This window comes from Chiloscyllium punctatum, chromosome 13, assembly GCF_047496795.1.
Source record: "Chiloscyllium punctatum isolate Juve2018m chromosome 13, sChiPun1.3, whole genome shotgun sequence".
NCBI lineage: Eukaryota > Metazoa > Chordata > Chondrichthyes > Orectolobiformes > Hemiscylliidae > Chiloscyllium > Chiloscyllium punctatum.
Window position 1 is genome coordinate 63,879,127 of NC_092751.1, and position 70,634 is coordinate 63,949,760.

A 70,634-nucleotide genomic window follows, 5' to 3' on the forward strand; every position below is an offset into this window, starting at 1 on the left:
AAAATAAAGGAGCTGGAGCAGCGTCACTGCTTCCTCCTGTATTATAGAAAATAAAGGAGCTGGAGCAGCGTCACCGCTTCCTCCTGTATTATAGAAAATAAAGGAGCTGGAGCAGCGTCACCGCTTCCTCCTGTATTATAGAAAATAAAGGAGCTGGAGCAGCGTCACTGCTTCCTCCTGTATTATAGAAAATAAAGGAGCTGGAGCAGCGTCTGTGCTTCCTCCTGTATTATAGAAAATAAAGGAGCTGGAGCAGCGTCTCTGCTTCATCCTGCATTATAGAAAATAAAGAAGCTGGAGCAGCGTCTCTTCGTCCACCTTTATTAGAGAAAATAAAGGAGCTGGAGCAGCGTCACTGCTTCCTCCTGTATTATAGAAAATAAAGGAGCTGGAGCAGCATCACTGCTTCCTCCTGTATTATAGAAAATAAAGGAGCTGGAGCAGCATCACTGCTTCCTGCTGTATTATAGAAAATAAAGGAGCTGGAGCAGCGTCTGTGCTTCCTCCTGTATTATAGAAAATAAAGGAGCTGGAGCACCGTCTCTGCTTCCTCCTGTATTATAGAAATTAAAGGAGCTGGAGCAGCGTCTCTGCTTCCTCCTGTATTATAGAAAATAAAGGAGCTGGAGCAGCATCACTGCTTCCTGCTGTATTATAGAAAATAAAGGTACTGCAGCAGCGTCACTGCTTCCTCCTGTATTATAGAAAATAAAGGAGCTGGAGCAGTGTCTCTGCTACCTCCTGTATTATAGAAAATAAAGGAGCTGGAGCAGCGTCTCTGCTTCCTCCAGTATACTAGAAAATAAAGGAGCTGGAGCAGCGTCTCTGCTTCCTCCTGTATTATAGAAAATAAAGGATCTGGAGCAGCGTCACTGCTTCCTCATGTATGATAGAAAATAAAGGAGCTAGAGCAGCGTCACTGCTTCCTCCTGTATTATAGATAATAAAGGAGCTGGAGCAGCGTCACTGCTTCATCCTGTATTATAGAAAATAAAGGAGCTAGAGCAGCGTCACTGTTTCCTGCTGTATTATAGAAAATAAAGGAGCTGGAGCAGCGTCACTGCTTCCTCCTGTATTATAGAAAATAAAGGAGCTGGAGCAGCTTCACTACTTCCTCCTGTATTATAGAAAATAAAGGAGCTGGAGCAGCATCACTGCTTCCTCCTGTATTATAGAAAATAAAGGAGCTGGAGCAGCTTCACTGCTTCCTCCTGTATTATAGAAAATAAAGGAGCTGGAGCAGCGTCACTGCTTCCTCCTGAATTATAGAAAATAAAGGAGCTGGAGCAGCGTCACTGCTTTCTCCAGTATTATAGAAAATAAAGGAGCTGGAGCTGCGTCTCTGCTTCCTCCTGCATTCTAGAAAATAAAGGAGCTGGAGCAGCGTCACTCCTTCCTCCTGTATTATAGAAAATAAAGAACCTGGAGCAGCGTCTCTGCTTCCTCCTGTATTATAGAAAATAAAGGAGCTGGAGCAGCGTCTCTGCTTCCTCCTCCATTATAGAAAATACAGGAGCTGGAGCAGCGTCACTGTTTCCTGCTGTATTATAGAAAATAAAGGAGCTGGAGCAGCGTCACTGTTTCCTGCTGTATTATAGAAAATAAAGGAGCTGGAGCAGCGTCACTCCTTCCTCCTGTATTATAGAAAATAAAGGAGCTGGAGCAGCTTCACTACTTCCTCCTGTATTATAGAAAATAAAGGAGCTGGAACAGCGTCTCTGCTTCCTCCTGCATTCTAGAAAATAAAGGAGCTGGAGCAGCGTCACTGCTTTCTCCAGTATTATAGAAAATAAAGGAGCTGGAGCAGCGTCTCTGCTTCCTCCTGCATTCTAGAAAATAAAGGAGCTGGAGCAGCGTCACTCCTTCCTCCTGTATTATAGAAAATAAAGAACCTGGAGCAGCGTCTCTGCTTCCTCCTGTATTATAGAAAATAAAGGAGCTGGAACAGCGTCACTGCTTCATCCCGCATTATAGAAAATAAAGGAGCTGGAGCAGCGTCACTGCTTCCTCCTGTATTATAGAAAATAAAGGAGCTGGAGCAGCGTCTCTGCTTCCTCCTCCATTATAGAAAATACAGGAGCTGGAGCAGCGTCACTGTTTCCTGCTGTATTATAGAAAATAAAGGAGCTGGAGCAGCGTCACTGCTTCCTCCTGTATTATAGAAAACGAAGGAACTGGAGCAGCGTCACTGCTTCCTCCTGTATTATAGAAAATAAAGGAGGTGGAACAGCGTCTCTGCTTCCTCCTGTATTACAGAAAAGAAAGAAGCTGGAGCAGCGTGTCTGCTTCCTGCTGTATTATACAAAATAAAGAAGCTGGAGCAGCGTCTCTGCTTCCTCCTGTATTATAGAAAATAAAGGAGCTGGAGCAGCGTCACTGCTTCCTCCTGTATTATAGAAAATAAAGGAGCTGGAGCAGCGTCACTGCTTCCTCCTGTATTAAAGAAAATAAAGGAGCTGGAGCAGCATCACTGCTTCATCCTGTATTATAGAAAATAAAGGAGCTGGAGCAGCGTCACTGCTTCATCCTGTATTATAGAAAATAAAGGAGCTGGAGCAGCGTCTCTTCGTCCACCTTTATTAGAGAAAATAAAGGAGCTGGAGCAGCGTCACTGCTTCCTCCTGTATTATAGAAAATAAAGGAGCTGGAGCAGCAGCACTGCTTCCTCCTGTATTATAGAAAATAAAGGAGCTGGAGCAGCGTCACTGCTTCCTCCTGTATTATAGAAAATAAAGGAGCTGGAGCAGCGTCACTGCTTCCTCCTGTATTATAGAAAATAAAGGAGCTGGAGCAGCGTCACTGCTTCCTCCTGTATTATAGAAAATAAAGGAGCTGGAGCAGCGTCACTGCTTCCTCCTGTATTATAGAAAATAAAGGAGCTGGAGCAGCGTCTCTGCTTCCTGCTGTTTTATAGAAAATAAAGGAGCTGGAGCAGCGTCTGTGCTTCCTCCTGTATTATAGAAAATAAAGGAGCTGGAGCAGCGTCTCTGCTTCATCCTGCATTATAGAAAATAAAGAAGCTGGAGCAGCGTCTCTTCGTCCACCTTTATTAGAGAAAATAAAGGAGCTGGAGCAGCGTCACTGCTTCCTCCTGTATTATAGAAAATAAAGGAGCTGGAGCAGCATCACTGCTTCCTCCTGTATTATAGAAAATAAAGGAGCTGGAGCAGCATCACTGCTTCCTCCTGTATTATAAAAAATAAAGGAGCTGGAACAGCTTCTCTGCTTCCTCCTGTCTTATCGAAAATAAAGGAGCTGCAGCAGCGTCACTGCTTCCTGCTGTATTATAGAAAATAAAGGAGCTGGAGCAGCGTCAATGCTTCCTCCTGTATTATAGAAAATAAAGGAGCTGGAGCAGCGTCTCTGCTTCCTCCTGTATTATAGAAAATAAAGGATCTGGAGCAGCGTCACGGCTTCCTCATGTATGATAGAAAATAAAGGAGCTAGAGCAGCGTCACTGCTTCCTCCTGTATTATAGAAAATAAAGGAGCTGGAGCAGCGTCACTGCTTTATGCTGTATTATAGAAAATAAAGGAGCTGGAGCAGCATCACTGCTTCCTCCTGTATTATAGAAAATAAAGGAGCTGGAGCAGCTTCACTACTTCCTCCTGTATTATAGAAAATAAAGGAGCTGGAACAGCGTCTCTGCTTCCTCCTGCATTCTAGAAAATAAAGGAGCTGGAGCAGCGTCACTCCTTCCTCCTGTATTATAGAAAATAAAGAAGCTGGAGCAGCGTCACTGCTTCATCCTGTATTATAGAAAATAAAGGAGCTGGAACAGCGTTACTGCTTCATCCCGCATTATAGAAAATAAAGGAGCTGGAGCAGCGTCACTGCTTCCTCCTGTATTATAGAAAATAAAGGAGCTGGAGCAGCGTCTCTGCTTCCTCCTCCATTATAGAAAATACAGGAGGTGGAGCAGCGTCACTGTTTCCTGCTGTATTATAGAAAATAAAGGAGCTGGAGCAGCGTCACTGCTTCCTCCTGTATTATAGAAAACGAAGGAACTGGAGCAGCGTCACTGCTTCCTCCTGTATTATAGAAAATAAAGGAGCTGGAACAGCGTCTCTGCTTCCTCCTGTATTACAGAAAATAAAGAAGCTGGAGCAGCGTGTCTGCTTCCTGCTGTATTATACAAAATAAAGAAGCTGGAGCAGCGTCTCTGCTTCCTCCTGTATTATAGAAAATAAAGGAGCTGGAGCAGCGTCACTGCTTCCTCCTGTATTGTAGAAAATAAAGGAGCTGGAGCAGCGTCACTGCTTCCTCCTGTATTAAAGAAAATAAAGGAGCTGGAGCAGCGTCTCTTCGTCCACCTTTATTGGAGAAAATAAAGGAGCTGGAGCAGCGTCACTGCTTCCTCCTGTATTATAGAAAATAAAGGAGCTGGAGCAGCGTCTCTTCGTCCACCTTTATTAGAGAAAATAAAGGAGCTGGAGCAGCGTCACTGCTTCCTCCTGTATTATAGAAAATAAAGGAGCTGGAGCAGCGTCACTGCTTCCTCCTGTATTATAGAAAATAAAGGAGCTGGAGCAGCGTCACTGCTTCCTCCTGTATTATAGAAAATAAAGAAGCTGGAGCAGCGTCACTGCTTCCTCCTGTATTATAGAAAATAAAGGAGCTGGAGCAGCGTCACTGCTTCCTCCTGTATTGTAGAAAATAAAGGAGCTGGAGCAGCGTCACTGCTTCCTCCTGTATTATAGAAAATAAAGGAGCTGGAACAGCGTCACTGCTTCCTCCTGTATTGTAGAAAATAAAGGAGCTGGAGCAGCGTCACTGCTTCCTCCTGTATTTAAGAAAATAAAGGAGCTGGAGCAGCATCACTGCTGCCTCCTGTATTATAGAAAATAAAGGAGCTGGAGCAGCGTCACTGCTTCCTCCTGTATTATAGAAAATAAAGGAGCTGGAGCAGCGTCTCTTCGTCCACCTTTATTAGAGAAAATAAAGGAGCTGGAGCAGCGTCACTGCTTCCTCCTGTATTATAGAAAATAAAGGAGCTGGAGCAGCGTCACTGCTTCCTCCTGTATTATAGAAAATAAAGGAGCTGGAGCAGCGTCTCTGCTTCCTGATGTATTATAGAAAATAAAGGAGCTGGAGCAGCGTCTGTGCTTCCTCCTGTATTATAGAAAATAAAGGAGCTGGAGCAGCGTCTCTGCTTCATCCTGCATTATAGAAAATAAAGAAGCTGGAGCAGCGTCTCTTCGTCCACCTTTATTAGAGAAAATAAAGGAGCTGGAGCAGCGTCACTGCTTCCTCCTGCATTATAGAAAATAAAGGAGCTGGAGCAGCGTCACTGCTTCCTCCTGTATTACAGAAAATAAAGGAGCTGGAGCAGCATCACTGCCTCCTGCTGTATTATAGAAAATAAAGGAGCTGGAGCAGCGTCTGTGCATCTTCCTGTATTATAGAAAATAAAGGAGCTGGAGCAGCGTCTCTGCTTCCTCCTGTATTATAGAAAATAAAGGAGCTGGAGCAGCGTCTCTGCTTCCTCCTGTATTATAGAAAATAAAGGAGCTGGAGCAGCATCACTGCTTCCTGCTGTATTATAGAAAATAAAGGTACTGGAGCAGCGTCACTGCTTCCTCCTCTATTATAGAAAATAAAGGAGCTGGAGCAGTGTCTCTGCTACCTCCTGTATTATAGAAAATAAAGAAGCTGGAGCAGCGTCTCTGCTTCCTCCTGTATTATAGAAAATAAAGGAGCTGGAACAGCGTCACTGCTTCATCCCGCATTATAGAAAATAAAGGAGCTGGAGCAGCGTCACTGCTTCCTCCTGTATTATAGAAAATAAAGGAGCTGGAGCAGCGTCTCTGCTTCCTCCTCCATTATAGAAAATACAGGAGCTGGAGCAGCGTCACTGTATCCTCCTGTATTATAGAAAATAAAGGAGCTGGAGCAGCGTCACTGCTTCCTCCTGTATTATAGAAAACGAAGGAACTGGAGCAGCGTCACTGCTTCCTCCTGTATTATAGAAAATAAAGGAGCTGGAACAGCGTCTCTGCTTCCTCCTGTATTACAGAAAATAAAGAAGCTGGAGCAGCGTGTCTGCTTCCTGCTGTATTATACAAAATAAAGAAGCTGGAGCAGCGTCTCTGCTTCCTCCTGTATTATAGAAAATAAAGGAGCTGGAGCAGCGTCACTGCTTCCTCCTGTATTATAGAAAATAAAGGAGCTGGAGCAGCGTCACTGCTTCCTGCTGTATTATAGAAAATAAAGGAGCTGGAGCAGCATCACTGCTGCCTCCTGTATTATAGAAAATAAAGGAGCTGGAGCAGCGTCACTGCTTCATCCTGTATTTTCGAAAATAAAGGAGCTGGAGCAGCGTCTCTTCGTCCACCTTTATTAGAGAAAATAAAGGAGCTGGAGCAGCGTCACTGCTTCCTCCTGTATTATAGAAAATAAAGGAGCTGGAGCAGCGTCACTGCTTCCTCCTGTATTATAGAAAATAAAGGAGCTGGAGCAGCGTCTCTGCTTCCTCCTGTATTATAGAAAATAAAGGAGCTGGAGCAGCGTCACTGCTTCCTCCTGTATTGTAGAAAATAAAGGAGCTGGAGCAGCGTCACTGCTTCCTCCTGTATTTAAGAAAATAAAGGAGCTGGAGCAGCATCACTGCTGCCTCCTGTATTATAGAAAATAAAGGAGCTGGAGCAGCGTCACTGCTTCCTCCTGTATTATAGAAAATAAAGGAGCTGGAGCAGCGTCTCTTCGTCCACCTTTATTACAGAAAATAAAGGAGCTGGAGCAGCGTCACTGCTTCCTCCTGTATTATAGAAAATAAAGGAGCTGGAGCAGCGTCACTGCTTCCTCCTGTATTATAGAAAATAAAGGAGCTGGAGCAGCGTCTCTGCTTCCTGCTGTATTATAGAAAATAAAGGAGCTGGAGCAGCCTCTGTGCTTCCTCCTGTATTATAGAAAATAAAGGAGCTGGAGCAGCGTCTCTGCTTCATCCTGCATTATAGATAATAAAGAAGCTGGAGCAGCGTCTCTTCGTCCACCTTTATTAGAGAAAATAAAGGAGCTGGAGCAGCGTCACTGCTTCCTCCTGTATTATAGAAAATAAAGGAGCTGGAGCAGCGTCACTGCTTCCTCCTGTATTACAGAAAATAAAGGAGCTGGAGCAGCATCACTGCCTCCTGCTGTATTATAGAAAAAAAAAGGAGCTGGAGCAGCGTCTGTGCATCTTCCTGTATTATAGAAAATAAAGGAGCTGGAGCAGCGTCACTGCTTCCTCCTCTATTATAGAAAATAAAGGAGCTGGAGCAGTGTCTCTGCTACCTCCTGTATTATAGAAAATAAAGGAGCTGGAACAGCGTCACTGCTTCATCCCGCATTATAGAAAATAAAGGAGCTGGAGCAGCGTCACTGCTTCCTCCTGTATTATAGAAAATAAAGGAGCTGGAGAAGCGTCTCTGCTTCCTCCTCCATTATAGAAAATACAGGAGCTGGAGCAGCGTCACTGTTTCTTGCTGTATTATAGAAAATAAAGGAGCTGGAGCAGCGTCACGGCTTCCTCCTGTATTATAGAAAACGAAGGAACTGGAGCAGCGTCACTGCTTCTTCCTGTATTATAGAAAATAAAGGAGCTGGAACAGCGTCTCTGCTTCCTCCTGTATTACAGAAAATAAAGAAGCTGGAGCAGCGTGTTTGCTTCCTGCTGTATTATACAAAATAAAGAAGCTGGAGCAGCGTCTCTGCTTCCTCCTGTATTATAGAAAATAAAGGAGCTGGAGCAGCGTCACTGTTTCCTCCTGTATTGTAGAAAATAAAGGAGCTGGAGCAGCGTCACTGCTTCCTCCTGTATTAAAGAAAATAAAGGAGCTGGAGCAGCATCACTGCTGCCTCCTGTATTATAGAAAATAAAGGAGCTGGAGCAGCGTCACTGCTTCATCCTGTATTATAGAAAATAAAGGAGCTGGAGCAGCGTCTCTTCGTCCACCTTTATTCGAGAAAATAAAGGAGCTGGAGCAGCGTCACTGCTTCCTCCTGTATTATAGAAAATAAAGGAGCTGGAGCAGCAGCACTGCTTCCTCCTGTATTATAGAAAATAAAGGAGCTGGAGCAGCGTCACTGCTTCCTCCTGTATTATAGAAAATAAAGGAGCTGGAGCAGCGTCACTGCTTCCTCCTGTATTATAGAAAATAAAGGAGCTGGAACAGCGTCACTGCTTCCTCCTGTATTATAGAAAATAAAGGAGCTGGAGCAGCGTCACTGCTTCCTCCTGTATTATAGAAAATAAAGGAGCTGGAGCAGCGTCTCTGCTTCCTGCTGTATTATAGAAAATAAAGGAGCTGGAGCAGCGTCTGTGCTTCCTCCTGTATTATAGAAAATAAAGGAGCTGGAGTAGCGTCTCTGCTTCATGCGGCATTATAGAAAATAAAGAAGCTGGAGCAGCGTCTCTTCGTACACCTTTATTAGAGAAAATAAAGGAGCTGGAGCAGCGTCACTGCTTCCTCCTGTATTATAGAAAATAAAGGAGCTGGAGCAGCATCACTGCTTCCTCCTGTATTATAGAAAATAAAGGAGCTGGAGCAGCATCACTGCTTCCTGCTGTATTACAGAAAATAAAGGAGCTGGAGCAGCGTCTGTGCTTCCTCCTGTATTATAGAAAATAAAGGAGCTGGAGCAGCGTCTCTGCTTCCTCTTGTATTATAGAAAATAAAGGAGCTGGAGCAGCGTCTCTGCTTCCTCCTGTATTATAGAAAATAAAGGAGCTGGAGCAGCATCACTGCTTCCTGCTGTATTATAGAAAATAAAGGTACTGGAGCAGCGTCACTGCTTCCTCCTGTATTATAGAAAATAAAGGAGCTGGAGCAGTGTCTCTGCTACCTCCTGTATTATAGAAAATAAAGGAGCTGGAGCAGCGTCTCTGCTTCCTCCAGTATACTAGAAAATAAAGGAGCTGGAGCAGCGCCTCTGCTTCCTCCTGTATTATAGAAAATAAAGGATCTGGAGCAGCGTCACTGCTTCCTCATGTATGATAGATAATAAAGGAGCTGGAGCAGCGTCACTGCTTCATCCTGTATTATAGAAAATAAAGGAGCTAGAGCAGCGTCACTGTTTCCTGCTGTATTATAGAAAATAAAGGAGCTGGAGCAGCGTCACTGCTTCCTCCTGTATTATAGAAAATAAAGGAGCTGGAGCAGCTTCACTACTTCCTCCTGTATTATAGAAAATAAAGGAGCTGGAGCAGTGTCACTGCTTCATCCTGTATTATAGAAAATAAAGGAGCTGGAGCAGCGTCACTGCTTCATCCTGTATTATAGAAAATAAAGGAGCTGGAGCAGCGTCACTGCTTTCTCCTGTATTATAGAAAATAAAGGAGCTGCAGCAGCGTCACTGCTTCCTGCTGTATTATAGCAAATAAAGGAGCTGGAGCAGCGTCACTGCTTCTTCCTGTATTATAGAAAATAAAGGAGCTGGAGCAGCGTCTCTGCTTCCTCTTGTATTATAGAAAATAAAGGATCTGGAGCAGCGTCACGGCTTCCTCATGTATGATAGAAAATAAAGGAGCTAGAGCAGCGTCACTGCTTCCTCCTGTATTATCGAAAATAAAGGAGCTGGAGCAGCGTCACTGCTTCATGCTGTATTATAGAAAATAAAGGAGCTGGAGCAGCATCACTGCTTCCTCCGGTATTATAGAAAATAAAGGAGCTGGAGCAGCGTCACTGCTTCCTCCTGAATTATAATAAATATAGGTGCAGGAACAGCGTCTCTGCATCCTCCTGCATTCTAGAAAATAAAGGAGCTGGAGCAGCGTCACTGCTTTCTCCAGTATTATAGAAAATAAAGGAGCTGGAGCAGCAGCACTGCTTCCTCCTGCATTCTAGAAAATAAAGGAGCTGGAGCAGCGTCACTCCTTCCTCCTGTATTATAGAAAATAAAGAAGCTGGAGCAGCGTCTCTGCTTCCTCCTGTATTATAGAAAATAAAGGAGCTGGAACAGCGTCACTGCTTCATCCCGCATTATAGAAAATAAAGGAGCTGGAGCAGCGTCACTCCTACCTCCTGTATTATAGAAAATAAAGGAGCTGGAGCAGCGTCTCTGCTTCCTCCTCCATTATAGAAAATACAGGAGCTGGAGCAGCGTCACTGTTTCCTGCTGTATTATAGAAAATAAAGGAGCTGGAGCAGCGTCACTGCTTCCTCCTGTATTATAGAAAACGAAGGAACTGGAGCAGCGTCACTGCTTACTCCTGTATTATAGAAAATAAAGGAGCTGGAACAGCGTCTCTGCTTCCTCCTGTATTACAGAAAATAAAGAAGCTGGAGCAGCGTGTCTGCTTCCTGCTGTATTATACAAAATAAAGAAGCTGGAGCAGCGTCTCTGCTTCCTCCTGTATTATAGAAAATAAAGGAGCTGGAGCAGCGTCACTGCTTCCTCCTGTATTGTAGAAAATAAAGGAGCTGGAGCAGCGTCACTGCTGCCTCCTGTATTATAGAAAATAAAGGAGCTGGAGCAGCGTCACTGCTTCCTCCTGTATTGTAGAAAATAAAGGAGCTGGAGCAGCATCACTGCTGCCTCCTGTATTATAGAAAATAAAGGAGCTGGAGCAGCGTCACTGCTTCCTCCTGAATTATAGAAAATAAAGGAGCTGGAGCAGCGTCACTGCTTCCTCCTGAATTATAGAAAATAAAGGAGCTGGAGCAGCGTCACTGCTTCCTCCTGAATTATAGAAAATAAAGGAGCTGGAGCAGCATCACTGCTGCCTCCTGTATTATAGAAAATAAAGGAGCTGGAGCAGCGTCACTGCTTCCTCCTGAATTATAGAAAATAAAGGAGCTGGAGCAGCGTCACTGCTTTCTCCAGTATTATAGAAAATAAAGGAGCTGGAGCTGCGTCTCTGCTTCCTCCTGCATTCTAGAAAATAAAGGAGCTGGAGCAGCGTCACTCCTTCCTCCTGTATTATTGAAAATAAAGAACCTGGAGCAGCGTCTCTGCTTCCTCCTGTATTATAGAAAATAAAGGAGCTGGAACAGCGTCACTGCTTCATCCCGCATTGTAGAAAATAAAGGAGCTGGAGCAGCGTCACTGCTTCCTCCTGTATTATAGAAAATAAAGGAGCTGGAGCAGCGTCTCTGCTTCCTCCTCCATTATAGAAAATACAGGAGCTGGAGCAGCGTCACTGTTTCCTGCTGTATTATAGAAAATAAAGGAGCTGGAGCAGCGTCACTTCTTCCTCCTGTATTATAGAAAATAAAGGAGCTGGAGCAGCTTCACTACTTCCTCCTGTATTATAGAAAATAAAGGAGCTGGAACAGCGTCTCTGCTTCCTCCTGCATTCTAGAAAATAAAGGAGCTGGAGCAGCGTCACTGCTTTCTCCAGTATTATAGAAAATAAAGGAGCTGGAGCAGCGTCTCTGCTTCCTCCTGCATTCTAGAAAATAAAGGAGCTGGAGCAGCGTCACTCCTTCCTCCTGTATTATAGAAAATAAAGAACCTGGAGCAGCGTCTCTGCTTCCTCCTGTATTATAGAAAATAAAGGAGCTGGAACAGCGTCACTGCTTCATCCCGCATTATAGAAAATAAAGGAGCTGGAGCAGCGTCACTGCTTCCTCCTGTATTATAGAAAATAAATGAGCTGGAGCAGCGTCTCTGCTTCCTCCTCCATTATAGAAAATACAGGAGCTGGAGCAGCGTCACTGTTTCCTGCTGTATTATAGAAAATAAAGGAGCTGGAGCAGCGTCACTGCTTCCTCCTGTATTATAGAAAACGAAGGAACTGGAGCAGCGTCACTGCTTCCTCCTGTATTATAGAAAATAAAGGAGGTGGAACAGCGTCTCTGCTTCCTCCTGTATTACAGAAAAGAAAGAAGCTGGAGCAGCGTGTCTGCTTCCTGCTGTATTATACAAAATAAAGAAGCTGGAGCAGCGTCTCTGCTTCCTCCTGTATTATAGAAAATAAAGGAGCTGGAGCAGCGTCACTGCTTCCTCCTGTATTGTAGAAAATAAAGGAGCTGGAGCAGCGTCACTGCTTCCTCCTGTATTAAAGAAAATAAAGGAGCTGGAGCAGCATCACTGCTTCATCCTGTATTATAGAAAATAAAGGAGCTGGAGCAGCGTCACTGCTTCATCCTGTATTATAGAAAATAAAGGAGCTGGAGCAGCGTCTCTTCGTCCACCTTTATTAGAGAAAATAAAGGAGCTGGAGCAGCGTCACTGCTTCCTCCTGTATTATAGAAAATAAAGGAGCTGGAGCAGCAGCACTGCTTCCTCCTGTATTATAGAAAATAAAGGAGCTGGAGCAGCGTCACTGCTTCCTCCTGTATTATAGAAAATAAAGGAGCTGGAGCAGCGTCACTGCTTCCTCCTGTATTATAGAAAATAAAGGAGCTGGAGCAGCGTCACTGCTTCCTCCTGTATTATAGAAAATAAAGGAGCTGGAGCAGCGTCACTGCTTCCTCCTGTATTATAGAAAATAAAGGAGCTGGAGCAGCGTCTCTGCTTCCTGCTGTTTTATAGAAAATAAAGGAGCTGGAGCAGCGTCTGTGCTTCCTCCTGTATTATAGAAAATAAAGGAGCTGGAGCAGCGTCTCTGCTTCATCCTGCATTATAGAAAATAAAGAAGCTGGAGCAGCGTCTCTTCGTCCACCTTTATTAGAGAAAATAAAGGAGCTGGAGCAGCGTCACTGCTTCCTCCTGTATTATAGAAAATAAAGGAGCTGGAGCAGCATCACTGCTTCCTCCTGTATTATAGAAAATAAAGGAGCTGGAGCAGCATCACTGCTTCCTGCTATATTATAGAAAATAAAGGAGATGGAGCAGCGTCTGTGCATCTTCCTGTATTATAGAAAATAAAGGAGCTGGAGCAGCGTCTCTGCTTCCTCCTGTATTATAGAAAATAAAGGAGCTGGAGCAGCGTTTCTGCTTCCTCCTGTATTATAGAAAATAAAGGAGCTGGAGCAGCATCACTGCTTCCTGCTGTATTATAGAAAATAAAGGAGCTGGAGCAGCGTCACTGCTTCCTCCTGTATTATAGAAAATAAAGGAGCTGGAGCAGCGTCACTGCTTCCTCCTGTTTTATAGAAAATAATGGAGCTGGAACAGCGTCTCTGCATCCTTCTGTATTACAGAAAATATAGGAGCTGAAACAGCGTCACTGCTTCCTCCTGTATTATAGAAAATAAAGGAGCTGGAGCAGAGTCACTGCTTCCTCCTGTATTATAGAAAATAAAGAAGCTGGAGCAGCGTCTCTGCTTCCTCCTGTATTACAAAAAATAAAGGAGCTGGAACAGCTTCTCTGCTTCCTCCTGTCTTATCGAAAATAAAGGAGCTGCAGCAGCGTCACTGCTTCCTGCTGTATTATAGAAAATAAAGGAGCTGGAGCAGCGTCAATGCTTCCTCCTGTATTATAGAAAATAAAGGAGCTGGAGCAGCGTCTCTGCTTCCTCCTGTATTATAGAAAATAAAGGATCTGGAGCAGCGTCACGGCTTCCTCATGTATGATAGAAAATAAAGGAGCTAGAGCAGCGTCACTGCTTCCTCCTGTATTATAGAAAATAAAGGAGCTGGAGCAGCGTCACTGCTTTATGCTGTATTATAGAAAATAAAGGAGCTGGAGCAGCATCACTGCTTCCTCCTGTATTATAGAAAATAAAGGAGCTGGAGCAGCTTCACTACTTCCTCCTGTATTATAGAAAATAAAGGAGCTGGAACAGCGTCTCTGCTTCCTCCTGCATTCTAGAAAATAAAGGAGCTGGAGCAGCGTCACTCCTTCCTCCTGTATTATAGAAAATAAAGAAGCTGGAGCAGTGTCACTGCTTCATCCTGTATTATAGAAAATAAAGGAGCTGGAGCAGCATCACTGCTTCCTCCTGTATTATAGAAAATAAAGGAGCTGGAGCAGCGTCACTGCTTTATCCTGTATTATAGAAAATAAAGGAGCTAGAGCAGCGTCACTGTTTCCTGCTGTATTATAGAAAATAAAGGAGCTGGAGCAGCGTCACTGCTTCCTCCTGTATTATAGAAAATAAAGGAGCTGGAGCAGCTTCACTACTTCCTCCTGTATTATAGAAAATAAAGGAGCTGGAGCAGCATCACTGCTTCCTCCTGTATTATAGAAAATAAAGGAGCTGGAGCAGCTTCACTGCTTCCTCCTGTATTATAGAAAATAAAGGAGCTGGAGCAGCGTCACTGCTTCTTCCTGAATTATAATAAATATAGGTGCTGGAACAGCGTCTCTGCTTCCTCCTGCATTCTAGAAAATAAAGGAGCTGGAGCAGCGTCACTGCTTTCTCCAGTATTATAGAAAATAAAGGAGCTGGAGCAGCGTCTCTGCTTCCTCCTGTATTATAGAAAATAAAGGAGCTGGAGCAGCGTCACTGCTTCCTCCTGTATTATAGAAAATAAAGGAGCTGGAGCAGCGTCACTGCTTCCTCCTGAATTATAATGAATATAGGTGCTGGAACAGCGTCTCTGCTTCCTCCTGCATTCTAGAAAATAAAGGAGCTGGAGCAGCGTCACTGCTTTCTCCTGTATTATAATAAATATAGGTGCTGGAACAGCGTCTCTGCTTCCTCCTGCATTCTAGAAAATAAAGGAGCTGGAGCAGCGTCACTGCTTTCTCCAGTATTATAGAAAATAAAGGAGCTGGAGCAGCGTCTCTGCTTCCTCCTGCATTCTAGAAAATAAAGGAGCTGGAGCAGCGTCTCTGCTTCCTCCTGTATTATAGAAAATAAAGGACCTGGAGCAGTGTCACTGCTTCCTCCTGTATTATAGAAAATAAAGGAGCTGGAGCAGCGTCACTGCTTCCTCCTGTATTATAGAAAATAAAGGAGCTGGAACAGCGTCACTGCTTCATCCCGCATTATAGAAAATAAAGGAGCTGGAGCAGCGTCTCTGCTTCCTCCTCCATTATAGAAAATACAGGAGCTGGAGCAGCGTCACTGTTTCCTGCTGTATTATAGAAAACGAAGGAACTGGAGCAGCGTCACTGCTTCCTCCTGTATTATAGAAAACGAAGGAACTGGAGCAGCGTCACTGCTTCCTACTGTATTATAGAAAATAAAGGAGCTGGAACAGCGTCTCTGCTTCCTCCTGTATTACAGAAAAGAAAGAAGCTGGAGCAGCGTGTCTGCTTCCTGCTGTATTATACAAAATAAAGAAGCTGGAGCAGCGTCTCTGCTTCCTCCTGTATTATAGAAAATAAAGGAGCTGGAGCAGCGTCACTGATTCCTCCTGTATTGTAGAAAATAAAGGAGCTGGAGCAGCGTCACTGCTTCCTCCTGTATTATAGAAAATAAAGGAGCTGGAGCAGCGTCACTGCTTCCTCCTGTATTATAGAAAATAAAGGAGCTGGAGCAGCGTCACTGCTTCCTCCTGTATTATAGAAAATAAAGGAGCTGGAGCAGCGTCACTGCTTCCTCCTGTATTATAGAAAATAAAGGAGCTGGAGCAGCGTCTCTGCTTCCTGCTGTATTATAGAAAATAAAGGAGCTGGAGCAGCGTCTGTGCTTCCTCCTGTATTATAGAAAATAAAGGAGCTGGAGCAGCGTCTCTGCTTCCTGCTGTATTATAGAAAATAAAGGAGCTGGAGCAGCATCACTGCTGCCTCCTGTATTATAGAAAATAAAGGAGCTGGAGCAGCGTCACTGCTTCATCCTGTATTATAGAAAATAAAGGAGCTGGAGCAGCAGCACTGCTTCCTCCTGTATTATAGAAAATAAAGGAGCTGGAGCAGCGTCACTGCTTCCTCCTGTATTATAGAAAATAAAGGAGCTGGAGCAGCGTCACTGCTTCCTCCTGTATTATAGAAAATAAAGGAGCTGGAGCAGCGTCACTGCTTCCTCCTGTATTATAGAAAATAAAGGAGCTGGAGCAGCGTCACCGCTTCCTCCTGTATTATAGAAAATAAAGGAGCTGGAGCAGCGTCACCGCTTCCTCCTGTATTATAGAAAATAAAGGAGCTGGAGCAGCGTCACTGCTTCCTCCTGTATTATAGAAAATAAAGGAGCTGGAGCAGCGTCTGTGCTTCCTCCTGTATTATAGAAAATAAAGGAGCTGGAGCAGCGTCTCTGCTTCATCCTGCATTATAGAAAATAAAGAAGCTGGAGCAGCGTCTCTTCGTCCACCTTTATTAGAGAAAATAAAGGAGCTGGAGCAGCGTCACTGCTTCCTCCTGTATTATAGAAAATAAAGGAGCTGGAGCAGCATCACTGCTTCCTCCTGTATTATAGAAAATAAAGGAGCTGGAGCAGCATCACTGCTTCCTGCTGTATTATAGAAAATAAAGGAGCTGGAGCAGCGTCTGTGCTTCCTCCTGTATTATAGAAAATAAAGGAGCTGGAGCACCGTCTCTGCTTCCTCCTGTATTATAGAAATTAAAGGAGCTGGAGCAGCGTCTCTGCTTCCTCCTGTATTATAGAAAATAAAGGAGCTGGAGCAGCATCACTGCTTCCTGCTGTATTATAGAAAATAAAGGTACTGCAGCAGCGTCACTGCTTCCTCCTGTATTATAGAAAATAAAGGAGCTGGAGCAGTGTCTCTGCTACCTCCTGTATTATAGAAAATAAAGGAGCTGGAGCAGCGTCTCTGCTTCCTCCAGTATACTAGAAAATAAAGGAGCTGGAGCAGCGTCTCTGCTTCCTCCTGTATTATAGAAAATAAAGGATCTGGAGCAGCGTCACTGCTTCCTCATGTATGATAGAAAATAAAGGAGCTAGAGCAGCGTCACTGCTTCCTCCTGTATTATAGATAATAAAGGAGCTGGAGCAGCGTCACTGCTTCATCCTGTATTATAGAAAATAAAGGAGCTAGAGCAGCGTCACTGTTTCCTGCTGTATTATAGAAAATAAAGGAGCTGGAGCAGCGTCACTGCTTCCTCCTGTATTATAGAAAATAAAGGAGCTGGAGCAGCTTCACTACTTCCTCCTGTATTATAGAAAATAAAGGAGCTGGAGCAGCATCACTGCTTCCTCCTGTATTATAGAAAATAAAGGAGCTGGAGCAGCTTCACTGCTTCCTCCTGTATTATAGAAAATAAAGGAGCTGGAGCAGCGTCACTGCTTCCTCCTGAATTATAGAAAATAAAGGAGCTGGAGCAGCGTCACTGCTTTCTCCAGTATTATAGAAAATAAAGGAGCTGGAGCTGCGTCTCTGCTTCCTCCTGCATTCTAGAAAATAAAGGAGCTGGAGCAGCGTCACTCCTTCCTCCTGTATTATAGAAAATAAAGAACCTGGAGCAGCGTCTCTGCTTCCTCCTGTATTATAGAAAATAAAGGAGCTGGAGCAGCGTCTCTGCTTCCTCCTCCATTATAGAAAATACAGGAGCTGGAGCAGCGTCACTGTTTCCTGCTGTATTATAGAAAATAAAGGAGCTGGAGCAGCGTCACTGTTTCCTGCTGTATTATAGAAAATAAAGGAGCTGGAGCAGCGTCACTCCTTCCTCCTGTATTATAGAAAATAAAGGAGCTGGAGCAGCTTCACTACTTCCTCCTGTATTATAGAAAATAAAGGAGCTGGAACAGCGTCTCTGCTTCCTCCTGCATTCTAGAAAATAAAGGAGCTGGAGCAGCGTCACTGCTTTCTCCAGTATTATAGAAAATAAAGGAGCTGGAGCAGCGTCTCTGCTTCCTCCTGCATTCTAGAAAATAAAGGAGCTGGAGCAGCGTCACTCCTTCCTCCTGTATTATAGAAAATAAAGAACCTGGAGCAGCGTCTCTGCTTCCTCCTGTATTATAGAAAATAAAGGAGCTGGAACAGCGTCACTGCTTCATCCCGCATTATAGAAAATAAAGGAGCTGGAGCAGCGTCACTGCTTCCTCCTGTATTATAGAAAATAAAGGAGCTGGAGCAGCGTCACTGCTTCCTCCTCCATTATAGAAAATACAGGAGCTGGAGCAGCGTCACTGTTTCCTGCTGTATTATAGAAAATAAAGGAGCTGGAGCAGCGTCACTGCTTCCTCCTGTATTATAGAAAACGAAGGAACTGGAGCAGCGTCACTGCTTCCTCCTGTATTATAGAAAATAAAGGAGGTGGAACAGCGTCTCTGCTTCCTCCTGTATTACAGAAAAGAAAGAAGCTGGAGCAGCGTGTCTGCTTCCTGCTGTATTATACAAAATAAAGAAGCTGGAGCAGCGTCTCTGCTTCCTCCTGTATTATAGAAAATAAAGGAGCTGGAGCAGCGTCACTGCTTCCTCCTGTATTATAGAAAATAAAGGAGCTGGAGCAGCGTCACTGCTTCCTCCTGTATTAAAGAAAATAAAGGAGCTGGAGCAGCATCACTGCTTCATCCTGTATTATAGAAAATAAAGGAGCTGGAGCAGCGTCACTGCTTCATCCTGTATTATAGAAAATAAAGGAGCTGGAGCAGCGTCTCTTCGTCCACCTTTATTAGAGAAAATAAAGGAGCTGGAGCAGCGTCACTGCTTCCTCCTGTATTATAGAAAATAAAGGAGCTGGAGCAGCAGCACTGCTTCCTCCTGTATTATAGAAAATAAAGGAGCTGGAGCAGCGTCACTGCTTCCTCCTGTATTATAGAAAATAAAGGAGCTGGAGCAGCGTCACTGCTTCCTCCTGTATTATAGAAAATAAAGGAGCTGGAGCAGCGTCACTGCTTCCTCCTGTATTATAGAAAATAAAGGAGCTGGAGCAGCGTCACTGCTTCCTCCTGTATTATAGAAAATAAAGGAGCTGGAGCAGCGTCTCTGCTTCCTGCTGTTTTATAGAAAATAAAGGAGCTGGAGCAGCGTCTGTGCTTCCTCCTGTATTATAGAAAATAAAGGAGCTGGAGCAGCGTCTCTGCTTCATCCTGCATTATAGAAAATAAAGAAGCTGGAGCAGCGTCTCTTCGTCCACCTTTATTAGAGAAAATAAAGGAGCTGGAGCAGCGTCACTGCTTCCTCCTGTATTATAGAAAATAAAGGAGCTGGAGCAGCATCACTGCTTCCTCCTGTATTATAGAAAATAAAGGAGCTGGAGCAGCATCACTGCTTCCTGCTGTATTATAGAAAATAAAGGAGATGGAGCAGCGTCTGTGCATCTTCCTGTATTATAGAAAATAAAGGAGCTGGAGCAGCGTCTCTGCTTCCTCCTGTATTATAGAAAATAAAGGAGCTGGAGCAGCGTTTCTGCTTCCTCCTGTATTATAGAAAATAAAGGAGCTGGAGCAGCATCACTGCTTCCTGCTGTATTATAGAAAATAAAGGAGCTGGAGCAGCGTCACTGCTTCCTCCTGTATTATAGAAAATAAAGGAGCTGGAGCAGCGTCACTGCTTCCTCCTGTTTTATAGAAAATAATGGAGCTGGAACAGCGTCTCTGCATCCTTCTGTATTACAGAAAATATAGGAGCTGAAACAGCGTCACTGCTTCCTCCTGTATTATAGAAAATAAAGGAGCTGGAGCAGAGTCACTGCTTCCTCCTGTATTATAGAAAATAAAGAAGCTGGAGCAGCGTCTCTGCTTCCTCCTGTATTATAAAAAATAAAGGAGCTGGAACAGCTTCTCTGCTTCCTCCTGTCTTATCGAAAATAAAGGAGCTGCAGCAGCGTCACTGCTTCCTGCTGTATTATAGAAAATAAAGGAGCTGGAGCAGCGTCAATGCTTCCTCCTGTATTATAGAAAATAAAGGAGCTGGAGCAGCGTCTCTGCTTCCTCCTGTATTATAGAAAATAAAGGATCTGGAGCAGCGTCACGGCTTCCTCATGTATGATAGAAAATAAAGGAGCTAGAGCAGCGTCACTGCTTCCTCCTGTATTATAGAAAATAAAGGAGCTGGAGCAGCGTCACTGCTTTATGCTGTATTATAGAAAATAAAGGAGCTGGAGCAGCATCACTGCTTCCTCCTGTATTATAGAAAATAAAGGAGCTGGAGCAGCTTCACTACTTCCTCCTGTATTATAGAAAATAAAGGAGCTGGAACAGCGTCTCTGCTTCCTCCTGCATTCTAGAAAATAAAGGAGCTGGAGCAGCGTCACTCCTTCCTCCTGTATTATAGAAAATAAAGAAGCTGGAGCAGCGTCACTGCTTCATCCTGTATTATAGAAAATAAAGGAGCTGGAACAGCGTTACTGCTTCATCCCGCATTATAGAAAATAAAGGAGCTGGAGCAGCGTCACTGCTTCCTCCTGTATTATAGAAAATAAAGGAGCTGGAGCAGCGTCTCTGCTTCCTCCTCCATTATAGAAAATACAGGAGGTGGAGCAGCGTCACTGTTTCCTGCTGTATTATAGAAAATAAAGGAGCTGGAGCAGCGTCACTGCTTCCTCCTGTATTATAGAAAACGAAGGAACTGGAGCAGCGTCACTGCTTCCTCCTGTATTATAGAAAATAAAGGAGCTGGAACAGCGTCTCTGCTTCCTCCTGTATTACAGAAAATAAAGAAGCTGGAGCAGCGTGTCTGCTTCCTGCTGTATTATACAAAATAAAGAAGCTGGAGCAGCGTCTCTGCTTCCTCCTGTATTATAGAAAATAAAGGAGCTGGAGCAGCGTCACTGCTTCCTCCTGTATTGTAGAAAATAAAGGAGCTGGAGCAGCGTCACTGCTTCCTCCTGTATTAAAGAAAATAAAGGAGCTGGAGCAGCGTCTCTTCGTCCACCTTTATTGGAGAAAATAAAGGAGCTGGAGCAGCGTCACTGCTTCCTCCTGTATTATAGAAAATAAAGGAGCTGGAGCAGCGTCTCTTCGTCCACCTTTATTAGAGAAAATAAAGGAGCTGGAGCAGCGTCACTGTTTCCTCCTGTATTATAGAAAATAAAGGAGCTGGAGCAGCGTCACTGCTTCCTCCTGTATTATAGAAAATAAAGGAGCTGGAGCAGCGTCACTGCTTCCTCCTGTATTATAGAAAATAAAGGAGCTGGAGCAGCGTCACTGCTTCCTCCTGTATTGTAGAAAATAAAGGAGCTGGAGCAGCGTCACTGCTTCCTCCTGTATTATAGAAAATAAAGGAGCTGGAACAGCGTCACTGCTTCCTCCTGTATTGTAGAAAATAAAGGAGCTGGAGCAGCGTCACTGCTTCCTCCTGTATTTAAGAAAATAAAGGAGCTGGAGCAGCATCACTGCTGCCTCCTGTATTATAGAAAATAAAGGAGCTGGAGCAGCGTCACTGCTTCCTCCTGTATTATAGAAAATAAAGGAGCTGGAGCAGCGTCTCTTCGTCCACCTTTATTAGAGAAAATAAAGGAGCTGGAGCAGCGTCACTGCTTCCTCCTGTATTATAGAAAATAAAGGAGCTGGAGCAGCGTCACTGCTTCCTCCTGTATTATAGAAAATAAAGGAGCTGGAGCAGCGTCTCTGCTTCCTGATGTATTATAGAAAATAAAGGAGCTGGAGCAGCCTCTGTGCTTCCTCCTGTATTATAGAAAATAAAGGAGCTGGAGCAGCGTCTCTGCTTCATCCTGCATTATAGAAAATAAAGAAGCTGGAGCAGCGTCTCTTCGTCCACCTTTATTAGAGAAAATAAAGGAGCTGGAGCAGCGTCACTGCTACCTCCTGCATTATAGAAAATAAAGGAGCTGGAGCAGCGTCACTGCTTCCTCCTGTATTACAGAAAATAAAGGAGCTGGAGCAGCATCACTGCCTCCTGCTGTATTATAGAAAATAAAGGAGCTGGAGCAGCGTCTGTGCATCTTCCTGTATTATAGAAAATAAAGGAGCTGGAGCAGCGTCTCTGCTTCCTCCTGTATTATAGAAAATAAAGGAGCTGGAGCAGCGTCTCTGCTTCCTCCTGTATTATAGAAAATAAAGGAGCTGGAGCAGCATCACTGCTTCCTGCTGTATTATAGAAAATAAAGGTACTGGAGCAGCGTCACTGCTTCCTCCTCTATTATAGAAAATAAAGGAGCTGGAGCAGTGTCTCTGCTACCTCCTGTATTATAGAAAATAAAGAAGCTGGAGCAGCGTCTCTGCTTCCTCCTGTATTATAGAAAATAAAGGAGCTGGAACAGCGTCACTGCTTCATCCCGCATTATAGAAAATAAAGGAGCTGGAGCAGCGTCACTGCTTCCTCCTGTATTATAGAAAATAAAGGAGCTGGAGCAGCGTCTCTGCTTCCTCCTCCATTATAGAAAATACAGGAGCTGGAGCAGCGTCACTGTATCCTCCTGTATTATAGAAAATAAAGGAGCTGGAGCAGCGTCACTGCTTCCTCCTGTATTATAGAAAACGAAGGAACTGGAGCAGCGTCACTGCTTCCTCCTGTATTATAGAAAATAAAGGAGCTGGAACAGCGTCTCTGCTTCCTCCTGTATTACAGAAAATAAAGAAGCTGGAGCAGCGTGTCTGCTTCCTGCTGTATTATACAAAATAAAGAAGCTGGAGCAGCGTCTCTGCTTCCTCCTGTATTATAGAAAATAAAGGAGCTGGAGCAGCGTCACTGCTTCCTCCTGTATTATAGAAAATAAAGGAGCTGGAGCAGCGTCACTGCTTCCTGCTGTATTATAGAAAATAAAGGAGCTGGAGCAGCATCACTGCTGCCTCCTGTATTATAGAAAATAAAGGAGCTGGAGCAGCGTCACTGCTTCATCCTGTATTATAGAAAATAAAGGAGCTGGAGCAGCGTCTCTTCGTCCACCTTTATTAGAGAAAATAAAGGAGCTGGAGCAGCGTCACTGCTTCCTCCTGTATTATAGAAAATAAAGGAGCTGGAGCAGCGTCACTGCTTCCTCCTGTATTATAGAAAATAAAGGAGCTGGAGCAGCGTCTCTGCTTCCTCCTGTATTATAGAAAATAAAGGAGCTGGAGCAGCGTCACTGCTTCCTCCTGTATTGTAGAAAATAAAGGAGCTGGAGCAGCGTCACTGCTTCCTCCTGTATTTAAGAAAATAAAGGAGCTGGAGCAGCATCACTGCTGCCTCCTGTATTATAGAAAATAAAGGAGCTGGAGCAGCGTCACTGCTTCCTCCTGTATTATAGAAAATAAAGGAGCTGGAGCAGCGTCTCTTCGTCCACCTTTATTACAGAAAATAAAGGAGCTGGAGCAGCGTCACTGCTTCCTCCTGTATTATAGAAAATAAAGGAGCTGGAGCAGCGTCACTGCTTCCTCCTGTATTATAGAAAATAAAGGAGCTGGAGCAGCGTCTCTGCTTCCTGCTGTATTATAGAAAATAAAGGAGCTGGAGCAGCCTCTGTGCTTCCTCCTGTATTATAGAAAATAAAGGAGCTGGAGCAGCGTCTCTGCTTCATCCTGCATTATAGATAATAAAGAAGCTGGAGCAGCGTCTCTTCGTCCACCTTTATTAGAGAAAATAAAGGAGCTGGAGCAGCGTCACTGCTTCCTCCTGTATTATAGAAAATAAAGGAGCTGGAGCAGCGTCACTGCTTCCTCCTGTATTACAGAAAATAAAGGAGCTGGAGCAGCATCACTGCCTCCTGCTGTATTATAGAAAAAAAAAGGAGCTGGAGCAGCGTCTGTGCATCTTCCTGTATTATAGAAAATAAAGGAGCTGGAGCAGCGTCACTGCTTCCTCCTCTATTATAGAAAATAAAGGAGCTGGAGCAGTGTCTCTGCTACCTCCTGTATTATAGAAAATAAAGGAGCTGGAACAGCGTCACTGCTTCATCCCGCATTATAGAAAATAAAGGAGCTGGAGCAGCGTCACTGCTTCCTCCTGTATTATAGAAAATAAAGGAGCTGGAGAAGCGTCTCTGCTTCCTCCTCCATTATAGAAAATACAGGAGCTGGAGCAGCGTCACTGTTTCCTGCTGTATTATAGAAAATAAAGGAGCTGGAGCAGCGTCACGGCTTCCTCCTGTATTATAGAAAACGAAGGAACTGGAGCAGCGTCACTGCTTCTTCCTGTATTATAGAAAATAAAGGAGCTGGAACAGCGTCTCTGCTTCCTCCTGTATTACAGAAAATAAAGAAGCTGGAGCAGCGTGTTTGCTTCCTGCTGTATTATACAAAATAAAGAAGCTGGAGCAGCGTCTCTGCTTCCTCCTGTATTATAGAAAATAAAGGAGCTGGAGCAGCGTCACTGTTTCCTCCTGTATTGTAGAAAATAAAGGAGCTGGAGCAGCGTCACTGCTTCCTCCTGTATTAAAGAAAATAAAGGAGCTGGAGCAGCATCACTGCTGCCTCCTGTATTATAGAAAATAAAGGAGCTGGAGCAGCGTCACTGCTTCATCCTGTATTATAGAAAATAAAGGAGCTGGAGCAGCGTCTCTTCGTCCACCTTTATTAGAGAAAATAAAGGAGCTGGAGCAGCGTCACTGCTTCCTCCTGTATTATAGAAAATAAAGGAGCTGGAGCAGCAGCACTGCTTCCTCCTGTATTATAGAAAATAAAGGAGCTGGAGCAGCGTCACTGCTTCCTCCTGTATTATAGAAAATAAAGGAGCTGGAGCAGCGTCACTGCTTCCTCCTGTATTATAGAAAATAAAGGAGCTGGAACAGCGTCACTGCTTCCTCCTGTATTATAGAAAATAAAGGAGCTGGAGCAGCGTCACTGCTTCCTCCTGTATTATAGAAAATAAAGGAGCTGGAGCAGCGTCTCTGCTTCCTGCTGTATTATAGAAAATAAAGGAGCTGGAGCAGCGTCTGTGCTTCCTCCTGTATTATAGAAAATAAAGGAGCTGGAGTAGCGTCTCTGCTTCATGCGGCATTATAGAAAATAAAGAAGCTGGAGCAGCGTCTCTTCGTACACCTTTATTAGAGAAAATAAAGGAGCTGGAGCAGCGTCACTGCTTCCTCCTGTATTATAGAAAATAAAGGAGCTGGAGCAGCATCACTGCTTCCTCCTGTATTATAGAAAATAAAGGAGCTGGAGCAGCATCACTGCTTCCTGCTGTATTACAGAAAATAAAGGAGCTGGAGCAGCGTCTGTGCTTCCTCCTGTATTATAGAAAATAAAGGAGCTGGAGCAGCGTCTCTGCTTCCTCTTGTATTATAGAAAATAAAGGAGCTGGAGCAGCGTCTCTGCTTCCTCCTGTATTATAGAAAATAAAGGAGCTGGAGCAGCATCACTGCTTCCTGCTGTATTATAGAAAATAAAGGTACTGGAGCAGCGTCACTGCTTCCTCCTGTATTATAGAAAATAAAGGAGCTGGAGCAGTGTCTCTGCTACCTCCTGTATTATAGAAAATAAAGGAGCTGGAGCAGCGTCTCTGCTTCCTCCAGTATACTAGAAAATAAAGGAGCTGGAGCAGCGCCTCTGCTTCCTCCTGTATTATAGAAAATAAAGGATCTGGAGCAGCGTCACTGCTTCCTCATGTATGATAGATAATAAAGGAGCTGGAGCAGCGTCACTGCTTCATCCTGTATTATAGAAAATAAAGGAGCTAGAGCAGCGTCACTGTTTCCTGCTGTATTATAGAAAATAAAGGAGCTGGAGCAGCGTCACTGCTTCCTCCTGTATTATAGAAAATAAAGGAGCTGGAGCAGCTTCACTACTTCCTCCTGTATTATAGAAAATAAAGGAGCTGGAGCAGTGTCACTGCTTCATCCTGTATTATAGAAAATAAAGGAGCTGGAGCAGCGTCACTGCTTCATCCTGTATTATAGAAAATAAAGGAGCTGGAGCAGCGTCACTGCTTTCTCCTGTATTATAGAAAATAAAGGAGCTGCAGCAGCGTCACTGCTTCCTGCTGTATTATAGCAAATAAAGGAGCTGGAGCAGCGTCACTGCTTCTTCCTGTATTATAGAAAATAAAGGAGCTGGAGCAGCGTCTCTGCTTCCTCTTGTATTATAGAAAATAAAGGATCTGGAGCAGCGTCACGGCTTCCTCATGTATGATAGAAAATAAAGGAGCTAGAGCAGCGTCACTGCTTCCTCCTGTATTATCGAAAATAAAGGAGCTGGAGCAGCGTCACTGCTTCATGCTGTATTATAGAAAATAAAGGAGCTGGAGCAGCATCACTGCTTCCTCCGGTATTATAGAAAATAAAGGAGCTGGAGCAGCGTCACTGCTTCCTCCTGAATTATAATAAATATAGGTGCTGGAACAGCGTCTCTGCATCCTCCTGCATTCTAGAAAATAAAGGAGCTGGAGCAGCGTCACTGCTTTCTCCAGTATTATAGAAAATAAAGGAGCTGGAGCAGCAGCACTGCTTCCTCCTGCATTCTAGAAAATAAAGGAGCTGGAGCAGCGTCACTCCTTCCTCCTGTATTATAGAAAATAAAGAAGCTGGAGCAGCGTCTCTGCTTCCTCCTGTATTATAGAAAATAAAGGAGCTGGAACAGCGTCACTGCTTCATCCCGCATTATAGAAAATAAAGGAGCTGGAGCAGCGTCACTCCTACCTCCTGTATTATAGAAAATAAAGGAGCTGGAGCAGCGTCTCTGCTTCCTCCTCCATTATAGAAAATACAGGAGCTGGAGCAGCGTCACTGTTTCCTGCTGTATTATAGAAAATAAAGGAGCTGGAGCAGCGTCACTGCTTCCTCCTGTATTATAGAAAACGAAGGAACTGGAGCAGCGTCACTGCTTACTCCTGTATTATAGAAAATAAAGGAGCTGGAACAGCGTCTCTGCTTCCTCCTGTATTACAGAAAATAAAGAAGCTGGAGCAGCGTGTCTGCTTCCTGCTGTATTATACAAAATAAAGAAGCTGGAGCAGCGTCTCTGCTTCCTCCTGTATTATAGAAAATAAAGGAGCTGGAGCAGCGTCACTGCTTCCTCCTGTATTGTAGAAAATAAAGGAGCTGGAGCAGCGTCACTGCTGCCTCCTGTATTATAGAAAATAAAGGAGCTGGAGCAGCGTCACTGCTTCCTCCTGTATTGTAGAAAATAAAGGAGCTGGAGCAGCATCACTGCTGCCTCCTGTATTATAGAAAATAAAGGAGCTGGAGCAGCGTCACTGCTTCCTCCTGAATTATAGAAAATAAAGGAGCTGGAGCAGCGTCACTGCTTCCTCCTGAATTATAGAAAATAAAGGAGCTGGAGCAGCGTCACTGCTTCCTCCTGAATTATAGAAAATAAAGGAGCTGGAGCAGCATCACTGCTGCCTCCTGTATTATAGAAAATAAAGGAGCTGGAGCAGCGTCACTGCTTCCTCCTGAATTATAGAAAATAAAGGAGCTGGAGCAGCGTCACTGCTTTCTCCAGTATTATAGAAAATAAAGGAGCTGGAGCTGCGTCTCTGCTTCCTCCTGCATTCTAGAAAATAAAGGAGCTGGAGCAGCGTCACTCCTTCCTCCTGTATTATTGAAAATAAAGAACCTGGAGCAGCGTCTCTGCTTCCTCCTGTATTATAGAAAATAAAGGAGCTGGAACAGCGTCACTGCTTCATCCCGCATTGTAGAAAATAAAGGAGCTGGAGCAGCGTCACTGCTTCCTCCTGTATTATAGAAAATAAAGGAGCTGGAGCAGCGTCTCTGCTTCCTCCTCCATTATAGAAAATACAGGAGCTGGAGCAGCGTCACTGTTTCCTGCTGTATTATAGAAAATAAAGGAGCTGGAGCAGCGTCACTTCTTCCTCCTGTATTATAGAAAATAAAGGAGCTGGAGCAGCTTCACTACTTCCTCCTGTATTATAGAAAATAAAGGAGCTGGAACAGCGTCTCTGCTTCCTCCTGCATTCTAGAAAATAAAGGAGCTGGAGCAGCGTCACTGCTTTCTCCAGTATTATAGAAAATAAAGGAGCTGGAGCAGCGTCTCTGCTTCCTCCTGCATTCTAGAAAATAAAGGAGCTGGAGCAGCGTCACTCCTTCCTCCTGTATTATAGAAAATAAAGAACCTGGAGCAGCGTCTCTGCTTCCTCCTGTATTATAGAAAATAAAGGAGCTGGAACAGCGTCACTGCTTCATCCCGCATTATAGAAAATAAAGGAGCTGGAGCAGCGTCACTGCTTCCTCCTGTATTATAGAAAATAAATGAGCTGGAGCAGCGTCTCTGCTTCCTCCTCCATTATAGAAAATACAGGAGCTGGAGCAGCGTCACTGTTTCCTGCTGTATTATAGAAAATAAAGGAGCTGGAGCAGCGTCACTGCTTCCTCCTGTATTATAGAAAACGAAGGAACTGGAGCAGCGTCACTGCTTCCTCCTGTATTATAGAAAATAAAGGAGGTGGAACAGCGTCTCTGCTTCCTCCTGTATTACAGAAAAGAAAGAAGCTGGAGCAGCGTGTCTGCTTCCTGCTGTATTATACAAAATAAAGAAGCTGGAGCAGCGTCTCTGCTTCCTCCTGTATTATAGAAAATAAAGGAGCTGGAGCAGCGTCACTGCTTCCTCCTGTATTGTAGAAAATAAAGGAGCTGGAGCAGCGTCACTGCTTCCTCCTGTATTAAAGAAAATAAAGGAGCTGGAGCAGCATCACTGCTTCATCCTGTATTATAGAAAATAAAGGAGCTGGAGCAGCGTCACTGCTTCATCCTGTATTATAGAAAATAAAGGAGCTGGAGCAGCGTCTCTTCGTCCACCTTTATTAGAGAAAATAAAGGAGCTGGAGCAGCGTCACTGCTTCCTCCTGTATTATAGAAAATAAAGGAGCTGGAGCAGCAGCACTGCTTCCTCCTGTATTATAGAAAATAAAGGAGCTGGAGCAGCGTCACTGCTTCCTCCTGTATTATAGAAAATAAAGGAGCTGGAGCAGCGTCACTGCTTCCTCCTGTATTATAGAAAATAAAGGAGCTGGAGCAGCGTCACTGCTTCCTCCTGTATTATAGAAAATAAAGGAGCTGGAGCAGCGTCACTGCTTCCTCCTGTATTATAGAAAATAAAGGAGCTGGAGCAGCGTCTCTGCTTCCTGCTGTTTTATAGAAAATAAAGGAGCTGGAGCAGCGTCTGTGCTTCCTCCTGTATTATAGAAAATAAAGGAGCTGGAGCAGCGTCTCTGCTTCATCCTGCATTATAGAAAATAAAGAAGCTGGAGCAGCGTCTCTTCGTCCACCTTTATTAGAGAAAATAAAGGAGCTGGAGCAGCGTCACTGCTTCCTCCTGTATTATAGAAAATAAAGGAGCTGGAGCAGCATCACTGCTTCCTCCTGTATTATAGAAAATAAAGGAGCTGGAGCAGCATCACTGCTTCCTGCTATATTATAGAAAATAAAGGAGATGGAGCAGCGTCTGTGCATCTTCCTGTATTATAGAAAATAAAGGAGCTGGAGCAGCGTCTCTGCTTCCTCCTGTATTATAGAAAATAAAGGAGCTGGAGCAGCGTTTCTGCTTCCTCCTGTATTATAGAAAATAAAGGAGCTGGAGCAGCATCACTGCTTCCTGCTGTATTATAGAAAATAAAGGAGCTGGAGCAGCGTCACTGCTTCCTCCTGTATTATAGAAAATAAAGGAGCTGGAGCAGCGTCACTGCTTCCTCCTGTTTTATAGAAAATAATGGAGCTGGAACAGCGTCTCTGCATCCTTCTGTATTACAGAAAATATAGGAGCTGAAACAGCGTCACTGCTTCCTCCTGTATTATAGAAAATAAAGGAGCTGGAGCAGAGTCACTGCTTCCTCCTGTATTATAGAAAATAAAGAAGCTGGAGCAGCGTCTCTGCTTCCTCCTGTATTATAAAAAATAAAGGAGCTGGAACAGCTTCTCTGCTTCCTCCTGTCTTATCGAAAATAAAGGAGCTGCAGCAGCGTCACTGCTTCCTGCTGTATTATAGAAAATAAAGGAGCTGGAGCAGCGTCAATGCTTCCTCCTGTATTATAGAAAATAAAGGAGCTGGAGCAGCGTCTCTGCTTCCTCCTGTATTATAGAAAATAAAGGATCTGGAGCAGCGTCACGGCTTCCTCATGTATGATAGAAAATAAAGGAGCTAGAGCAGCGTCACTGCTTCCTCCTGTATTATAGAAAATAAAGGAGCTGGAGCAGCGTCACTGCTTTATGCTGTATTATAGAAAATAAAGGAGCTGGAGCAGCATCACTGCTTCCTCCTGTATTATAGAAAATAAAGGAGCTGGAGCAGCTTCACTACTTCCTCCTGTATTATAGAAAATAAAGGAGCTGGAACAGCGTCTCTGCTTCCTCCTGCATTCTAGAAAATAAAGGAGCTGGAGCAGCGTCACTCCTTCCTCCTGTATTATAGAAAATAAAGAAGCTGGAGCAGCGTCACTGCTTCATCCTGTATTATAGAAAATAAAGGAGCTGGAGCAGCGTCACTGCTTCCTCCTGTATTGTAGAAAATAAAGGAGCTGGAGCAGCATCACTGCTGCCTCCTGTATTATAGAAAATAAAGGAGCTGGAGCAGCGTCACTGCTTCCTCCTGAATTATAGAAAATAAAGGAGCTGGAGCAGCGTCACTGCTTTATGCTGTATTATAGAAAATAAAGGAGCTGGAGCAGCATCACTGCTTCCTCCTGTATTATAGAAAATAAAGGAGCTGGAGCAGCTTCACTACTTCCTCCTGTATTATAGAAAATAAAGGAGCTGGAACAGCGTCTCTGCTTCCTCCTGCATTCTAGAAAATAAAGGAGCTGGAGCAGCGTCACTCCTTCCTCCTGTATTATAGAAAATAAAGAAGCTGGAGCAGCGTCACTGCTTCATCCTGTATTATAGAAAATAAAGGAGCTGGAGCAGCGTCACTGCTTCCTCCTGTATTGTAGAAAATAAAGGAGCTGGAGCAGCATCACTGCTGCCTCCTGTATTATAGAAAATAAAGGAGCTGGAGCAGCGTCACTGCTTCCTCCTGAATTATAGAAAATAAAGGAGCTGGAGCAGCGTCACTGCTTCCTCCTGAATTATAGAAAATAAAGGAGCTGGAGCAGCGTCACTGCTTCCTCCTGAATTATAGAAAATAAAGGAGCTGGAGCAGCATCACTGCTGCCTCCTGTATTATAGAAAATAAAGGAGCTGGAGCAGCGTCACTGCTTCCTCCTGAATTATAGAAAATAAAGGAGCTGGAGCAGCGTCACTGCTTTCTCCAGTATTATAGAAAATAAAGGAGCTGGAGCTGCGTCTCTGCTTCCTCCTGCATTCTAGAAAATAAAGGAGCTGGAGCAGCGTCACTCCTTCCTCCTGTATTATTGAAAATAAAGAACCTGGAGCAGCGTCTCTGCTTCCTCCTGTATTATAGAAAATAAAGGAGCTGGAACAGCGTCACTGCTTCATCCCGCATTGTAGAAAATAAAGGAGCTGGAGCAGCGTCACTGCTTCCTCCTGTATTATAGAAAATAAAGGAGCTGGAGCAGCGTCTCTGCTTCCTCCTCCATTATAGAAAATACAGGAGCTGGAGCAGCGTCACTGTTTCCTGCTGTATTATAGAAAATAAAGGAGCTGGAGCAGCGTCACTTCTTCCTCCTGTATTATAGAAAATAAAGGAGCTGGAGCAGCTTCACTACTTCCTCCTGTATTATAGAAAATAAAGGAGCTGGAACAGCGTCTCTGCTTCCTCCTGCATTCTAGAAAATAAAGGAGCTGGAGCAGCGTCACTGCTTTCTCCAGTATTATAGAAAATAAAGGAGCTGGAGCAGCGTCTCTGCTTCCTCCTGCATTCTAGAAAATAAAGGAGCTGGAGCAGCGTCACTCCTTCCTCCTGTATTATAGAAAATAAAGAACCTGGAGCAGCGTCTCTGCTTCCTCCTGTATTATAGAAAATAAAGGAGCTGGAACAGCGTCACTGCTTCATCCCGCATTATAGAAAATAAAGGAGCTGGAGCAGCGTCACTGCTTCCTCCTGTATTATAGAAAATAAATGAGCTGGAGCAGCGTCTCTGCTTCCTCCTCCATTATAGAAAATACAGGAGCTGGAGCAGCGTCACTGTTTCCTGCTGTATTATAGAAAATAAAGGAGCTGGAGCAGCGTCACTGCTTCCTCCTGTATTATAGAAAACGAAGGAACTGGAGCAGCGTCACTGCTTCCTCCTGTATTATAGAAAATAAAGGAGGTGGAACAGCGTCTCTGCTTCCTCCTGTATTACAGAAAAGAAAGAAGCTGGAGCAGCGTGTCTGCTTCCTGCTGTATTATACAAAATAAAGAAGCTGGAGCAGCGTCTCTGCTTCCTCCTGTATTATAGAAAATAAAGGAGCTGGAGCAGCGTCACTGCTTCCTCCTGTATTGTAGAAAATAAAGGAGCTGGAGCAGCGTCACTGCTTCCTCCTGTATTAAAGAAAATAAAGGAGCTGGAGCAGCATCACTGCTTCATCCTGTATTATAGAAAATAAAGGAGCTGGAGCAGCGTCACTGCTTCATCCTGTATTATAGAAAATAAAGGAGCTGGAGCAGCGTCTCTTCGTCCACCTTTATTAGAGAAAATAAAGGAGCTGGAGCAGCGTCACTGCTTCCTCCTGTATTATAGAAAATAAAGGAGCTGGAGCAGCAGCACTGCTTCCTCCTGTATTATAGAAAATAAAGGAGCTGGAGCAGCGTCACTGCTTCCTCCTGTATTATAGAAAATAAAGGAGCTGGAGCAGCGTCACTGCTTCCTCCTGTATTATAGAAAATAAAGGAGCTGGAGCAGCGTCACTGCTTCCTCCTGTATTATAGAAAATAAAGGAGCTGGAGCAGCGTCACTGCTTCCTCCTGTATTATAGAAAATAAAGGAGCTGGAGCAGCGTCTCTGCTTCCTGCTGTTTTATAGAAAATAAAGGAGCTGGAGCAGCGTCTGTGCTTCCTCCTGTATTATAGAAAATAAAGGAGCTGGAGCAGCGTCTCTGCTTCATCCTGCATTATAGAAAATAAAGAAGCTGGAGCAGCGTCTCTTCGTCCACCTTTATTAGAGAAAATAAAGGAGCTGGAGCAGCGTCACTGCTTCCTCCTGTATTATAGAAAATAAAGGAGCTGGAGCAGCATCACTGCTTCCTCCTGTATTATAGAAAATAAAGGAGCTGGAGCAGCATCACTGCTTCCTGCTATATTATAGAAAATAAAGGAGATGGAGCAGCGTCTGTGCATCTTCCTGTATTATAGAAAATAAAGGAGCTGGAGCAGCGTCTCTGCTTCCTCCTGTATTATAGAAAATAAAGGAGCTGGAGCAGCGTTTCTGCTTCCTCCTGTATTATAGAAAATAAAGGAGCTGGAGCAGCATCACTGCTTCCTGCTGTATTATAGAAAATAAAGGAGCTGGAGCAGCGTCACTGCTTCCTCCTGTATTATAGAAAATAAAGGAGCTGGAGCAGCGTCACTGCTTCCTCCTGTTTTATAGAAAATAATGGAGCTGGAACAGCGTCTCTGCATCCTTCTGTATTACAGAAAATATAGGAGCTGAAACAGCGTCACTGCTTCCTCCTGTATTATAGAAAATAAAGGAGCTGGAGCAGAGTCACTGCTTCCTCCTGTATTATAGAAAATAAAGAAGCTGGAGCAGCGTCTCTGCTTCCTCCTGTATTATAAAAAATAAAGGAGCTGGAACAGCTTCTCTGCTTCCTCCTGTCTTATCGAAAATAAAGGAGCTGCAGCAGCGTCACTGCTTCCTGCTGTATTATAGAAAATAAAGGAGCTGGAGCAGCGTCAATGCTTCCTCCTGTATTATAGAAAATAAAGGAGCTGGAGCAGCGTCTCTGCTTCCTCCTGTATTATAGAAAATAAAGGATCTGGAGCAGCGTCACGGCTTCCTCATGTATGATAGAAAATAAAGGAGCTAGAGCAGCGTCACTGCTTCCTCCTGTATTATAGAAAATAAAGGAGCTGGAGCAGCGTCACTGCTTTATGCTGTATTATAGAAAATAAAGGAGCTGGAGCAGCATCACTGCTTCCTCCTGTATTATAGAAAATAAAGGAGCTGGAGCAGCTTCACTACTTCCTCCTGTATTATAGAAAATAAAGGAGCTGGAACAGCGTCTCTGCTTCCTCCTGCATTCTAGAAAATAAAGGAGCTGGAGCAGCGTCACTCCTTCCTCCTGTATTATAGAAAATAAAGAAGCTGGAGCAGCGTCACTGCTTCATCCTGTATTATAGAAAATAAAGGAGCTGGAACAGCGTTACTGCTTCATCCCGCATTATAGAAAATAAAGGAGCTGGAGCAGCGTCACTGCTTCCTCCTGTATTATAGAAAATAAAGGAGCTGGAGCAGCGTCTCTGCTTCCTCCTCCATTATAGAAAATACAGGAGCTGGAGCAGCGTCACTGTTTCCTGCTGTATTATAGAAAATAAAGGAGCTGGAGCAGCGTCACTGCTTCCTCCTGTATTATAGAAAACGAAGGAACTGGAGCAGCGTCACTGCTTCCTCCTGTATTATAGAAAATAAAGGAGCTGGAACAGCGTCTCTGCTTCCTCCTGTATTACAGAAAATAAAGAAGCTGGAGCAGCGTGTCTGCTTCCTGCTGTATTATACAAAATAAAGAAGCTGGAGCAGCGTCTCTGCTTCCTCCTGTATTATAGAAAATAAAGGAGCTGGAGCAGCGTCACTGCTTCCTCCTGTATTGTAGAAAATAAAGGAGCTGGAGCAGCGTCACTGCTTCCTCCTGTATTAAAGAAAATAAAGGAGCTGGAGCAGCGTCTCTTCGTCCACCTTTATTGGAGAAAATAAAGGAGCTGGAGCAGCGTCACTGCTTCCTCCTGTATTATAGAAAATAAAGGAGCTGGAGCAGCGTCTCTTCGTCCACCTTTATTAGAGAAAATAAAGGAGCTGGAGCAGCGTCACTGCTTCCTCCTGTATTATAGAAAATAAAGGAGCTGGAGCAGCGTCACTGCTTCCTCCTGTATTATAGAAAATAAAGGAGCTGGAGCAGCGTCACTGCTTCCTCCTGTATTATAGAAAATAAAGGAGCTGGAGCAGCGTCACTGCTTCCTCCTGTATTGTAGAAAATAAAGGAGCTGGAGCAGCGTCACTGCTTCCTCCTGTATTTAAGAAAATAAAGGAGCTGGAGCAGCATCACTGCTGCCTCCTGTATTATAGAAAATAAAGGAGCTGGAGCAGCGTCACTGCTTCCTCCTGTATTATAGAAAATAAAGGAGCTGGAGCAGCGTCTCTTCGTCCACCTTTATTAGAGAAAATAAAGGAGCTGGAGCAGCGTCACTGCTTCCTCCTGTATTATAGAAAATAAAGGAGCTGGAGCAGCGTCACTGCTTCCTCCTGTATTATAGAAAATAAAGGAGCTGGAGCAGCGTCTCTGCTTCCTGATGTATTATAGAAAATAAAGGAGCTGGAGCAGCGTCTGTGCTTCCTCCTGTCTTCTAGAAAATAAAGGAGCTGGAGCAGCGTCTCTGCTTCATCCTGCATTATAGAAAATAAAGAAGCTGGAGCAGCGTCTCTTCGTCCACCTTTATTAGAGAAAATAAAGGAGCTGGAGCAGCGTCACTGCTTCCTCCTGCATTATAGAAAATAAAGGAGCTGGAGCAGCGTCACTGCTTCCTCCTGTATTACAGAAAATAAAGGAGCTGGAGCAGCATCACTGCCTCCTGCTGTATTATAGAAAATAAAGGAGCTGGAGCAGCGTCTGTGCATCTTCCTGTATTATAGAAAATAAAGGAGCTGGAGCAGCGTCTCTGCTTCCTCCTGTATTATAGAAAATAAAGGAGCTGGAGCAGCGTCTCTGCTTCCTCCTGTATTATAGAAAATAAAGGAGCTGGAGCAGCATCACAGCTTCCTGCTGTATTATAGAAAATAAAGGTACTGGAGCAGCGTCACTGCTTCCTCCTCTATTATAGAAAATAAAGGAGCTGGAGCAGTGTCTCTGCTACCTCCTGTATTATAGAAAATAAAGAAGCTGGAGCAGCGTCTCTGCTTCCTCCTGTATTATAGAAAATAAAGGAGCTGGAACAGCGTCACTGCTTCATCCCGCATTATAGAAAATAAAGGAGCTGGAGCAGCGTCACTGCTTCCTCCTGTATTATAGAAAATAAAGGAGCTGGAGCAGCGTCTCTGCTTCCTCCTCCATTATAGAAAATACAGGAGCTGGAGCAGCGTCACTGTATCCTCCTGTATTATAGAAAATAAAGGAGCTGGAGCAGCGTCACTGCTTCCTCCTGTATTATAGAAAACGAAGGAACTGGAGCAGCGTCACTGCTTCCTCCTGTATTATAGAAAATAAAGGAGCTGGAACAGCGTCTCTGCTTCCTCCTGTATTACAGAAAATAAAGAAGCTGGAGCAGCGTGTCTGCTTCCTGCTGTATTATACAAAATAAAGAAGCTGGAGCAGCGTCTCTGCTTCCTCCTGTATTATAGAAAATAAAGGAGCTGGAGCAGCGTCACTGCTTCCTCCTGTATTATAGAAAATAAAGGAGCTGGAGCAGCGTCACTGCTTCCTGCTGTATTATAGAAAATAAAGGAGCTGGAGCAGCATCACTGCTGCCTCCTGTATTATAGAAAATAAAGGAGCTGGAGCAGCGTCACTGCTTCCTCCTGTATTATAGAAAATAAAGGAGCTGGAGCAGCGTCTCTTCGTCCACCTTTATTAGAGAAAATAAAGGAGCTGGAGCAGCGTCACTGCTTCCTCCTGTATTATAGAAAATAAAGGAGCTGGAGCAGCGTCACTGCTTCCTCCTGTATTATAGAAAATAAAGGAGCTGGAGCAGCGTCACTGCTTCCTCCTGTATTATAGAAAATAAAGGAGCTGGAGCAGCGTCACTGCTTCCTCCTGTATTATAGAAAATAAAGGAGCTGGAGCAGCGTCTCTGCTTCCTGCTGTATTATAGAAAATAAAGGAGCTGGAGCAGCCTCTGTGTTTCCTCCTGTATTATAGAAAATAAAGGAGCTGGAGCAGCGTCTCTGCTTCATCCTGCATTATAGATAATAAAGAAGCTGGAGCAGCGTCTCTTCGTCCACCTTTATTAGAGAAAATAAAGGAGCTGGAGCAGCGTCACTGCTTCCTCCTGTATTATAGAAAATAAAGGAGCTGGAGCAGCGTCACTGCTTCCTCCTGTATTACAGAAAATAAAGGAGCTGGAGCAGCATCACTGCCTCCTGCTGTATTATAGAAAAAAAAAGGAGCTGGAGCAGCGTCTGTGCATCTTCCTGTATTATAGAAAATAAAGGAGCTGGAGCAGCGTCTCTGCTTCCTCCTGTATTATAGAAAATAAAGGAGCTGGAGCAGCGTCTCTGCTTCCTCCTGTATTATAGAAAATAAAGGAGCTGGAGCAGCATCACTGCTTCCTGCTGTATTATAGAAAATAAAGGTACTGGAGCAGCGTCACTGCTTCCTCCTCTATTATAGAAAATAAAGGAGCTGGAGCAGTGTCTCTGCTACCTCCTGTATTATAGAAAATAAAGGAGCTGGAACAGCGTCACTGCTTCATCCCGCATTATAGAAAATAAAGGAGCTGGAGCAGCGTCACTGCTTCCTCCTGTATTATAGAAAATAAAGGAGCTGGAGAAGCGTCTCTGCTTCCTCCTCCATTATAGAAAATACAGGAGCTGGAGCAGCGTCACTGTTTCCTGCTGTATTATAGAAAATAAAGGAGCTGGAGCAGCGTCACGGCTTCCTCCTGTATTATAGAAAACGAAGGAACTGGAGCAGCGTCACTGCTTCTTCCTGTATTATAGAAAATAAAGGAGCTGGAACAGCGTCTCTGCTTCCTCCTGTATTACAGAAAATAAAGAAGCTGGAGCAGCGTGTTTGCTTCCTGCTGTATTATACAAAATAAAGAAGCTGGAGCAGCGTCTCTGCTTCCTCCTGTATTATAGAAAATAAAGGAGCTGGAGCAGCGTCACTGTTTCCTCCTGTATTGTAGAAAATAAAGGAGCTGGAGCAGCGTCACTGCTTCCTCCTGTATTAAAGAAAATAAAGGAGCTGGAGCAGCATCACTGCTGCCTCCTGTATTATAGAAAATAAAGGAGCTGGAGCAGCGTCACTGCTTCATCCTGTATTATAGAAAATAAAGGAGCTGGAGCAGCGTCTCTTCGTCCACCTTTATTAGAGAAAATAAAGGAGCTGGAGCAGCGTCACTGCTTCCTCCTGTATTATAGAAAATAAAGGAGCTGGAGCAGCAGCACTGCTTCCTCCTGTATTATAGAAAATAAAGGAGCTGGAGCAGCGTCACTGCTTCCTCCTGTATTATAGAAAATAAAGGAGCTGGAGCAGCGTCACTGCTTCCTCCTGTATTATAGAAAATAAAGGAGCTGGAACAGCGTCACTGCTTCCTCCTGTATTATAGAAAATAAAGGAGCTGGAGCAGCGTCACTGCTTCCTCCTGTATTATAGAAAATAAAGGAGCTGGAGCAGCGTCTCTGCTTCCTGCTGTATTATAGAAAATAAAGGAGCTGGAGCAGCGTCTGTGCTTCCTCCTGTATTATAGAAAATAAAGGAGCTGGAGTAGCGTCTCTGCTTCATGCGGCATTATAGAAAATAAAGAAGCTGGAGCAGCGTCTCTTCGTACACCTTTATTAGAGAAAATAAAGGAGCTGGAGCAGCGTCACTGCTTCCTCCTGTATTATAGAAAATAAAGGAGCTGGAGCAGCATCACTGCTTCCTCCTGTATTATAGAAAATAAAGGAGCTGGAGCAGCATCACTGCTTCCTGCTGTATTACAGAAAATAAAGGAGCTGGAGCAGCGTCTGTGCTTCCTCCTGTATTATAGAAAATAAAGGAGCTGGAGCAGCGTCTCTGCTTCCTCTTGTATTATAGAAAATAAAGGAGCTGGAGCAGCGTCTCTGCTTCCTCCTGTATTATAGAAAATAAAGGAGCTGGAGCAGCATCACTGCTTCCTGCTGTATTATAGAAAATAAAGGTACTGGAGCAGCGTCACTGCTTCCTCCTGTATTATAGAAAATAAAGGAGCTGGAGCAGTGTCTCTGCTACCTCCTGTATTATAGAAAATAAAGGAGCTGGAGCAGCGTCTCTGCTTCCTCCAGTATACTAGAAAATAAAGGAGCTGGAGCTGCGCCTCTGCTTCCTCCTGTATTATAGAAAATAAAGGATCTGGAGCAGCGTCACTGCTTCCTCATGTATGATAGATAATAAAGGAGCTGGAGCAGCGTCACTGCTTCATCCTGTATTATAGAAAATAAAGGAGCTAGAGCAGCGTCACTGTTTCCTGCTGTATTATAGAAAATAAAGGAGCTGGAGCAGCGTCACTGCTTCCTCCTGTATTATAGAAAATAAAGGAGCTGGAGCAGCTTCACTACTTCCTCCTGTATTATAGAAAATAAAGGAGCTGGAGCAGTGTCACTGCTTCATCCTGTATTATAGAAAATAAAGGAGCTGGAGCAGCGTCACTGCTTCATCCTGTATTATAGAAAATAAAGGAGCTGGAGCAGCGTCACTGCTTTCTCCTGTATTATAGAAAATAAAGGAGCTGCAGCAGCGTCACTGCTTCCTGCTGTATTATAGCAAATAAAGGAGCTGGAGCAGCGTCACTGCTTCTTCCTGTATTATAGAAAATAAAGGAGCTGGAGCAGCGTCTCTGCTTCCTCTTGTATTATAGAAAATAAAGGATCTGGAGCAGCGTCACGGCTTCCTCATGTATGATAGAAAATAAAGGAGCTAGAGCAGCGTCACTGCTTCCTCCTGTATTATCGAAAATAAAGGAGCTGGAGCAGCGTCACTGCTTCATGCTGTATTATAGAAAATAAAGGAGCTGGAGCAGCATCACTGCTTCCTCCTGTATTATAGAAAAAAAAGGAGCTGGAGCAGCGTCACTGCTTCCTCCTGAATTATAATAAATATAGGTGCTGGAACAGCGTCTCTGCATCCTCCTGCATTCTAGAAAATAAAGGAGCTGGAGCAGCGTCACTGCTTTCTCCAGTATTATAGAAAATAAAGGAGCTGGAGCAGCAGCACTGCTTCCTCCTGCATTCTAGAAAATAAAGGAGCTGGAGCAGCGTCACTCCTTCCTCCTGTATTATAGAAAATAAAGAAGCTGGAGCAGCGTCTCTGCTTCCTCCTGTATTATAGAAAATAAAGGAGCTGGAACAGCGTCACTGCTTCATCCCGCATTATAGAAAATAAAGGAGCTGGAGCAGCGTCACTCCTTCCTCCTGTATTATAGAAAATAAAGGAGCTGGAGCAGCGTCTCTGCTTCCTCCTCCATTATAGAAAATACAGGAGCTGGAGCAGCGTCACTGTTTCCTGCTGTATTATAGAAAATAAAGGAGCTGGAGCAGCGTCACTGCTTCCTCCTGTATTATAGAAAACGAAGGAACTGGAGCAGCGTCACTGCTTACTCCTGTATTATAGAAAATAAAGGAGCTGGAACAGCGTCTCTGCTTCCTCCTGTATTACAGAAAATAAAGAAGCTGGAGCAGCGTGTCTGCTTCCTGCTGTATTATACAAAATAAAGAAGCTGGAGCAGCGTCTCTGCTTCCTCCTGTATTATAGAAAATAAAGGAGCTGGAGCAGCGTCACTGCTTCCTCCTGTATTGTAGAAAATAAAGGAGCTGGAGCAGCGTCTCTGCTTCCTCCTGTATTATAGAAAATAAAGGAGCTGGAGCAGCGTCACTGCTTCCTCCTGTATTAAATAAAATAAAGGAGCTGGAGCAGCATCACTGCTGCCTCCTGTATTATAGAAAATAAAGGAGCTGGAGCAGCGTCACTGCTTCATCCTGTATTATAGAAAATAAAGGAGCTGGAGCAGCGTCTCTTCGTCCACCTTTATTAGAGAAAATAAAGGAGCTGGAGCAGCGTCACTGCTTCCTCCTGTATTATAGAAAATAAAGGAGCTGGAGCAGCAGCACTGCTTCCTCCTGTATTATAGAAAATAAAGGAGCTGGAGCAGCGTCACTGCTTCCTCCTCTATTATAGAAAATAAAGGAGCTGGAGCAGTGTCTCTGCTACCTCCTGTATTATAGAAAATAAAGGAGCTGGAGCAGCGTCTCTGCTTCCTCCAGTATACTAGAAAATAAAGGAGCTGGAGCAGCGTCTCTGCTTCCTCCTGTATTATAGAAAATAAAGGATCTGGAGCAGCGTCACTGCTTCCTCATGTATGATAGAAAATAAAGGAGCTAGAGCAGCGTCACTGCTTCCTCCTGTATTATAGATAATAAAGGAGCTGGAGCAGTGTCACTGCTTCATCCTGTATTATAGAAAATAAAGGAGCTAGAGCAGCGTCACTGTTTCCTGCTGTATTATAGAAAATAAAGGAGCTGGAGCAGCGTCACTGCTTCCTCCTGTATTATAGAAAATAAAGGAGCTGGAGCAGCTTCACTACTTCCTCCTGTATTATAGAAAATAAAGGAGCTGGAGCAGTGTCACTGCTTCATCCTGTATTATAGAAAATAAAGGAGTTGGAGCAGCTTCACTGCTTCCTCCTGTATTCTAGAAAATAAAGGAGCTGGAGCAGCATCACTGCTTCCTCATGTATTATAGTAAATAAAGGAGCTGGAGCAGCTTCACTGCTTTCTCCTGTGTTATAGAAAATAAAGGAGCTGCAGCAGCGTCACTGCTTCCTGCTGTATTATAGCAAATAAAGGAGCTGGAGCAGCGTCACTGCTTCCTCCTGTATTATAGAAAATAAAGGAGCTGGAGCAGCGTCTCTGCTTCCTCCTGTATTATAGAAAATAAAGGATCTGGAGCAGCGTCACGGCTTCCTCATGTATGATAGAAAATAAAGGAGCTAGAGCAGCGTCACTGCTTCCTCCTGTATTATAGAAAATAAAGGAGCTGGAGCAGCGTCACTGCTTCATGCTGTATTATAGAAAATAAAGGAGCTGGAGCAGCATCACTGCTTCCTCCTGTATTATAGAAAATAAAGGAGATGGAGCAGCGTCACTGCTTCCTCCTGTATTATAGAAAATAAAGGTGCTGGAACAGCGTCTCTGCATCCTCCTGCATTCTAGAAAATAAAGGAGCTGGAGCAGCGTCACTGCTTTCTCCAGTATTATAGAAAATAAAGGAGCTGGAGCAGCAGCACTGCTTCCTCCTGCATTCTAGAAAATAAAGGAGCTGGAGCAGCGTCACTCCTTCCTCCTGTATTATAGAAAATAAAGAAGCTGGAGCAGCGTCTCTGCTTCCTCCTGTATTATAGAAAATAAAGGAGCTGGAACAGCGTCACTGCTACATCCCGCATTATAGAAAATAAAGGAGCTGGAGCAGCGTCACTCATTCCTCCTGTATTATAGAAAATAAAGGAGGTGGAGCAGCGTCTCTGCTTCCTCCTCCATTATAGAAAATACAGGAGCTGGAGCAGAGTCACTGTTTCCTGCTGTATTATAGAAAATAAAGGAGCTGGAGCAGCGTCACTGCTTCCTCCTGTATTATAGAAAACGAAGGAACTGGAGCAGCGTCACTGCTTCCTCCTGAATTATAGAAAATAAAGGAGCTGGAACAGCGTCTCTGCTTCCTCCTGTATTACAGAAAATAAAGAAGCTGGAGCAGCGTGTCTGCTTCCTGCTGTATTATACAAAATAAAGAAGCTGGAGCAGCGTCTCTGCTTCCTCCTGTATTATAGAAAATAAAGGAGCTGGAGCAGCGTCACTGCTTCCTCCTGTATTGTAGAAAATAAAGGAGCTGGAGCAGCGTCACTGCTTCCTCCTGTATTAAATAAAATAAAGGAGCTGGAGCAGCATCACTGCTGCCTCTTGTATTATAGAAAATAAAGGAGCTGGAGCAGCGTCACTGCTTCATCCTGTATTATAGAAAATAAAGGAGCTGGAGCAGCGTCTCTTCGTCCACCTTTATTAGAGAAAATAAAGGAGCTGGAGCAGCGTCACTGCTTCCTCCTGTATTATAGAAAATAAAGGAGCTGGAGCAGCAGCACTGCTTCCTCCTGTATTATAGAAAATAAAGGAGCTGGAGCAGCGTCACTGCTTCCTCCTGTATTATAGAAAATAAAGGAGCTGGAGCAGCGTCACTGCTTCCTCCTGTATTATAGAAAATAAAGGAGCTGGAGCAGCGTCACTGCTTCCTCCTGTATTATAGAAAATAAAGGAGCTGGAGCAGCGTCTCTGCTTCCTCCTGTATTATAGAAAATAAAGGAGCTGGAGCAGCGTCTCTGCTTCCTCCTGTATTATAGAAAATAAAGGAGCTGGAGCAGCGTCACTGCTTCCTCCTGTATTATAGAAAATAAAGGAGCTGGAGCAGCGTCTCTGCTTCCTGCTGTATTATAGAAAATAAAGGAGCTGGAGCAGCGTCTGTGCTTCCTCCTGTATTATAGAAAATAAAGGAGCTGGAGCAGCGTCTCTGCTTCATCCTGCATTATAGAAAATAAAGAAGCTGGAGCAGCGTCTCTTCGTCCACCTTTATTAGAGAAAATAAAGGAGCTGGAGCAGCGTCACTGCTTCCTCCTGTATTATAGATAATAAAGGAGCTGGAGCAGCATCACTGCTTCCTCCTGTATTATAGAAAATAAAGGAGCTGGAGCAGCATCACTGCTTCCTGCTGTATTATAGAAAATAAAGGAGCTGGAGCAGCGTCTGTGCTTTTTCCTGTATTATAGAAAATAAAGGAGCTGGAGCAGCGTCTCTGCTTCCTCCTGTATTATAGAAAATAAAGGAGCTGGAGCAGCATCACTGCTTCCTGCTGTATTATAGAAAATAAAGGTAATGGAGCAGCGTCACTGCTTCCTCCTCTATTATAGAAAATAAAGGAGCTGGAGCAGTGTCTCTGCTACCTCCTGTATTATAGAAAATAAAGGAGCTGGAGCAGCGTCTCTGCTTCCTCCAGTATACTAGAAAATAAAGGAGCTGGAGCAGCGTCTCTGCTTCCTCCTGTATTATAGAAAATAAAGGATCTGGAGCAGCGTCACTGCTTCCTCATGTATGATAGAAAATAAAGGAGCTAGAGCAGCGTCACTGCTTCATCCTGTGTTATAGAAAATAAAGGAGCTAGAGCAGCGTCACTGTTTCCTGCTGTATTATAGAAAATAAAGGAGCTGGAGCAGCGTCACTGCTTCCTCCTGTATTATAGAAAATAAAGGAGCTGGAGCAGCGTCACTGCTTCCTCCTGTATTAAATAAAATAAAGGAGCTGGAGCAGCATCACTGCTGCCTCCTGTATTATAGAAAATAAAGGAGCTGGAGCAGCGTCACTGCTTCATCCTGTATTATAGAAAATAAAGGAGCTGGAGCAGCGTCTCTTCGTCCACCTTTATTAGAGAAAATAAAGGAGCTGGAGCAGCGTCACTGCTTCCTCCTGTATTATAGAAAATAAAGGAGCTGGAGCAGCGTCTCTTCGTCCACCTTTATTAGAGAAAATAAAGGAGCTGGAGCAGCGTCACTGCTTCCTCCTGTATTATAGAAAATATAGGAGCTCTGGCAGCGTCTCTGCTTCCTCCTGTGTTATAGAAAATAAAGGAGCTGGAACAGCGTCACTGCTTCATCCCGCATTATAGAAAATAAAGGAGCTGTAGCAGCGTCACTGCTTCCTCCTGAATTATAATAAATATAGGTGCGGGAACAGCGTCTCTGCTTCCTGCTGCATTCTAGAAAATAAAGGAGCTGGAGCAGCGTCACTGCTTTCTCCTGTATTATAGAAAATAAAGGAGCTGGAGCAGCGTCACTGCTTCATCCTGCATTATAGAAAATAAAGAAGCTGGAGCAGCGTCTCTGCTTCCTCCTGTATTATAGAAAATAAAGGAGCTGGAGCAGCGTCACTGCTTCCTCCTGTATTATAGAAAATAAAGGAGCTGGAGCAGCGTCACTGCTTCCTCCTGTTTTATAGAAAATAATGGAGCTGGAACAGCGTCTCTGCATCCTTCTGTATTACAGAAAATATAGGAGCTGAAACAGCGTCACTGCTTCCTCCTGTATTATAGAAAATAAAGGAGCTGGAGCAGAGTCACTGCTTCCTCCTGTATTATAGAAAATAAAGAAGCTGGAGCAGCGTCTCTGCTTCCTCCTGTATTATAAAAAATAAAGGAGCTGGAACAGCTTCTCTGCTTCCTCCTGTCTTATAGAAAATAAAGGAGCTGCAGCAGCGTCACTGCTTCCTGCTGTATTATAGAAAATAAAGGAGCTGGAGCAGCGTCACTGCTTCCTCCTGTATTATAGAAAATAAAGGAGCTGGAGCAGCGTCTCTGCTTCCTCCTGTATGATAGAAAATACAGGAGCTGGAGCAGCGTCACTGCTTCCTCCTGTATTCTAGAAAATAAAGGAGCTGGAGCAGCGTCACTGCTTCTTCCTGTATTATAGAAAATAAAGGAGCTGGAGCAGCGTCACTGCTTCCTCCTGTATTATAGAAAAAAATAGGAGCTGGAGCAGCGTCACTGCTTCCTCCTGTATTATAGAAAATAAAGGAGCTGGAGCAGTGTCACTGCTTCCTCCTGTTTTATCGAAAATAAAGGAGCTGGAGCAGCGTCACTGCTTCATCCTGTATTATAGAATATAAAGAAGCTGGAGCAGCGTCACTGCTTCATCCTGTATTATAGAAAATAAAGGAGCTGGAGCAGCAGCACTGCTTCCTCCTGTATTATAGAAAATAAAGGAGCTGGAGCAGCGTCACTGCTTCCTCCTGTATTATAGAAAATAAAGGAGCTGGAGCAGCGTCACTGCTTCCTCCTGTATTATAGAAAATAAAGGAGCTGGAGCAGCGTCACTGCTTCCTCCTGTATTATAGAAAATAAAGGAGCTGGAGCAGCGTCTCTGCTTCCTCCTGTATTATAGAAAATAAAGGAGCTGGAGCAGCGTCTCTGCTTCCTCCTGTATTATAGAAAATAAAGGAGCTGGAGCAGCGTCACTGCTTCCTCCTGTATTATAGAAAATAAAGGAGCTGGAGCAGCGTCTCTGCTTCCTGCTGTATTATAGAAAATAAAGGAGCTGGAGCAGCGTCTGTGCTTCCTCCTGTATTATAGAAAATAAAGGAGCTGGAGCAGCGTCTCTGCTTCATCCTGCATTATAGAAAATAAAGAAGCTGGAGCAGCGTCTCTTCGTCTACCTTTATTAGAGAAAATAAAGGAGCTGGAGCAGCGTCACTGCTTCCTCCTGTATTATAGATAATAAAGGAGCTGGAGCAGCATCACTGCTTCCTCCTGTATTATAGAAAATAAAGGAGCTGGAGCAGCATCACTGCTTCCTGCTGTATTATAGAAAATAAAGGAGCTGGAGCAGCGTCTGTGCTTTTTCCTGTATTATAGAAAATAAAGGAGCTGGAGCAGCGTCTCTGCTTCCTCCTGTATTATAGAAAATAAAGGAGCTGGAGCAGCGTCTCTGCTTCCTCCTGTATTATAGAAAATAAAGGAGCTGGAGCAGCATCACTGCTTCCTGCTGTATTATAGAAAATAAAGGTAATGAAGCAGCGTCACTGCTTCCTCCTCTATTATAGAAAATAAAGGAGCTGGAGCAGTGTCTCTGCTACCTCCTGTATTATAGAAAATAAAGGAGCTGGAGCAGCGTCTCTGCTTCCTCCAGTATACTAGAAAATAAAGGAGCTGGTGCAGCGTCTCTGCTTCCTCCTGTATTATAGAAAATAAAGGATCTGGAGCAGCGTCACTGCTTCCTCATGTATGATAGAAAATAAAGGAGCTAGAGCAGCGTCACTGCTTCCTCCTGTATTATAGATAATAAAGGAGCTGGAGCAGCGTCACTGCTTCATCCTGTATTATAGAAAATAAAGGAGCTAGAGCAGCGTCACTGTTTCCTGCTGTATTATAGAAAATAAAGGAGCTGGAGCAGCGTCACTGCTTCCTCCTGTATTATAGAAAATAAAGGAGCTGGAGCAGCGTCACTGCTTCCTCCTGTATTATAGAAAATAAAGGAGCTGGAGCAGCGTCACTGCTTCATCCTGTATTATAGAAAATAAAGGAGCTGGAGCAGCGTCTCTTCGTCCACCTTTATTAGAGAAAATAAAGGAGCTGGAGCAGCGTCACTGCTTCCTCCTGTATTATAGAAAATAAAGGAGCTGGAGCAGCGTCACTGCTTCCTCCTGTATTATAGAAAATAAAGGAGCTGTAGCAGCGTCACTGCTTCCTCCTGAATTATAATAAATATAGGTGCGGGAACAGCGTCTCTGCTTCCTGCTGCATTCTAGAAAATAAAGGAGCTGGAGCAGCGTCACTGCTTTCTCCTGTATTATAGAAAAAATGGAGCTGGAGCAGCGTCACTGCTTCATCCTGCATTATAGAAAATAAAGAAGCTGGAGCAGCGTCTCTGCTTCCTCCTGTATTATAGAAAATAAAGGAGCTGGAGCAGCGTCACTGCTTCCTCCTGTATTATAGAAAATAAAGGAGCTGGAGCAGCGTCACTGCTTCCTCCTGTTTTATAGAAAATAATGGAGCTGGAACAGCGTCTCTGCATCCTTCTGTATTACAGAAAATATAGGAGCTGAAACAGCGTCACTGCTTCCTCCTGTATTATAGAAAATAAAGGAGCTGGAGCAGAGTCACTGCTTCCTCCTGTATTATAGAAAATAAAGAAGCTGGAGCAGCGTCTCTGCTTCCTCCTGTATTATAGAAAATAAAGGAGCTGGAGCAGCGTCTGTGCTTCCTCCTGTATTATAGAAAATAAAGGAGCTGGAGTAGCGTCTCTGCTTCATGCGGCATTATAGAAAATAAAGAAGCTGGAGCAGCGTCTCTTCGTACACCTTTATTAGAGAAAATAAAGGAGCTGGAGCAGCGTCACTGCTTCCTCCTGTATTATAGAAAATAAAGGAGCTGGAGCAGCATCACTGCTTCCTCCTGTATTATAGAAAATAAAGGAGCTGGAGCAGCATCACTGCTTCCTGCTGTATTACAGAAAATAAAGGAGCTGGAGCAGCGTCTGTGCTTCCTCCTGTATTATAGAAAATAAAGGAGCTGGAGCAGCGTCTCTGCTTCCTCTTGTATTATAGAAAATAAAGGAGCTGGAGCAGCGTCTCTGCTTCCTCCTGTATTATAGAAAATAAAGGAGCTGGAGCAGCATCACTGCTTCCTGCTGTATTATAGAAAATAAAGGTACTGGAGCAGCGTCACTGCTTCCTCCTGTATTATAGAAAATAAAGGAGCTGGAGCAGTGTCTCTGCTACCTCCTGTATTATAGAAAATAAAGGAGCTGGAGCAGCGTCTCTGCTTCCTCCAGTATACTAGAAAATAAAGGAGCTGGAGCTGCGCCTCTGCTTCCTCCTGTATTATAGAAAATAAAGGATCTGGAGCAGCGTCACTGCTTCCTCATGTATGATAGATAATAAAGGAGCTGGAGCAGCGTCACTGCTTCATCCTGTATTATAGAAAATAAAGGAGCTAGAGCAGCGTCACTGTTTCCTGCTGTATTATAGAAAATAAAGGAGCTGGAGCAGCATCACTGCTTCCTCCTGTATTATAGAAAATAAAGGAGCTGGAGCAGCTTCACTACTTCCTCCTGTATTATAGAAAATAAAGGAGCTGGAGCAGTGTCACTGCTTCATCCTGTATTATAGAAAATAAAGGAGCTGGAGCAGCGTCACTGCTTCATCCTGTATTATAGAAAATAAAGGAGCTGGAGCAGCGTCACTGCTTTCTCCTGTATTATAGAAAATAAAGGAGCTGCAGCAGCGTCACTGCTTCCTGCTGTATTATAGCAAATAAAGGAGCTGGAGCAGCGTCACTGCTTCTTCCTGTATTATAGAAAATAAAGGAGCTGGAGCAGCGTCTCTGCTTCCTCTTGTATTATAGAAAATAAAGGATCTGGAGCAGCGTCACGGCTTCCTCATGTATGATAGAAAATAAAGGAGCTAGAGCAGCGTCACTGCTTCCTCCTGTATTATCGAAAATAAAGGAGCTGGAGCAGCGTCACTGCTTCATGCTGTATTATAGAAAATAAAGGAGCTGGAGCAGCATCACTGCTTCCTCCTGTATTATAGAAAAAAAAGGAGCTGGAGCAGCGTCACTGCTTCCTCCTGAATTATAATAAATATAGGTGCTGGAACAGCGTCTCTGCATCCTCCTGCATTCTAGAAAATAAAGGAGCTGGAGCAGCGTCACTGCTTTCTCCAGTATTATAGAAAATAAAGGAGCTGGAGCAGCAGCACTGCTTCCTCCTGCATTCTAGAAAATAAAGGAGCTGGAGCAGCGTCACTCCTTCCTCCTGTATTATAGAAAATAAAGAAGCTGGAGCAGCGTCTCTGCTTCCTCCTGTATTATAGAAAATAAAGGAGCTGGAACAGCGTCACTGCTTCATCCCGCATTATAGAAAATAAAGGAGCTGGAGCAGCGTCACTCCTTCCTCCTGTATTATAGAAAATAAAGGAGCTGGAGCAGCGTCTCTGCTTCCTCCTCCATTATAGAAAATACAGGAGCTGGAGCAGCGTCACTGTTTCCTGCTGTATTATAGAAAATAAAGGAGCTGGAGCAGCGTCACTGCTTCCTCCTGTATTATAGAAAACGAAGGAACTGGAGCAGCGTCACTGCTTACTCCTGTATTATAGAAAATAAAGGAGCTGGAACAGCGTCTCTGCTTCCTCCTGTATTACAGAAAATAAAGAAGCTGGAGCAGCGTGTCTGCTTCCTGCTGTATTATACAAAATAAAGAAGCTGGAGCAGCGTCTCTGCTTCCTCCTGTATTATAGAAAATAAAGGAGCTGGAGCAGCGTCACTGCGTCCTCCTGTATTGTAGAAAATAAAGGAGCTGGAGCAGCGTCTCTGCTTCCTCCTGTATTATAGAAAATAAAGGAGCTGGAGCAGCGTCACTGCTTCCTCCTGTATTAAATAAAATAAAGGAGCTGGAGCAGCATCACTGCTGCCTCCTGTATTATAGAAAATAAAGGAGCTGGAGCAGCGTCACTGCTTCATCCTGTATTATAGAAAATAAAGGAGCTGGAGCAGCGTCTCTTCGTCCACCTTTATTAGAGAAAATAAAGGAGCTGGAGCAGCGTCACTGCTTCCTCCTGTATTATAGAAAATAAAGGAGCTGGAGCAGCAGCACTGCTTCCTCCTGTATTATAGAAAATAAAGGAGCTGGAGCAGCGTCACTGCTTCCTCCTCTATTATAGAAAATAAAGGAGCTGGAGCAGTGTCTCTGCTACCTCCTGTATTATAGAAAATAAAGGAGCTGGAGCAGCGTCTCTGCTTCCTCCAGTATACTAGAAAATAAAGGAGCTGGAGCAGCGTCTCTGCTTCCTCCTGTATTATAGAAAATAAAGGATCTGGAGCAGCGTCACTGCTTCCTCATGTATGATAGAAAATAAAGGAGCTAGAGCAGCGTCACTGCTTCCTCCTGTATTATAGATAATAAAGGAGCTGGAGCAGTGTCACTGCTTCATCCTGTATTATAGAAAATAAAGGAGCTAGAGCAGCGTCACTGTTTCCTGCTGTATTATAGAAAATAAAGGAGCTGGAGCAGCGTCACTGCTTCCTCCTGTATTATAGAAAATAAAGGAGCTGGAGCAGCTTCACTACTTCCTCCTGTATTATAGAAAATAAAGGAGCTGGAGCAGTGTCACTGCTTCATCCTGTATTATAGAAAATAAAGGAGCTGGAGCAGCTTCACTGCTTCCTCCTGTATTCTAGAAAATAAAGGAGCTGGAGCAGCATCACTGCTTCCTCATGTATTATAGAAAATAAAGGAGCTGGAGCAGCTTCACTGCTTCCTCCTGTATTATAGAAAATAAAGGAGCTGGAGCAGCGTCTCTGCTTCCTCCTGTATTATAGAAAATAAAGGAGCTGGAGCAGCGTCTCTGCTTCCTCCTGTATTATAGAAAATAAAGGAGCTGGAGCAGCGTCACTGCTTCCTCCTGTATTATAGAAAATAAAGGAGCTGGAGCAGCGTCTCTGCTTCCTGCTGTATTATAGAAAATAAAGGAGCTGGAGCAGCGTCTGTGCTTCCTCCTGTATTATAGAAAATAAAGGAGCTGGAGCAGCGTCTCTGCTTCATCCTGCATTATAGAAAATAAAGAAGCTGGAGCAGCGTCTCTTCGTCCACCTTTATTAGAGAAAATAAAGGAGCTGGAGCAGCGTCACTGCTTCCTCCTGTATTATAGATAATAAAGGAGCTGGAGCAGCATCACTGCTTCCTCCTGTATTATAGAAAATAAAGGAGCTGGAGCAGCATCACTGCTTCCTGCTGTATTATAGAAAATAAAGGAGCTGGAGCAGCGTCTGTGCTTTTTCCTGTATTATAGAAAATAAAGGAGCTGGAGCAGCGTCTCTGCTTCCTCCTGTATTATAGAAAATAAAGGAGCTGGAGCAGCGTCTCTGCTTCCTCCTGTATTATAGAAAATAAAGGAGCTGGAGCAGCATCACTGCTTCCTGCTGTATTATAGAAAATAAAGGTAATGGAGCAGCGTCACTGCTTCCTCCTCTATTATAGAAAATAAAGGAGCTGGAGCAGTGTCTCTGCTACCTCCTGTATTATAGAAAATAAAGGAGCTGGAGCAGCGTCTCTGCTTCCTCCAGTATACTAGAAAATAAAGGAGCTGGAGCAGCGTCTCTGCTTCCTCCTGTATTATAGAAAATAAAGGATCTGGAGCAGCGTCACTGCTTCCTCATGTATGATAGAAAATAAAGGAGCTAGAGCAGCGTCACTGCTTCATCCTGTGTTATAGAAAATAAAGGAGCTAGAGCAGCGTCACTGTTTCCTGCTGTATTATAGAAAATAAAGGAGCTGGAGCAGCGTCACTGCTTCCTCCTGTATTATAGAAAATAAAGGAGCTGGAGCAGCGTCACTGCTTCCTCCTGTATTAAATAAAATAAAGGAGCTGGAGCAGCATCACTGCTGCCTCCTGTATTATAGAAAATAAAGGAGCTGGAGCAGCGTCACTGCTTCATCCTGTATTATAGAAAATAAAGGAGCTGGAGCAGCGTCTCTTCGTCCACCTTTATTAGAGAAAATAAAGGAGCTGGAGCAGCGTCACTGCTTCCTCCTGTATTATAGAAAATAAAGGAGCTGGAGCAGCAGCACTGCTTCCTCCTGTATTATAGAAAATATAGGAGCTCTGGCAGCGTCTCTGCTTCCTCCTGTGTTATAGAAAATAAAGGAGCTGGAACAGCGTCACTGCTTCATCCCGCATTATAGAAAATAAAGGAGCTGTAGCAGCGTCACTGCTTCCTCCTGAATTATAATAAATATAGGTGCGGGAACAGCGTCTCTGCTTCCTGCTGCATTCTAGAAAATAAAGGAGCTGGAGCAGCGTCACTGCTTTCTCCTGTATTATAGAAAATAAAGGAGCTGGAGCAGCGTCACTGCTTCATCCTGCATTATAGAAAATAAAGAAGCTGGAGCAGCGTCTCTGCTTCCTCCTGTATTATAGAAAATAAAGGAGCTGGAGCAGCGTCACTGCTTCCTCCTGTATTATAGAAAATAAAGGAGCTGGAGCAGCGTCACTGCTTCCTCCTGTTTTATAGAAAATAATGGAGCTGGAACAGCGTCTCTGCATCCTTCTGTATTACAGAAAATATAGGAGCTGAAACAGCGTCACTGCTTCCTCCTGTATTATAGAAAATAAAGGAGCTGGAGCAGAGTCACTGCTTCCTCCTGTATTATAGAAAATAAAGAAGCTGGAGCAGCGTCTCTGCTTCCTCCTGTATTATAAAAAATAAAGGAGCTGGAACAGCTTCTCTGCTTCCTCCTGTCTTATAGAAAATAAAGGAGCTGCAGCAGCGTCACTGCTTCCTGCTGTATTATAGAAAATAAAGGAGCTGGAGCAGCGTCACTGCTTCCTCCTGTATTATAGAAAATAAAGGAGCTGGAGCAGCGTCTCTGCTTCCTCCTGTATGATAGAAAATACAGGAGCTGGAGCAGCGTCACTGCTTCCTCCTGTATTCTAGAAAATAAAGGAGCTGGAGCAGCGTCACTGCTTCTTCCTGTATTATAGAAAATAAAGGAGCTGGAGCAGCGTCACTGCTTCCTCCTGTATTATAGAAAAAAATAGGAGCTGGAGCAGCGTCACTGCTTCCTCCTGTATTATAGAAAATAAAGGAGCTGGAGCAGTGTCACTGCTTCCTCCTGTTTTATCGAAAATAAAGGAGCTGGAGCAGCGTCACTGCTTCATCCTGTATTATAGAATATAAAGAAGCTGGAGCAGCGTCACTGCTTCATCCTGTATTATAGAAAATAAAGGAGCTGGAGCAGCAGCACTGCTTCCTCCTGTATTATAGAAAATAAAGGAGCTGGAGCAGCGTCACTGCTTCCTCCTGTATTATAGAAAATAAAGGAGCTGGAGCAGCGTCACTGCTTCCTCCTGTATTATAGAAAATAAAGGAGCTGGAGCAGCGTCACTGCTTCCTCCTGTATTATAGAAAATAAAGGAGCTGGAGCAGCGTCTCTGCTTCCTCCTGTATTATAGAAAATAAAGGAGCTGGAGCAGCGTCTCTGCTTCCTCCTGTATTATAGAAAATAAAGGAGCTGGAGCAGCGTCACTGCTTCCTCCTGTATTATAGAAAATAAAGGAGCTGGAGCAGCGTCTCTGCTTCCTGCTGTATTATAGAAAATAAAGGAGCTGGAGCAGCGTCTGTGCTTCCTCCTGTATTATAGAAAATAAAGGAGCTGGAGCAGCGTCTCTGCTTCATCCTGCATTATAGAAAATAAAGAAGCTGGAGCAGCGTCTCTTCGTCTACCTTTATTAGAGAAAATAAAGGAGCTGGAGCAGCGTCACTGCTTCCTCCTGTATTATAGATAATAAAGGAGCTGGAGCAGCATCACTGCTTCCTCCTGTATTATAGAAAATAAAGGAGCTGGAGCAGCATCACTGCTTCCTGCTGTATTATAGAAAATAAAGGAGCTGGAGCAGCGTCTGTGCTTTTTCCTGTATTATAGAAAATAAAGGAGCTGGAGCAGCGTCTCTGCTTCCTCCTGTATTATAGAAAATAAAGGAGCTGGAGCAGCGTCTCTGCTTCCTCCTGTATTATAGAAAATAAAGGAGCTGGAGCAGCATCACTGCTTCCTGCTGTATTATAGAAAATAAAGGTAATGAAGCAGCGTCACTGCTTCCTCCTCTATTATAGAAAATAAAGGAGCTGGAGCAGTGTCTCTGCTACCTCCTGTATTATAGAAAATAAAGGAGCTGGAGCAGCGTCTCTGCTTCCTCCAGTATACTAGAAAATAAAGGAGCTGGTGCAGCGTCTCTGCTTCCTCCTGTATTATAGAAAATAAAGGATCTGGAGCAGCGTCACTGCTTCCTCATGTATGATAGAAAATAAAGGAGCTAGAGCAGCGTCACTGCTTCCTCCTGTATTATAGATAATAAAGGAGCTGGAGCAGCGTCACTGCTTCATCCTGTATTATAGAAAATAAAGGAGCTAGAGCAGCGTCACTGTTTCCTGCTGTATTATAGAAAATAAAGGAGCTGGAGCAGCGTCACTGCTTCCTCCTGTATTATAGAAAATAAAGGAGCTGGAGCAGCGTCACTGCTTCCTCCTGTATTATAGAAAATAAAGGAGCTGGAGCAGCGTCACTGCTTCATCCTGTATTATAGAAAATAAAGGAGCTGGAGCAGCGTCTCTTCGTCCACCTTTATTAGAGAAAATAAAGGAGCTGGAGCAGCGTCACTGCTTCCTCCTGTATTATAGAAAATAAAGGAGCTGGAGCAGCGTCACTGCTTCCTCCTGTATTATAGAAAATAAAGGAGCTGTAGCAGCGTCACTGCTTCCTCCTGAATTATAATAAATATAGGTGCGGGAACAGCGTCTCTGCTTCCTGCTGCATTCTAGAAAATAAAGGAGCTGGAGCAGCGTCACTGCTTTCTCCTGTATTATAGAAAATAAAGGAGCTGGAGCAGCGTCACTGCTTCATCCTGCATTATAGAAAATAAAGAAGCTGGAGCAGCGTCTCTGCTTCCTCCTGTATTATAGAAAATAAAGGAGCTGGAGCAGCGTCACTGCTTCCTCCTGTATTATAGAAAATAAAGGAGCTGGAGCAGCGTCACTGCTTCCTCCTGTTTTATAGAAAATAATGGAGCTGGAACAGCGTCTCTGCATCCTTCTGTATTACAGAAAATATAGGAGCTGAAACAGCGTCACTGCTTCCTCCTGTATTATAGAAAATAAAGGAGCTGGAGCAGAGTCACTGCTTCCTCCTGTATTATAGAAAATAAAGAAGCTGGAGCAGCGTCTCTGCTTCCTCCTGTATTATAAAAAATAAAGGAGCTGGAACAGCTTCTCTGCTTCCTCCTGTCTTATAGAAAATAAAGGAGCTGCAGCAGCGTCACTGCTTCCTGCTGTATTATAGAAAATAAAGGAGCTGGAGCAGCGTCACTGCTTCCTCCTGTATTATAGAAAATAAAGGAGCTGGAGCAGCGTCTCTGCTTCCTCCTGTATGATAGAAAATACAGGAGCTGGAGCAGCGTCACTGCTTCCTCCTGTATTCTAGAAAATAAAGGAGCTGGAGCAGCGTCACTGCTTCTACCTGTATTATAGAAAATAAAGGAGCTGGAGCAGCGTCACTGCTTCCTCCTGTATTATAGAAAAAAATAGGAGCTGGAGCAGCGTCACTGCTTCCTCCTGTATTATAGAAAATAAAGGAGCTGGAGCAGTGTCACTGCTTCCTCCTGTTTTATCGAAAATAAAGGAGCTGGAGCAGCGTCACTGCTTCATCCTGTATTATAGAAAATAAAGAAGCTGGAGCAGCGTCACTGCTTCATCCTGTATTATAGAAAATAAACGATCTGGAGCAGCTTCACGACTTCCTCCTGTATTATAGAAAATAAAGGAGCTGGAGCAGCGTCACTGCTTCCTCCTGTATTAAAGAAAATAAAGGAACTGGAGCAGCATCACTGCTTCCTCCTGTATTGTAGAAAATAAAGGAGCTGGAGCAGCGTCACTGCTTCCTCCTGTATTAAAGAAAATAAAGGAGCTGGAGCAGCGTCACTCCTTCCTCCTGTATTATAGAAAATAAAGGAGCTGGAGCAGCGTCACTGCTTCATCCTGTATTATAGAAAATAAAGGAGCTGGAGCAGCGTCACTTTGTCCACCTTTATTAGAGAAAATAAAGGAGCTGGAGCAGCGTCACTGCTTCCTCCTGTATTATAGAAAATAAAGGAGCTGGAGCAGCAGCACTGTTTCCTCCTGTATTATAGAAAATAAAGGAGCTGGAGCAGCATCACTGCTTCCTCCTGTATTATAGAAAATAAAGGAGTGGAGCAGCGTCACTGCTTCCTCCTGTATTAAAGAAAATAAAGGAGCTGGAGCAGTGTCACTGCTTCATCCTGTATTATAGAAAATAAAGGAGCTGGAGCAGCGTCACTGCTTCATCCTGTATTATAGAAAATAAAGGAGCTGGAGCAGCGTCACTGCTTCCTCCTGTATTCTTGAAAATAAAGGAGCTGGAGCAGCGTCACTGCTTCCTCCTGTATTATAGAAAATAAAGGAGCTGGAGCAGCGTTACTGCTTCCTCCTGTATTATAGAAAATATAGGAGCTCTGGCAGCGTCTCTGCTTCCTCCTGTGTTATAGAAAATAAAGGAGCTGGAACAGCGTCTCTGCTTCCTCCTGCATTCTAGAAAATAAAGGAGCTGGAGCAGCGTCACTGCTTTCTCCTGTATTATAGAAAATAAAGGAGCTGGAGCAGCGTCACTGCTTCATCCTGCATTATAGAAAATAAAGAAGCTGGAGCAGCGTCTCTGCTTCCTCCTGCATTCTAGAAAATAAAGGAGCTGGAGCAGCGTCTCTGCTTCCTCCTGCATTCTAGAAAATAAAGGAGCTGGAGCAGCGTCACTGCTTCATCCTGCATTATAGAAAATAAAGGAGCTGGAACAGCGTCTCTGCTTCCTCCTGCATTCTAGAAAATAAAGGAGCTGGAGCAGCGTCTCTGCTTCCTCCTGTATTATAGAAAATAAAGGAGCTGGAACAGCGTCACTGCTTCCTCCGGTATTATAGAAAATAAAGGAGCTGGAGCAGCGTCACTGCTTCATTCTGTATTATAGAAAATAAAGGGGCTGGAGCAGCGTCACTGCTTTCTCCTGTATTATAGAAAATAAAGGAGCTGGAGCAGCGTCACTGCTTCCTCCTGTTTTATAGAAAATAATGGAGCTGGAGCAGCGTCACTGCTTCATCCTGCATTATAGAAAATAAAGGAGCTGGAGCAGCGTCACTGCTTCCTCCTGTATTATAGAAAATAAAGGAACTGGAGCAGCGTCACTGCTTCCTCCTGTTTTATAGAAAATAATGGAGCTGGAACAGCGTCTCTGCATCCTTGTGTATTACAGAAAATATAGGAGCTGAAACAGCGTCACTGCTTCCTCCTGTATTATAGAAAATAAAGGAGCTGGAGCAGAGTCACTGCTTCCTCCTGTATTATAGAAAATAAAGAAGCTGGAGCAGCGTCTCTGCTTCCTCCTGTATTATAAAAAATAAAGGAGCTGGAACAGCTTCTCTGCTTCCTCCTGTCTTATAGAAAATAAAGGAGCTGCAGCAGCGTCACTGCTTCCTGCTGTATTATAGAAAATAAAGGAGCTGGAGCAGCGTCACTGCTTCCTCCTGTATTATAGAAAATAAAGGAGCTGGAGCAGCGTCTCTGCTTCCTCCTGTATGATAGAAAATACAGGAGCTGGAGCAGCGTCACTGCTTCCTCCTGTATTCTAGAAAATAAAGGAGCTGGAGCAGCGTCACTGCTTCTTCCTGTATTATAGAAAATAAAGGAGCTGGAGCAGCGTCACTGCTTCCTCCTGTATTATAGAAAAAAATAGGAGCTGGAGCAGCGTCACTGCTTCCTCCTGTATTATAGAAAATAAAGGAGCTGGAGCAGTGTCACTGCTTCCTCCTGTTTTATCGAAAATAAAGGAGCTGGAGCAGCGTCACTGCTTCATCCTGTATTATAGAAAATAAAGAAGCTGGAGCAGCGTCACTGCTTCATCCTGTATTATAGAAAATAAACGATCTGGAGCAGCTTCACGACTTCCTCCTGTATTATAGAAAATAAAGGAGCTGGAGCAGCGTCACTGCTTCCTCCTGTATTAAAGAAAATAAAGGAACTGGAGCAGCGTCACTGCTTCCTCCTGTATTAAAGAAAATAAAGGAGCTGGAGCAGCATCACTGCTTCCTCCTGTATTATAGAAAATAAACGATCTGGAGCAGCTTCACGACTTCCTCCTGTATTATAGAAAATAAAGGAGCTGGAGCAGCGTCACTGCTTCCTCCTGTATTGTAGAAAATAAAGGAACTGGAGCAGCGTCACTGCTTCCTCCTGTATTAAAGAAAATAAAGGAGCTGGAGCAGCGTCACTGCTTCATCCTGTATTATAGAAAATAAAGGAGCTGGAGCAGCAGCACTGCTTCCTCCTGTATTATAGAAAATAAAGGAGCTGGAGCAGCGTCACTGCTTCCTCCTGTATTATAGAAAATAAAGGAGCTGGAGCAGCGTCACTGCTTCCTCCTGTATTATAGAAAATAAAGGAGCTGGAGCAGCGTCACTGCTTCCTCCTGTATTATAGAAAATAAAGGAGCTGGAGCAGCGTCTCTGCTTCCTCCTGTATTATAGAAAATAAAGGAGCTGGAGCAGCGTCTCTGCTTCCTCCTGTATTATAGAAAATAAAGGAGCTGGAGCAGCGTCACTGCTTCCTCCTGTATTATAGAAAATAAAGGAGCTGGAGCAGCGTCTCTGCTTCCTCCTGTATTATAGAAAATAAAGGAGCTGGAGCAGTGTCACTGCTTCCTCCTGTTTTATCGAAAATAAAGGAGCTGGAGCAGCGTCACTGCTTCATCCTGTATTATAGAATATAAAGAAGCTGGAGCAGCGTCACTGCTTCATCCTGTATTATAGAAAATAAAGGAGCTGGAGCAGCAGCACTGCTTCCTCCTGTATTATAGAAAATAAAGGAGCTGGAGCAGCGTCACTGCTTCCTCCTGTATTATAGAAAATAAAGGAGCTGGAGCAGCGTCACTGCTTCCTCCTGTATTATAGAAAATAAAGGAGCTGGAGCAGCGTCACTGCTTCCTCCTGTATTATAGAAAATAAAGGAGCTGGAGCAGCGTCTCTGCTTCCTCCTGTATTATAGAAAATAAAGGAGCTGGAGCAGCGTCTCTGCTTCCTCCTGTATTATAGAAAATAAAGGAGCTGGAGCAGCGTCACTGCTTCCTCCTGTATTATAGAAAATAAAGGAGCTGGAGCATCGTCTCTGCTTCCTGCTGTATTATAGAAAATAAAGGAGCTGGAGCAGCGTCTGTGCTTCCTCCTGTATTATAGAAAATAAAGGAGCTGGAGCAGCGTCTCTGCTTCATCCTGCATTATAGAAAATAAAGAAGCTGGAGCAGCGTCTCTTCGTCTACCTTTATTAGAGAAAATAAAGGAGCTGGAGCAGCGTCACTGCTTCCTCCTGTATTATAGATAATAAAGGAGCTGGAGCAGCATCACTGCTTCCTCCTGTATTATAGAAAATAAAGGAGCTGGAGCAGCATCACTGCTTCCTGCTGTATTATAGAAAATAAAGGAGCTGGAGCAGCGTCTGTGCTTTTTCCTGTATTATAGAAAATAAAGGAGCTGGAGCAGCGTCTCTGCTTCCTCCTGTATTATAGAAAATAAAGGAGCTGGAGCAGCGTCTCTGCTTCCTCCTGTATTATAGAAAATAAAGGAGCTGGAGCAGCATCACTGCTTCCTGCTGTATTATAGAAAATAAAGGTAATGAAGCAGCGTCACTGCTTCCTCCTCTATTATAGAAAATAAAGGAGCTGGAGCAGTGTCTCTGCTACCTCCTGTATTATAGAAAATAAAGGAGCTGGAGCAGCGTCTCTGCTTCCTCCAGTATACTAGAAAATAAAGGAGCTGGTGCAGCGTCTCTGCTTCCTCCTGTATTATAGAAAATAAAGGATCTGGAGCAGCGTCACTGCTTCCTCATGTATGATAGAAAATAAAGGAGCTAGAGCAGCGTCACTGCTTCCTCCTGTATTATAGATAATAAAGGAGCTGGAGCAGCGTCACTGCTTCATCCTGTATTATAGAAAATAAAGGAGCTAGAGCAGCGTCACTGTTTCCTGCTGTATTATAGAAAATAAAGGAGCTGGAGCAGCGTCACTGCTTCCTCCTGTATTATAGAAAATAAAGGAGCTGGAGCAGCGTCACTGCTTCCTCCTGTATTATAGAAAATAAAGGAGCTGGAGCAGCGTCACTGCTTCATCCTGTATTATAGAAAATAAAGGAGCTGGAGCAGCGTCTCTTCGTCCACCTTTATTAGAGAAAATAAAGGAGCTGGAGCAGCGTCACTGCTTCCTCCTGTATTATAGAAAATAAAGGAGCTGGAGCAGCGTCACTGCTTCCTCCTGTATTATAGAAAATAAAGGAGCTGTAGCAGCGTCACTGCTTCCTCCTGAATTATAATAAATATAGGTGCGGGAACAGCGTCTCTGCTTCCTGCTGCATTCTAGAAAATAAAGGAGCTGGAGCAGCGTCACTGCTTTCTCCTGTATTATAGAAAATAAAGGAGCTGGAGCAGCGTCACTGCTTCATCCTGCATTATAGAAAATAAAGAAGCTGGAGCAGCGTCTCTGCTTCCTCCTGTATTATAGAAAATAAAGGAGCTGGAGCAGCGTCACTGCTTCCTCCTGTATTATAGAAAATAAAGGAGCTGGAGCAGCGTCACTGCTTCCTCCTGTTTTATAGAAAATAATGGAGCTGGAACAGCGTCTCTGCATCCTTCTGTATTACAGAAAATATAGGAGCTGAAACAGCGTCACTGCTTCCTCCTGTATTATAGAAAATAAAGGAGCTGGAGCAGAGTCACTGCTTCCTCCTGTATTATAGAAAATAAAGAAGCTGGAGCAGCGTCTCTGCTTCCTCCTGTATTATAAAAAATAAAGGAGCTGGAACAGCTTCTCTGCTTCCTCCTGTCTTATAGAAAATAAAGGAGCTGCAGCAGCGTCACTGCTTCCTGCTGTATTATAGAAAATAAAGGAGCTGGAGCAGCGTCACTGCTTCCTCCTGTATTATAGAAAATAAAGGAGCTGGAGCAGCGTCTCTGCTTCCTCCTGTATGATAGAAAATACAGGAGCTGGAGCAGCGTCACTGCTTCCTCCTGTATTCTAGAAAATAAAGGAGCTGGAGCAGCGTCACTGCTTCTACCTGTATTATAGAAAATAAAGGAGCTGGAGCAGCGTCACTGCTTCCTCCTGTATTATAGAAAAAAATAGGAGCTGGAGCAGCGTCACTGCTTCCTCCTGTATTATAGAAAATAAAGGAGCTGGAGCAGTGTCACTGCTTCCTCCTGTTTTATCGAAAATAAAGGAGCTGGAGCAGCGTCACTGCTTCATCCTGTATTATAGAAAATAAAGAAGCTGGAGCAGCGTCACTGCTTCATCCTGTATTATAGAAAATAAACGATCTGGAGCAGCTTCACGACTTCCTCCTGTATTATAGAAAATAAAGGAGCTGGAGCAGCGTCACTGCTTCCTCCTGTATTAAAGAAAATAAAGGAACTGGAGCAGCATCACTGCTTCCTCCTGTATTGTAGAAAATAAAGGAGCTGGAGCAGCGTCACTGCTTCCTCCTGTATTAAAGAAAATAAAGGAGCTGGAGCAGCGTCACTCCTTCCTCCTGTATTATAGAAAATAAAGGAGCTGGAGCAGCGTCACTGCTTCATCCTGTATTATAGAAAATAAAGGAGCTGGAGCAGCGTCACTTTGTCCACCTTTATTAGAGAAAATAAAGGAGCTGGAGCAGCGTCACTGCTTCCTCCTGTATTATAGAAAATAAAGGAGCTGGAGCAGCAGCACTGTTTCCTCCTGTATTATAGAAAATAAAGGAGCTGGAGCAGCATCACTGCTTCCTCCTGTATTATAGAAAATAAAGGAGTGGAGCAGCGTCACTGCTTCCTCCTGTATTAAAGAAAATAAAGGAGCTGGAGCAGTGTCACTGCTTCATCCTGTATTATAGAAAATAAAGGAGCTGGAGCAGCGTCACTGCTTCATCCTGTATTATAGAAAATAAAGGAGCTGGAGCAGCGTCACTGCTTCCTCCTGTATTCTTGAAAATAAAGGAGCTGGAGCAGCGTCACTGCTTCCTCCTGTATTATAGAAAATAAAGGAGCTGGAGCAGCGTTACTGCTTCCTCCTGTATTATAGAAAATATAGGAGCTCTGGCAGCGTCTCTGCTTCCTCCTGTGTTATAGAAAATAAAGGAGCTGGAACAGCGTCTCTGCTTCCTCCTGCATTCTAGAAAATAAAGGAGCTGGAGCAGCGTCACTGCTTTCTCCTGTATTATAGAAAATAAAGGAGCTGGAGCAGCGTCACTGCTTCATCCTGCATTATAGAAAATAAAGAAGCTGGAGCAGCGTCTCTGCTTCCTCCTGTATTATAGAAAATAAAGGAGCTGGAACAGCGTCACTGCTTCCTCCGGTATTATAGAAAATAAAGGAGCTGGAGCAGCGTCACTGCTTCATTCTGTATTATAGAAAATAAAGGGGCTGGAGCAGCGTCACTGCTTTCTCCTGTATTATAGAAAATAAAGGAGCTGGAGCAGCGTCACTGCTTCCTCCTGTTTTATAGAAAATAATGGAGCTGGAGCAGCGTCACTGCTTCATCCTGCATTATAGAAAATAAAGGAGCTGGAGCAGCGTCACTGCTTCCTCCTGTATTATAGAAAATAAAGGAACTGGAGCAGCGTCACTGCTTCCTCCTGTTTTATAGAAAATAATGGAGCTGGAACAGCGTCTCTGCATCCTTCTGTATTACAGAAAATATAGGAGCTGAAACAGCGTCACTGCTTCCTCCTGTATTATAGAAAATAAAGGAGCTGGAGCAGAGTCACTGCTTCCTCCTGTATTATAGAAAATAAAGAAGCTGGAGCAGCGTCTCTGCTTCCTCCTGTATTATAAAAAATAAAGGAGCTGGAACAGCTTCTCTGCTTCCTCCTGTCTTATAGAAAATAAAGGAGCTGCAGCAGCGTCACTGCTTCCTGCTGTATTATAGAAAATAAAGGAGCTGGAGCAGCGTCACTGCTTCCTCCTGTATTATAGAAAATAAAGGAGCTGGAGCAGCGTCTCTGCTTCCTCCTGTATGATAGAAAATACAGGAGCTGGAGCAGCGTCACTGCTTCCTCCTGTATTCTAGAAAATAAAGGAGCTGGAGCAGCGTCACTGCTTCTTCCTGTATTATAGAAAATAAAGGAGCTGGAGCAGCGTCACTGCTTCCTCCTGTATTATAGAAAAAAATAGGAGCTGGAGCAGCGTCACTGCTTCCTCCTGTATTATAGAAAATAAAGGAGCTGGAGCAGTGTCACTGCTTCCTCCTGTTTTATCGAAAATAAAGGAGCTGGAGCAGCGTCACTGCTTCATCCTGTATTATAGAAAATAAAGAAGCTGGAGCAGCGTCACTGCTTCATCCTGTATTATAGAAAATAAACGATCTGGAGCAGCTTCACGACTTCCTCCTGTATTATAGAAAATAAAGGAGCTGGAGCAGCGTCACTGCTTCCTCCTGTATTAAAGAAAATAAAGGAACTGGAGCAGCGTCACTGCTTCCTCCTGTATTAAAGAAAATAAAGGAGCTGGAGCAGCATCACTGCTTCCTCCTGTATTATAGAAAATAAACGATCTGGAGCAGCTTCACGACTTCCTCCTGTATTATAGAAAATAAAGGAGCTGGAGCAGCGTCACTGCTTCCTCCTGTATTGTAGAAAATAAAGGAACTGGAGCAGCGTCACTGCTTCCTCCTGTATTAAAGAAAATAAAGGAGCTGGAGCAGCATCACTGCTTCCTCCTGTATTATAGAAAATAAAGGAGCTGGAGCAGCATCACTGCTTCATCCTGTATTATAGAAAATAAAGGAGCTGGAGCAGCGTCACTTCGTCCACCTTTATTAGAGAAAATAAAGGAGCTGGAGCAGCGTCACAGCTTCCTCCTGTATTATAGAAAATAAAGGAGCTGGAGCAGCAGCACTGTTTCCTCCTGTATTATAGAAAATAAAGGAGCTGGAGCAGCATCACTGCTTCATCCTGCTTTATAGAAAATAAAGGAGCTGGAGCAGCGTCACTGCTTCCTCCTGTATTATAGAAAATAAAGGAGCTGGAGCAGCGTCACTGCTTCCTCCTGTTTTATAGAAAATAAAGGAGCTGGAACAGCGTCTCTGCTTCCTTCTGTATTACAGAAAATATAGGAGCTGAAACAGCGTCACTGCTTCCTCCTGTATTATAGAAAAGAAAGGAGCTGGAGCAGAGTCACTGCTTCCTCCTGTATTATAGAAAATAAAGAAGCTGGAGCAGCGTCTCTGCTTCCTCCTGTATTATAGAAAACGAAGGAACTGGAGCAGCGTCACTGCTTCCTCCTGTATTATAGAAAATAAAGGAGCTGGAACAGCGTCTCTGCTTCCTCCTGTATTACAGAAAATAAAGAAGCTGGAGCAGCGTGTCTGCTTCCTGCTGTATTATACAAAATAAAGAAGCTGGAGCAGCGTCTCTGCTTCCTCCTGTATTATAGAAAATAAAGGAGCTGGAGCAGCGTCACTGCTTCCTCCGGTATTATAGAAAATAAAGGAGCTGGAGCAGCGTCACTGCTTCCTCCTGTATTATAGAAAATAAAGGAGCTGGAGCAGCGTTACTGCTTCCTCCTGTATTATAGAAAATATAGGAGCTCTGGCAGCGTCTCTGCTTCCTCCTGTGTTATAGAAAATAAAGGAGCTGGAACAGCGTCTCTGCTTCCTCCTGCATTCTAGAAAATAAAGGAGCTGGAGCAGCGTCACTGCTTTCTCCTGTATTATAGAAAATAAAGGAGCTGGAGCAGCGTCACTGCTTCATCCTGCATTATAGAAAATAAAGAAGCTGGAGCAGCGTCTCTGCTTCCTCCTGTATTATAGAAAATAAAGGAGCTGGAACAGCGTCACTGCTTCCTCCGGTATTATAGAAAATAAAGGAGCTGGAGCAGCGTCACTGCTTCATTCTGTATTATAGAAAATAAAGGGGCTGGAGCAGCGTCACTGCTTTCTCCTGTATTATAGAAAATAAAGGAGCTGGAGCAGCGTCACTGCTTCCTCCTGTTTTATAGAAAATAATGGAGCTGGAGCAGCGTCACTGCTTCATCCTGCATTATAGAAAATAAAGGAGCTGGAGCAGCGTCACTGCTTCCTCCTGTATTATAGAAAATAAAGGAACTGGAGCAGCGTCACTGCTTCCTCCTGTTTTATAGAAAATAATGGAGCTGGAACAGCGTCTCTGCATCCTTCTGTATTACAGAAAATATAGGAGCTGAAACAGCGTCACTGCTTCCTCCTGTATTATAGAAAATAAAGGAGCTGGAGCAGAGTCACTGCTTCCTCCTGTATTATAGAAAATAAAGAAGCTGGAGCAGCGTCTCTGCTTCCTCCTGTATTATAAAAAATAAAGGAGCTGGAACAGCTTCTCTGCTTCCTCCTGTCTTATAGAAAATAAAGGAGCTGCAGCAGCGTCACTGCTTCCTGCTGTATTATAGAAAATAAAGGAGCTGGAGCAGCGTCACTGCTTCCTCCTGTATTATAGAAAATAAAGGAGCTGGAGCAGCGTCTCTGCTTCCTCCTGTATGATAGAAAATACAGGAGCTGGAGCAGCGTCACTGCTTCCTCCTGTATTCTAGAAAATAAAGGAGCTGGAGCAGCGTCACTGCTTCCTCCTGTATTATAGAAAATAAAGGAGCTGGAGCAGCGTCTCTGCTTCCTCCTGTATGATAGAAAATACAGGAGCTGGAGCAGCGTCACTGCTTCCTCCTGTATTCTAGAAAATAAAGGAGCTGGAGCAGCGTCACTGCTTCTTCCTGTATTATAGAAAATAAAGGAGCTGGAGCAGCGTCACTGCTTCCTCCTGTATTATAGAAAAAAATAGGAGCTGGAGCAGCGTCACTGCTTCCTCCTGTATTATAGAAAATAAAGGAGCTGGAGCAGTGTCACTGCTTCCTCCTGTTTTATCGAAAATAAAGGAGCTGGAGCAGCGTCACTGCTTCATCCTGTATTATAGAAAATAAAGAAGCTGGAGCAGCGTCACTGCTTCATCCTGTATTATAGAAAATAAACGATCTGGAGCAGCTTCACGACTTCCTCCTGTATTATAGAAAATAAAGGAGCTGGAGCAGCGTCACTGCTTCCTCCTGTATTAAAGTAAATAAAGGAACTGGAGCAGCGTCACTGCTTCCTCCTGTATTAAAGAAAATAAAGGAGCTGGAGCAGCATCACTGCTTCCTCCTGTATTATAGAAAATAAACGATCTGGAGCAGCTTCACGACTTCCTCCTGTATTATAGAAAATAAAGGAGCTGGAGCAGCGTCACTGCTTCCTCCTGTATTGTAGAAAATAAAGGAACTGGAGCAGCGTCACTGCTTCCTCCTGTATTAAAGAAAATAAAGGAGCTGGAGCAGCATCACTGCTTCCTCCTGTATTATAGAAAATAAAGGAGCTGGAGCAGCATCACTGCTTCATCCTGTATTATAGAAAATAAAGGAGCTGGAGCAGCGTCACTTCGTCCACCTTTATTAGAGAAAATAAAGGAGCTGGAGCAGCGTCACAGCTTCCTCCTGTATTATAGAAAATAAAGGAGCTGGAGCAGCATCACTGCTTCATCCTGCTTTATAGAAAATAAAGGAGCTGGAGCAGCGTCACTGCTTCCTCCTGTATTATAGAAAATAAAGGAGCTGGAGCAGCGTCACTGCTTCCTCCTGTTTTAGAGAAAATAAAGGAGCTGGAACAGCGTCTCTGCTTCCTTCTGTATTACAGAAAATATAGGAGCTGAAACAGCGTCACTGCTTCCTCCTGTATTATAGAAAAGAAAGGAGCTGGAGCAGAGTCACTGCTTCCTCCTGTATTATAGAAAATAAAGAAGCTGGAGCAGCGTCTCTGCTTCCTCCTGTATTATAGAAAACGAAGGAACTGGAGCAGCGTCACTGCTTCCTCCTGTATTATAGAAAATAAAGGAGCTGGAACAGCGTCTCTGCTTCCTCCTGTATTACAGAAAATAAAGAAGCTGGAGCAGCGTGTCTGCTTCCTGCTGTATTATACAAAATAAAGAAGCTGGAGCAGCGTCTCTGCTTCCTCCTGTATTATAGAAAATAAAGGAGCTGGAGCAGCGTCACTGCTTCCTCCTGTATTGTAGAAAATAAAGGAGCTGGAGCAGCGTCACTGCTTCCTCCTGTATTAAAGAAAATAAAGGAGCTGGAGCAGCATCACTGCTGCCTCCTGTATTATAGAAAATAAAGGAGCTGGAGCAGCGTCACTGCTTCATCCTGTATTATAGAAAATAAAGGAGCTGGAGCAGCGTCTCTTCGTCCACCTTTATTAGAGAAAATAAAGGAGCTGGAGCAGCGTCACTGCTTCCTCCTGTATTATAGAAAATAAAGGAGCTGGAGCAGCAGCACTGCTTCCTCCTGTATTATAGAAAATAAAGGAGCTGGAGCAGCGTCACTGCTTCCTCCTGTATTATAGAAAATAAAGGAGCTGGAGCAGCGTCACTTCTTACTCCTGTATTATAGAAAATAAAGGAGCTGGAGCAGCGTCACTGCTTCCTCCTGTATTATAGAAAATAAAGGAGCTGGAGCAGCGTCTCTGCTTCCTCCTGTATTATAGAAAATAAAGGAGCTGGAGCAGCTTCTCTGCTTCCTCCTGTATTATAGAAAATAAAGGAGCTGGAGCAGCGTCACTGCTTCCTCCTGTATTATAGAAAATAAAGGAGCTGGAGCAGCGTCTCTGCTTCCTGCTGTATTATAGAAAATAAAGGAGCTGGAGCAGCGTCTGTGCTTCCTCCTGTATTATAGAAAATAAAGGAGCTGGAGCAGCGTCTCTGCTTCATCCTGCATTATAGAAAATAAAGAAGCTGGAGCAGCGTCTCTTCGTCCACCTTTATTAGAGAAAATAAAGGAGCTGGAGCAGCATCACTGCTTCCTCCTGTATTCTAGAAAATAAAGGAGCTGGAGCAGCATCACTGCTTCCTCCTGTATTATAGAAAATAAAGGAGTGGAGCAGCGTCACTGCTTCCTCCTGTATTATAGAAAATAAAGGAGCTGGAGCAGCGTCACTGCTTCCTCCTGTATTATAGAAAATAAAGGAGCTGGAGCAGCGTCACTGCTTCCTCCTGTATTATAGAAAATAAAGGAGCTGGAGCAGTGTCTCTGCTTCCTGCTGTATTATAGAAAATAAAGGAGCTGGAGCAGCGTCTGTGCTTCCTCCTGTATTATAGAAAATAAAGGAGCTGGAGCAGCGTCTCTGCTTCATCCTGCATTATAGAAAATAAAGAAGCTGGAGCAGCGTCTCTTCGTCCACCTTTATTAGAGAAAATAAAGGAGCTGGAGCAGCGTCACTGCTTCCTCCTGTATTATACAAAAAAAAGGAGCTGGAGCAGCGCCTCTGCTTCCTCCTGTATTATAGAAAATAAAGGAGCTGGAGCAGCATCACTGCTTCCTGCTGTACTATAGAAAATAAAGGAGCTGGAGCAGCGTCTGTGCTTCCTCCTGTATTTTTGAAAATAAAGGAGCTGGAGCAGCGTCTCTGCTTCCTCCTGTATTATAGAAAATAAAGGAGCTGGAGCAGCGTCTCTGCTTCCTCCTGTATTATAGAAAATAAAGGAGCTGGAGCAGCGTCACTGCTTCCTGCTGTAGTATAGAAAATAAAGGTACTGGAGCAGCGTCACTGCTTCCTCCTGTATTATAGAAAATAAAGGAGCTGGAGCAGTGTCTCTGCTACCTCCTGTATTATAGAAAATAAAGGAGCTGGAGCAGCGTCTCTGCTTCCTCCAGTATACTAGAAAATAAAGGAGCTGGAGCAGCGTCTCTGCTTCCTCCTGTATTATAGAAAATAAAGGATCTGGAGCAGCGTCACTGCTTCCGCATGTATGATAGAAAATAAAGGAGCTAGAGCAGCGTCACTGCTTCCTCCTGTATTATAGATAATAAAGGAGCTGGAGCAGCGTCACTGCTTCATCCTGTATTATAGAAAATAAAGGAGCTGGAGCAGCGTCACTGCTTCATCCTGTATTATAGAAAATAAAGGAGCTGGAGCAGCGTCATTGCTTCCTCCTGTATTATAGAAAATAAAGGAGCTGGAGCAGCTTCACTACTTCCTCCTGTATTATAGAAAATAAAGGAGCTGGACCAGTGTCACTGCTTCATCCTGTATTATAGAAAATAAAGATGCTGGAGCAGCTTCACTGCTTCCTCCTGTATTCTAGAAAATAAAGGAGCTGGAGCAGCGTCACTGCTTCCTCATGTATGATAGAAAATAAAGGAGCTAGAGCAGCGTCACTGTTACCTGCTGTATTATAGAAAATAAAGGAGCTGGAGCAGCGTCACTGCTTCCTCCTGTATTATAGAAAATAAAGGAGCTGGAGCAGCTTCACTACTTCCTCCTGTATTATAGAAAATAAAGGAACTGGAGCAGTGTCACTGCTTCATCCTGTATTATAGAAAATAATGGAGCTGGAGCAGCGTCACTGCTTCCTCCTGTATTCTAGAAAATAAAGGAGCTCTGGCAGCGTCTCTGCTTCCTCCTGTGTTATAGAAAATAAAGGAGCTGGAACAGCGTCACTGCTTCATCACGCATTATAGAAAATAAAGGAGCTGTAGCAGCGTCACTGCTTCCTCCTGAATTATAATAAATATAGGTGCGGGAACAGCGTCTCTGCTTCCTCCTGCATTCTAGAAAATAAAGGAGCTGGAGCAGCGTCACTGCTTTCTCCTGGATTATAGAAAATAAAGGAGCTGGAGCAGCGTCACTGCTTCATCCTGCATTATAGAAAATAAAGAAGCTGGAGCAGCGTCTCTGCTTCCTCCTGTATTATAGAAAATAAAGGAGCTGGAACAGCGTCAGTGCTTCCTCCGGTATTATAGAAAATAAAGGAGCTGGAGCAGCGTCACTGCTTCATCCTGTATTATAGAAAATAAAGGAGCTGGAGCAGCGTCACTGCTTTCTCCTGTATTATAGAAAATAAAGGAGCTGGAGCAGCGTCACTGCTTCATCCTGCATTATAGAAAATAAAGAAGCTGGAGCAGCGTCTCTGCTTCCTCCTGTATTATAGAAAATAAAGGAGCTGGAGCAGCGTCACTGCATCCTCCTGCATTATAGAAAATAAAGGAGCTGGAGCAGCGTCACTGCTTCCTCCTGTTTTATAGAAAATAATGGAGCTGGAACAGCGTCTCTGCATCCTTCTGTATTACAGAAAATATAGGAGCTGAAACAGCGTCACTGCTTCCTCCTGTATTATAGAAAATAAAGGAGCTGGAGCAGAGTCACTGCTTCCTCCTGTATTATAGAAAATAAAGGAGCTGGAACAGCTTCTCTGCTTCCTCCTGTCTTATAGAAAATAAAGGAGCTGCAGCAGCGTCACTGCTTCCTGCTGTATTATAGAAAATAAAGGAGCTGGAGCAGCGTCACTGCTTCCTCCTGTATAATAGAAAATAAAGCAGCTGGAGCAGCGTCTCTGCTTCCTCCTGTATGATAGAAAATACAGGAGCTGGAGCAGCGTCACTGCTTCCTCCTGTATTCTAGAAAATAAAGGAGCTGGAGCAGCGTCACTGCTTCTTCCTGTATTATAGAAAATAAAGGAGCTGGAGCAGCGTCACTGCTTCCTCCTGTTTTATCGAAAATAAAGGAGCTGGAGCAGCGTCACTGCTTCCTCCTGTATTATAGAAAATAAACGATCTGGAGCAGCTTCACGACTTCCTCCTGTATTATAGAAAATAAAGGATCTGGAGCAGTGTCACTGCTTCCTCCTGTTTTATCGAAAATAAAGGAGCTGGAGCAGCGTCACTGCTTCATCCTGTATTATAGAAAATAAACGATCTGGAGCAGCTTCACGACTTCCTCCTGTATTATCGAAAATAAAGGAGCTGGAGCAGTGTCACTGCTTCATCCTGTATTATAGAAAATAAAGAAGCTGGAGCAGCGTCACTGCTTCCACCTGTATTAAAGAAAATAAAGGAGCTGGAGCAGCGTCACTGCTTCCTCCTGTAGTATAGAAAATAAAGGAGCTGGAGCAGCGTCACTACTTCCTCCTGTATTATAGAAAATAAAGGAGCTGGAGCAGTGTCACTGCTTCATCCTGTATTATAGAAAATAAAGGAGCTGGAGCAGCGTCACCGCTTCCTCCTGTATTATAGAAAATAAAGCAGCTGGAGCAGCGTCTCTGCTTCATCCTGTATTATTGATAATAAAGGAGCTAGAGCAGCGTCACTGCTTCCTCCTGTATTATAGAAAATAAAGGAGCTGGAGCAGAGTCACTGCTTCCTCCTGTATTATAGAAAATAAAGGAGCTGGAGCAGTGTCACTGCTTCA